The sequence below is a fragment of the Anomaloglossus baeobatrachus genome, chromosome 6 (genome assembly GCF_048569485.1).
Source record: "Anomaloglossus baeobatrachus isolate aAnoBae1 chromosome 6, aAnoBae1.hap1, whole genome shotgun sequence".
In the NCBI taxonomy this organism is placed as follows: domain Eukaryota; kingdom Metazoa; phylum Chordata; class Amphibia; order Anura; family Aromobatidae; genus Anomaloglossus; species Anomaloglossus baeobatrachus.
In genome coordinates this window covers 81,943,078-82,014,212 of record NC_134358.1, presented here as the reverse complement: position 1 = coordinate 82,014,212, position 71,135 = coordinate 81,943,078, and the positions used below count along the sequence as shown (strand labels likewise).

The 71,135-nt window shown below is 48.7% G+C and overlaps 2 protein-coding genes and 1 non-coding gene across 4 annotated transcripts; all 3 read left to right on the top strand.

The window, feature by feature from the left end:
- The first annotated feature begins 20,317 nt into the window (after window positions 1-20,317).
- On the top strand, window positions 20,318-40,751 carry LOC142244053 (polyadenylate-binding protein 1-A-like). 2 transcript variants are annotated; one of them, XM_075316236.1, is made up of 15 exons: window positions 20,318-20,403; window positions 22,517-22,723; window positions 24,208-24,401; window positions 24,472-24,587; window positions 26,496-26,632; window positions 26,937-27,031; window positions 32,633-32,770; window positions 32,857-32,952; window positions 33,195-33,467; window positions 33,692-33,767; window positions 34,025-34,135; window positions 36,726-36,877; window positions 38,787-38,862; window positions 38,954-39,084; window positions 40,319-40,751. In XM_075316236.1, exons 2-15 carry the CDS (start codon window positions 22,531-22,533, stop codon window positions 40,409-40,411), a joined length of 1,881 nt encoding a protein of 626 aa, XP_075172351.1. In that variant the 5' UTR covers window positions 20,318-20,403; window positions 22,517-22,530; the 3' UTR covers window positions 40,412-40,751. The 2 variants fall into 2 exon arrangements, with proteins under 2 accessions (XP_075172351.1, XP_075172352.1); XM_075316237.1 differs by lacking the exon at window positions 20,318-20,403 and adding an exon at window positions 20,418-20,555.
- An 8,544-nt stretch (window positions 40,752-49,295) lies between these two features.
- On the top strand, window positions 49,296-62,754 carry RPL30 (ribosomal protein L30). The gene is made up of 5 exons (XM_075353067.1): window positions 49,296-49,359; window positions 49,471-49,515; window positions 57,173-57,318; window positions 59,252-59,382; window positions 62,661-62,754. The coding sequence occupies exons 2-5, from the start codon at window positions 49,495-49,497 to the stop codon at window positions 62,711-62,713; spliced, it is 351 nt and encodes a 116-aa protein (XP_075209182.1). The 5' UTR covers window positions 49,296-49,359; window positions 49,471-49,494; the 3' UTR covers window positions 62,714-62,754.
- On the top strand, window positions 59,436-59,568 carry LOC142244791 (small nucleolar RNA SNORA72). Its single transcript, XR_012724654.1, has one exon. It is a non-coding gene; the product is annotated as a small nucleolar RNA SNORA72 (small nucleolar RNA).
- Window positions 62,755-71,135: the final 8,381 nt, after the last annotated feature.

The window sequence follows — 71,135 nt, the reverse complement described above, 5'->3', positions numbered from 1 at the left end:
GTTACCTGATATTTACCTTGGTTACCAGCGTCCGCCGCTCTCAGGCTGCCAGCTCCTGCACGTGTAGCCAGAGTACACATCGGGTAAATAAGAAAAGAGCAAGAAACAGAGGCGAACAGTCCCAATTCCTATTACAAGGTATTTATTACAAAAATGTGTACATATATAGATCTATAAGGAACAAGAGATGGAGGCACAACAATAAAAAGTCAATAAATGACAAAATTAAGCATACAATCACGCAGTACCTGCTGAATATCTGCCAAAGATCAACCAGATATATTATAAATGGTATAGGCTTATTATATGTCACATCAGCACATATAAGGCTGTGTAACCCAGTCCCACAGGGCAATTGTCCAGACAACAATCGACTATATTGGCCTCAATTTATTATTTATATAAACATATATAGCCTACACAGACCCCAGCAGTAATTTTAATACTTTTAATAATAAAAGCAATCCTGATAAGGGAGGTCGTGATCGCTCCTGCGTCGCTACGTGTGACCTAGGCTTAAGGCAAACTAACTCCAGGTCTACTACCTACTACCTGGCTTCTAGACCCAGCCACATGCAGGGTCTAACATTCCTCCTGTACATGTGAAATTGGCAGGTGGAGAAAATCTATTACTTGTGTACAAGACCAGCAATAAAATCTGTGACAGTTGAAGTCCCACGGTAGATCCAAGTTAAAAAGTAATATATAAAGTTTACAAAATATAAAAAAATGCTTAGCTGCTAAAAATACTGCGATGTAAAAGGAACGACAAACTCCATGTCTGGAGCAACAAGTTATAAAACTTTTTTCTTTACAGGTCAAATAAGTTATGGGTTCCAAAATAAATTAAATGACAAAACATGTATAAAAACAAATGTGTTCAAAAGTAGCAAAGGATATACATGAAATCTAGTACAGCTGTACTGACCTGAACAGTTGTTTTCTTTGTCGCTCCATTGGGAGACCCAGACAATTGGGTGTATAGCTTCTGCCTCCGGAGGCCACACAAAGTATTACACTTAAAAGTGTAAAGCCCCTCCCCTTCTGCCTATACACCCCCCGTGCCTCACGGGCTCCTCAGTTTTTATGCTTTGTGCGAAGGAGGCTGACATCCACGCATAGCTCCACATCTTAGTCAGCAGCAGCTGCTGACTATGTCGGATGGAAGAAAAGAGGGCCCATAACAGGGCCCCCAGCATGCTCCCTTCTCACCCCACTCTGGTCGGCGGTGTTGTTAAGGTTGAGGTACCCATTGCGGGTACATAGGCAGGAGCCACATGCTGTTTTCCTTCCCCATCCCTTAATGGGCTCTGGGTGAAGTGGGATCCTAATCGGTCTCCAGGCACTGGGACCGTGCTCCCTCCGCAGCCCCTGGGGAATCTGCTGGACAGGAGCCGGGTATCGTCAGGGACAAGGCCCTGCTACTGTGAGGTACTCTGTGTCCCCGTGGGGGACCGCGCATGGAGCGCTTGTGCCATACACACTGCAGCACTGCTGGGTGTGTTAGTGCGCCGGGGACTACCGCGCCGACCGCGCTTATTTGCCGGCCGCGCTTATAACTTTAGTCCCCGGCTTTTGCGGCCTAGTATCGCATATTCCCGCCCCCAGGCCTGCCAGTCAGGGGAAGGGCGGGACGCTGCACAGAACGTCAGCGCTGAGGGCTGGAGCATACTTTGTATCCTCCTCCCCCCTCACTCAGCACAGTGGGGCATCAGATTCCCGCACTTTCTAGGGCACGCCCACGGCCCCCTCCTCCCCACAGAACGCCGGCAGCCATTCCTGTCAGCACTTCTGACGCTGGAGAGGAGAGACAACACGGCTCTGGGAGGCCCAGGCAGGGAATCTGGTGATCACACAACCGCTTTGAGCGGTCGGTAAGCAGCACCTGTGGTGCTGGCCCCACTGAGTGCCGAAGTGTACATATATATATATGCTTATATGCTATACATTTACACTGTATGGTCGCACTGTTGATTTTTGGCTATATACCCTACTGGATTGTACTCAGAGGAGACAACAGCATGTCGTCCGCAAAAAGCAAGGGTGCCAAAGCACAGGCTTACTTTGCAACCTGTACCTCATGTGCGGCTATACTACCGGCAGGTTCCACCGACCCTCATTGTGTGCAATGCTCGGCCCCTGTGGCACTTACTCAGCCGGAGCCTCTGCTACTGGTGGCCCAGGTGGAACCACCTGCTACCACTGTCCAGTTGACAGGGACGGAGTTTGCAGTATTTGCTGACAAACTGTCTGAGAGTATGGATAAATGGTCTGCTAAGATACTAGAAGCCTTACAGTCCAGACCGGTGACTCAGGCCCCGGGCACTGTTGAATCATTGACCCCAGGCCCCCCTCAGTTGGAGCAGCAAAGTGCTCCGGGGGTGACTCATAGGTCCCAGGGTGAGGTCTCTGACACGGACCGCAGTCCCAGGCCGCCTAAGCGGGCTCGCTGGGAAATTCCCTCGACTTCATCACACTGTTCAGGGTCTCAGCAGGAGGACTCTCTGGATGATGAAGCGGAGGTAGCAGATCAGGATTCTGATACTGAGGCCGCTCTCAACCTAGATACACCTGAAGGTGACGCCATAGTGAATGACCTTATAGCGACCATCAATCAGGTGCTGGATGTTTCTCCCCCAGCTCCTCCAATTGAGGAGTCAGCTTCTCAGCAGGAGAAATTCCGTTTCAGGTTTCCCAAGCGTACATTGAGTACGTTTCTGGATCACTCTGACTTCAGAGAGGCAGTCCAGAAACACCGAGCTTGTCCAGATAAGCGTTTTTCCAAGCGCCTTAAGGATACCCGTTATCCCTTCCCCCCTGACGTTGTCAAGGGCTGGGCTCAGTGTCCCAAGGTGGATCCTCCAGTCTCCAGACTGGCGGCTAGATCTATAGTTGCAGTGGAAGATGGGGCTTCACTCAAAGATGCCACTGACAGACAGATGGAGCTCTGGTTGAAATCCATCTATGAAGCTATCGGCGCGTCTTTTGCTCCAGCATTCGCAGCCGTATGGGCACTCCAAGCTATCTCAGCTTGTCATGCGCAGATTAATGCAGTCACACGTACGTCTGCTCCTCAAGTGGTGTCCTTAACCTCTCAGGCGTCGGCGTTTGCGTCCTACGCCATTAATGCTGTCCTGGACTCTGCGAGCCGTACGGCGGTAGCATCCGCCAATTCGGTGGCAGTCCGCAGGGCCATGTGGCTACGTGAATGGAAGGCAGACTCTGCTTCCAAAAAGTTCTTAACCGGTTTGCCATTTTCTGGCGACCGCCTGTTTGGTGAGCGATTGGTTGAAATCATTAAACAATCCAAGGGAAAGGACTCATCCTTACCCCAGTCCAAACCAAACAGACCTCAACCACGGAAGGTACAATCGAGGTTTCGGTCCTTTCGGTCCGCGGGCAGGTCTCAATTCTCCTCCAAAAGGCCTCAGAAGGATCAGAGGAACTCCGATTCATGGCGGTCTAAGTCACGTCCTAAAAAGACCGCCGGAGGAACCGCTCCCAAAGCGGCCTCCTCATGACTTTCGGCCTCCTCACACCGCATCCTCGGTCGGTGGCAGGCTTTCCCGCTTTTGCGACGTCTGGCTGCCATAGGTAAAAGACCGTTGGGTGAGAGACATTCTGTCTCACGGTTACAGGATAGAGTTCAGCTCTCGTCCTCCGACTCGATTCTTCAGAACATCTCCGCCCCCCGAGCGAGCCGATGCTCTTCTTCAGGCAGTGTGCACTCTGAAGGCAGAAGGAGTGGTGATCCCTGTTCCCTTTCAGCAACAGGGTCACGGTTTTTACTCCAACTTGTTCGTGGTGCCGAAAAAGGACGGATCCTTCCGTCCTGTTCTGGACCTAAAACTGCTCAACAAACACGTAAAAACCAGGCGGTTCCGGATGGAATCGCTCCGCTCCGTCATCGCCTCAATGTCCCAAGGAGATTTCCTAGCATCAATCGACATCAAAGATGCTTATCTCCACGTACCGATTGCTCCAGAGCATCAGCGCTTCCTGCGTTTCGCCATAGGGGACGAACACCTTCAGTTCGTGGCACTGTCTCTCGGCCTGGCGACAGCCCCACGGGTCTTCACCAAGGTCATGGCAACAGTAGTAGCAGTTCTGCACTCTCAGGGACACTCGGTGATCCCTTACTTAGACGATCTGCTTGTCAAGGCACCCTCTCAAGTGGCATGCCAACACAGCCTGAACATTGCTCTGGAGACTCTCCAGAGTTTCGGGTGGATCATCAATTTTCCAAAGTCAAATCTGACACCGGCCCAATCACTGACATATCTTGGCATGGAGTTTCATACTCTCTCAGCGATAGTGAAGCTTCCGCTGGACAAACAGCGTTCACTACAGACAGGGGTGCAATCTCTCCTTCAAGGCCAGTCACACCCCTTGAGGCGCCTCATGCACTTCCTAGGGAAGATGGTAGCAGCAATGGAGGCAGTTCCTTTTGCGCAGTTTCATCTGCGTCCACTTCAATGGGACATTCTCCGCAAATGGGACAGGAAGTCGACGTACCTCGACAGGAACGTCTCCCTTTCTCGGGCAGCCAAGGCTTCCCTTCAGTGGTGGCTTCTTCCCACTTCTCTGTCGAAGGGGAAATCCTTCCTGCCCCCATCCTGGGCTGTGGTCACGACGGACGCGAGCCTGTCAGGGTGGGGAGCGGTCTTTCTCCACCACAGGGCTCAGGGTACTTGGACTCAGCTAGAGTCCTCCCTTCAGATCAATGTTCTGGAGATAAGGGCAGTGTATCTTGCCCTAAAGGCGTTCCAGCCGTGGCTGGAAGGCAAGCAGATCCGAATTCAGTCGGACAACTCCACAGCGGTGGCATACATCAACCACCAAGGCGGAACACGCAGTCGGCAAGCCTTCCAGGAAGTCCGGCGGATTCTGCTATGGGTGGAAGCCACAGCCTCCACCATATCCGCAGTTCACATCCCGGGCGTAGAAAACTGGGAAGTAGACTTTCACAGTCGCCAGGGCATGGACGCAGGGGAATGGTCCCTTCACCCGGACGTGTTTCAGGAGATCTGTTGCCGCTGGGGGATGCCGGACGTCGACCTAATGGCGTCCCGGCACAACAACAAGGTCTCGACATTCATGGCACGGTCTCAAGATCACAGAGCTCTGGCGGCAGACGCCTTAGTTCAGGATTGGTCGCAGTTTCAACTCCCTTATGTGTTTCCTCCTCTGGCACTGTTGCCCAGAGTGTTACGCAAGATCAGGTCCGACTGCCGCCGCGCCATCCTCGTCGCTCCAGACTGGCCGAGGAGGTCGTGGTACCCGCATCTGTGGCATCTCACGGTGGGCCAACCGTGGGCACTACCAGACCGACCAGACTTGCTGTTTCAAGGGCCGTTTTTCCATCTGAATTCTGCGGCCCTCAACCTGACTGTGTGGCCATTGAGTCCTGGATCCTAGCGTCTTCAGGGTTATCTCAAGAGGTCATTGCCACAATGAGACAGGCCAGGAAACCAACGTCCGCCAAGATCTACCACAGGACGTGGAGGATCTTCTTATCCTGGTGCTCTGATCAGGGTTTTACTCCCTGGCCATTTGCCTTGCCCACTTTTCTGTCCTTCCTTCAATCCGGAATGGAAAAGGGTTTGTCTCTCGGCTCTCTTAAGGGAGAAGTCTCAGCGCTCTCTGTGTTTTTTCAGAAGCGCCTAGCCAGACTTCCACAGGTACGCACGTTCCTGCAGGGGGTTTGTCACATAGTCCCTCCTTACAAGCGGCCGTTAGAACCCTGGGATCTGAACAGGGTGCTGATGGCTCTTCAGAAACCACCTTTCGAGCCAATGAGGGATATTTCTCTCACGCCTTTCGCAGAAAGTGGCCTTCCTAGTAGCAGTCACATCACTTCGGAGAGTGTCTGAGCTAGCAGCGCTGTCATGCAAAGCCCCTTTCCTGGTGTTTCACCAGGACAAGGTGGTTCTGCGTCCGGTTCCGGAATTTCTCCCTAAGGTGGTATCCCCCTTTCATCTCAATCAGGATATCTCCTTACCCTCTTTTTGTCCTCATCCAGTTCACCAATGTGAAAGGGATTTGCACTTGTTAGATCTGGTGAGAGCACTCAGACTCTACATTTCTCGTACGGCGCCCCTGCGCCGCTCGGATGCACTCTTTGTCCTTGTCGCTGGCCAGCGTAAAGGGTCACAGGCTTCCAAATCAACCCTGGCTCGGTGGATCAAGGAACCAATTCTCGAAGCTTACCGATCTTCTGTACTTCCGGTTCCCTCAGGGCTGAGGGCCCATTCTACCAGAGCCGTGGGTGCGTCCTGGGCTTTGCGGCACCAGGCTACGGCTCAGCAGGTGTGTCAGGCAGCTACCTGGTCGAGCCTGCACACTTTCACGAAACACTATCAGGTGCATAACTATGCTTCGGCAGATGCCAGCCTAGGTAGGCGAGTCCTTCAGGCGGCGGTTGCCCACCTGTAGGAAGGGGCCGTCTTACGGCTCTATTACGAGGTTTTACTTTACCCACCCAGGGACTGCTTTTGGACGTCCCAATTGTCTGGGTCTCCCAATGGAGCGACAAAGAAGAAGGGAATTTTGTTTACTTACCGTAAATTCCTTTTCTTCTAGCTCCAATTGGGAGACCCAGCACCCGCCCCTGTTCCCTTCGGGCTGTTGTTCTTTGTGTACACATGTTGTTCATGTTGAATGGTTTCAGTTCTCCGAAATTTCTTCGGATTGAATTTACTTTAAACCAATTTATAACTTTTCCTCCTTCTTGCTTTTGCACCAAAACGGAGGAGCCCGTGAGGCACGGGGGGTGTATAGGCAGAAGGGGAGGGGCTTTACACTTTTAAGTCTAATACTTTGTGTGGCCTCCGGAGGCAGAAGCTATACACCCAATTGTCTGGGTCTCCCAATTGGAGCTAGAAGAAAAGGAATTTACGGTAAGTAAACAAAATTCCCTTCTTTGTTTTGTTTTTTTTTTTGTGTGCCTTGAATGGTTGGTAAACCCACTGCAACCCCCCCAAAAAAACGACCAAATGTAACCTGAACTGATACTTGCCAAGAAATGTAAACTCTGTGCAAAAAAATGAGCCCTTCTAAAGCTGTGTGCAAAAGTGCACAAAATAAGATGTGAAAAACTAAGTGTTGAAGTAGCTATAGAAATATAAACTCATTGCTTTAATTGTACTGACCTGAGGTATAAAATTGTCATCAGTTATATCACGTGGTGGACAATGTGAAAAAAATCTGTTACATACACCCAAAATATACCAATAAACCTTCAAATAGTCCTCAAAAAAAAAATCAAGTTCTCAGTCATGGCAATGGAAATAGGTTTGCTGTGTTACTAGTCGTGTAAAGCCAAAAGGGAAAGCTACATGACTCCCAAGAATCAATCCAGTAAAATACACACCCTGAAAGCGACATACCTTAGGCTGCTGTCACACATCAGTTTTTTAGCATCAGGCACGATCCAGTGAAAAAACTAATGCCACGGATCCGGTGAAAAAAACCGATCAGGTGCATCGTTTTTTTTCCATCAGTTCCTTCAGTTTTTTGATGGATCCGTTGTGATACTGAGCATGCTCAGTTAAAAAAAAACAAATCCAGCGGCCACATCCAGTTTTTGCCACATTACGCTGGATCTGGCGTCCATAGGCTTCCATTATAAAACACGCCATCTGTTCTGGCGCAATACGGTTTTTCGCCAGGGACAAAAACGTTCCCTTCAGCATTCCAGCCGTCCGCCGGACAAGCAAATTTTTCCGGCTACGGCAAAAGCCAGATGGAACGCAAGACAATCTGGCGCTGATAGCGGCCTATGGGAGAAAAAAACTGATCCAGTGGCAACAGACGCTGTATCCATTTTTCAGGTTTTTGCCGGATTGTGGCCTGATGGCAAAAAACTGTGAAAGCAGCCTTAAACACCCCCATTCCTGAGCTGGAACGGCAGCGTCACCACATATTGCTGCACTAATTAAAATTAGCGTAATTATGTGGCACTTTATTAGCATCGTAAAAAATACTGTATATATTTTATAACAATTTACTTACTGTAACAATTGTAATTTTTCATCACTGCCTAATGCTAAAGAAATCTGGGGGATAAAAATGCTGATTACACCTCTAGATGAATTCCTAGCGATAAGGGAGGGTGGGTGTAGTGTCCAAAATGAGTTTACATGGTGGTGGGGGGCATTCTGCTATCCTTGCGCTTTTGGGGATCTGCAAATGGGATCTTAAAAAGTATCAATCTATTCCAGATGAATTTGCGCTCCAGAAATGAAATGACGCACCTTCCTTTTCATTTTTTTTATGTAAAATGCTCCCAAAAGAAATTGTATCCATCCACTACCTGTTGCTAAGGCTGCTTTCACACTACGTTTTTTTGCTGTAAAAGTGGATCCTGTTTTTACAAAGAAAAACGCATGCAAACGCATGTTATTTTGCAGGATCCTGTCACTTGAAGTTTATGGGCGGGCATTGAAGTCATGTGATCGGGAGTGAGGGGAACTGAATGTGACACTGGGAGCCGGCATCTGACAGCTGAGGATGCTGGTAACCAAGGTAAACATCGGGTAACTAAGCAAAGTGCTTTACTTGGATACCTGATATTTACCTTGGTTACGAGTGTCCGCAGCTGCTAGGTATCGGGCTGCCTGCTCCCTGCACACGTAACCAAGGTAAGCATCGGGTAACTAAGCGAAGCGCTTTGCTTGGTTACCCGATGTTTACCTTGGTTACGAGTGTCCGCCACTCTCAGGCGGGGGGGGAGAGGGAGGGGGAGAGAGACTAATCACGCCAGGCTGGTTTCTGGGCATGCTCAGTAAAGCAAGCAGAATTCTGTCTATCAGCATGCCAGCGTTCACATGCGTTTGCGTGCAGTATAGTCAGGATCCAGTGACAAACAGTATTTGGATGCAGCTCAAAAACGCTACAAGTAGTGTTTTTGATAAAAAGTTAAAAAACTGCAACTCGCTGGATCCTCACTATAACGCACGCAAACTCGCGTGTGCGTGATTGCTGCACGGAGACATGTCCATTTTTTTCTGGCATCACTGATGTCCTACGGACCACGCAGTGGTGTGATCCGTGAAACACGTGCCAGAAAAACACGTGCATATAAAATAAAAATAATTTTCTTTGTCGCTCCATTGGGAGACCCAGACAATTGGGTGTATAGCTTCTGCCTCCGGAGGCCACACAAAGTTTTACACTTTAAAAAGTGTAACCCCTCCCCTCTGCCTATACACCCTCCCGTGGACCACGGGCTCCTCAGTTTTATGCTTTGTGTGGAAGGAGGCACACATACACTCATGCATTCTCATAACTTAGTTGTCGGTTGGAAGAAAAGAGGACCCCCACGGGGTCCCCGGCATGCTCCCTTCTCACCCCACTATGTCGGCGGTGTTGTTAAGGTTGAGGTACCCATTGCGGGTACAAAGGCTGGAGCCACATGCCGTCTCCTTCACCATCCCTCAGCGGCTCTGGGAGAAGTGGGATCCTGAACGGTCATCCATTTACTGGGACCGTGCTCCATCCGCAGCCCCTGGTGGAACCTGCCGGACCGGAGCCTTTTCAACCCCAGGGACCGGGCCCTGCTACTTAAAGGTACTCTGTGTCCCCATTGGGGACTGTACAGGGAGCGCACCTTCTTCCCGGAAGCTGCGGTAGTCGTATAACTGAGGAGGCAGATGGACTTCCGCGCCGACCGGGCCTGCTTGTCGGGCGCGGCCTCAACTTTAGCCCCCAGCTTCACCGCGGCCTAGTCGCGAAAATCCCGCCCCGGGGCCTGCCTGTCAGGGGTAAGGGCGGGATTACCGACATGATGTCGGACGTGACGGCTGGAGCATCCTGCATGTCTTCCTCCCCCCTCACTGGCCACTGTGGAGGCCCCAGACGGTACCCATTGCGGGTACGGAGGCCGGAGCCACAGGCCGTCTCCTTCACCATCCCTTATGCGGCTCTGGGAGAAGTGGGACCTGAGCGGTCATCCATTTGCTAGGACCGTGCTCCATCCGCAGCCCCTGGTGGAACCTGCCGGACCGGAGCCTCTTCAACCCCAGGGACCGGGCCCTGCTACTTAAAGGTACTCTGTGTCCCCATTGGGGACTGTACAGGGAGCGCACCTTCTTCCCGGAAATCCGTGGTAGTTGTAAAACTGAGGAGGCAGGTGGACTTCCGCGCCGACCGGGCCTGCTGGTCGGGCGCGGCCTCAAATTCAGTCCCCGGCTTCACCGCGGCCTAGTCGTGAAAATCCCGCCCCCGGGCCTGCCTGTCAGGGCTAAGGGCGGGATTACCGACATGACGTCGGATGTGAGGGCTGGAACATCCTGCATGACTTCCTCCCCCCTCACTGACCACTGTGGGGAACCCAGACTCCCGCTCTTTGCTGGCGCCGCCCTCGGACCCGCTCCTCCCCTGAGAGCTCCGGCGGCCATTTTCTTTCATTCTGCCGGTGGGTGCTTCTCAGGGGAGCTCAGGGTGAACACAGCACCCAGTGCTGATTCCCCTAGGGTGCCGGATACATATGTATATATTATATATATTTCGGTTCGGACAGACTGTATACCTTTGTTCACATTTAACCTTCAGTGGTCACTCTCCTAGGAGACAACAGGCACAGGTTTTTCTCGCGGTCTGTACCTCTTGTGGGGCTATGTTACCGGCGGGATACACCTACCCTCACTGTGAGCAATGCTCGGCTCCTGCCTCGCTTGCTCAGCCGGAGCCTCGGGCACTGGTGGGCCCCTCGGCTCATGTAGACCCCCCCTGCTCCTCATGAGCAGGCTGCAGGGACAGAGTCACCGGTGTTGGCCCTCAGTCATTTTCATATGATCAAATGGTCTTCTAGGCTCCTTGAGGCATTGCAGTCCAGACCGGACCTTTCACAGGCCCTGGCCCTGTTAGCTTGTCTCATCCAGGCCCCGCTTGGTTAGCGCCGCAGTGCGCTCCCAGGTTGAGCCCTAGGTCTCAGGCGGAGGACTCCTGCCCGGACCGCAGTCCAAGTCCGGCTAAGCGGTCTCGCGGGGACTCTTCCCCGACTTCCTCACGCTGCTAGGGATCCCAGCTTGAGGATTCTCAGGAAGACGAGGCGGACGGGGGAGCTCAGGGCTCTGGCCCTGACTTCACCCTTAACCTTGATACTACTGAGGGGGACGCCTTAGTAAATGATCTCCATCATCCAGGTGCTGGTTCGCTCTCCTCCGCCTCCACCTGTAGAGGAGTCGGCTTCTCAGCAGGAGAAACACCAGTTTCGGTTCTCCAAACGTACACGCAATACGTTTTTTGATCACTCTAACTTCAGGGATGCTGTCCAGAAACCCGGAGCGGTCCCGGACAAGCGCTGGGTTAAACGTCACACTGACACGCGTTACCCCTTGCCATCTGAAGTCGTTAAGAGTTGGGCTCGTTCTCCCAAGATGGATCCTCCAGTCTCCAAATTGGCTGCTAGGTCCGTGGTGTCTGTTGCAAATGGCTCATCCCTGAAGGATGCCACTGACAGACAGATAGAGCTCTTGGTGAAGTCCATCTATGAGGCCACGGGCACGTCTTTCGCCCCGGCCTTTGCAGCCGTGTGGGCTCTCCAAGCAATCTAGGCTTGTCTGACGGAGTTTAATGCTGTCACATGGAATTTTGCTCCGCATGTTCCGTCTTTGACTCTCGGGCATCAGCCTTTTTCGTCCTGCGCCATGAACGCCGTCCGGGACTCCACTAGCCGCATGGCTGTAGCATATGCTAACTCCGTGGCAGTTCGCAGGGCCATGTGGCTGCGCGAATGGGAACCAGACTCTGCTTCAAAAAGGTTCTTAACTGGTTTGCCTTTTTCTGGCGACCGTTTATTTGGCGAACGATTGGATGATATTATTAAGGAATCCACGGGAAAGGACTCCTCCTTACCCCAGTCCAAACCTAAGAGACCTCAGCAAAGAAAAATCCAATCGAGGATTCGGTCCTTTCGTCCCTCCGCCAAGCCACATTCTTCTTCGTCCAACTGGCCGGAGAAAGGCCAGAGGAACTCATATGCGAGGCGGCCCACGTCACGACCCCAAAAGGCCGCAGGGGGCACTGCCTCCAAAACGGCCTCCTCATGGCTCTCGGCCTACCCTAGCGCATCCCCGGTCGGTGGCAGGCTCTCCCGCTTTGGCGGCGCCTGGTGGCCACAAGTTCAAGACCGATGGGTGAGAGACAGTCTGTCTCATGGTTACAGGATAGAGTTCAGTTCTCGTCCTGCGGCTCGTTTCTTCACCTCTGGGCCCCTTCTCAGGTGGCGTGTCAATAAAGCCTTGCCGTCACTCTGGCGACTCTCCAGGGACAAACAGCTTTCTCTGCAAGCGGGGGTGCAATCACTTCTTCGGAGTCAGTCACACCCCTTAAGGCGCCTCATGCACTTCCTGGGGAAGATGGTTGCAGCTATGGAGGCAGTGCCGTTCGCAAACCAAGGCGGCACTTGCAGTCGTCAAGCCTTCCAGGAAGTCCGGCAGATTCTGCAGTGGGTGGAAACCACAGGCTCCACCATCTCCGCAGTTCACATCCCGGGCGTAGAAAACTGGGAAGCAGGTTTTCTCAGTCATCAGGGCATGGACGCGGGAGAATGGTCTCTGCAGCCAGAAGTGCTTCGAGAGATCCATCGCCCCTGAGGAACGCAGGACGTCGATCTCTCAAGGTCCCGGCCTTCATGGCACGGTCTCAGGATCACAGACCTCTGGCAGCGGACGCTTTAGTCCAGGATTGGTCGCAGTTTTGACTGCCTTATGTGTTTCCCCCTCTGGCGATGCTGCCCAGGGTACTACGCAGGATCAGGTCCGACTGCCGTCGCACCATTCTCGTCGCTCCAGACTGGCCGAGACGGTCGTGGTATCCGGATCTGTGGCATCTCACGGTGGGTCAACCGTGGGCACTTCCAGACCGCCCAGACTTGCTGTCACAAGGCCCGTTTTTTCCATCTGAATTCTGTGGCCCTCAACTTGACTAGGTGGCCATTGGTCCCTGACTCCTAGAGTCTTCAGGGTTATCTCAGGATGTCATTGCCACCACGAGACATGCCAGGAAGCCAACGTCCGCCAAGATCTATTACAGGTCTTGGCAAGTCTTTCTATCCTGGTGCGCTGATAACGGCTTTCCTCCATGGCCGTTTGTTTTACCCACATTCCTTTCATTCCTACAATTTGGAATGGACAAGGGTTTGTCCCTCGACTCTCTCTCTAGGGCCAAGTATCCACGCTCTCCGTGTTTTTCTTTTAAAAGCGTCTAGCCAGGCTTCCGCAGGTCCGCACGTTCCTGCAGGGGGTCTGCCACATGGTCTCACCTTGCAAACGTCCGTTGGAACCCTGGGATCTTAGCAGAGTCCTGACGGCTCTTCAAAAGCCGCCTTTTGAGCTGCTGCGGGATGTCTCTCTCTCCCGTCTTTCGCAGAAGGTGGCCTTCCTGGTGACAGTCACATCTCTTCAGAGAGTGTCTGAGCTTGCAGCGCTGTCATGCAAGGCTCCCTTCCTGGTTTTCCACCAGGATAAGGTGGTTCTTTGTCCTGTCCCGGAATTTCTCTCTAAGGTGGTATCTCCTTTTCATCTAAATCAGGATATCTCCTGGCCTTCCTGTTGCCCTAATCCAATTCACCAGTGTGAAAAGGTTTTGCACTCTTTGGATCTAGTGAGAGCACTCCGGTTCTATGTGTCTCGCACGGCGCCCCTGCGCCGTTCAGATGCGCTTTTTTGTACTTGTCGCTGGCCAGCGTATGGACTCTCAGGCCTCCAAGTCGACCTTGGCTCGGTGGATCAAGGAACCGATTCTCGAGGCCTACCGTTCTTCGGGCCTTCCGCTCCCTTCAGGGCTGAAAGGCCATTCTACCAGAACTGTAGGTGCGTCCTGGGCATTGCGGCACCGGGCAACGGTTCAGCAGGTGTGCCAGGCAGCTACGTGGTCTAGTCTGCACACTTTCACGAAGCACTATCAAGTGCATACCTATGCTTCGGCAGACGCCAGTCTAGGTAGGCGAGTCCTTCAGACGGCGGTTGTCCTCCTGTAAGAGGGGGCCGTTTTCGGCTCTTCTTATTGAGGTATTCTTTTACCCACCCAGGGACTGCTCTTGGACGTCCCAATTGTCTGGGTCTCCCAATGGAGCGACAAAGAAGGGAATTTTGTTTACTTACCGTAAATTCCTTTTCTTCTAGCTCCTATTGGGAGACCCAGCACCCACCCCTGTGCCCTTTGGGCTGGTTGTTCTTTTGGGTTATGGTCTTCAGTTCTCCGAACATCCTTCGGATTGAATTTACCCTAGACCAATTTATAAGTTTCCTCCTTCCTGTTTTTGCACCAAAACTGAGGAGCCCGTGGTCCACGGGAGGGTGTATAGGCAGAGGGGAGGGGTTACACTTTTTAAAGTGTAATACTTTGTGTGGCCTCCGGAGGCAGAAGATATACACCCAATTGTCTGGGTCTCCCAATAGGAGCTAGAAGAAAAGGAATTTACGGTAAGTAAACAAAATTTCCTTCTTTACTCACCCGGCTCCAGCCGCGCTCTTGGCAGCCTGTTCTGCCTGCTGCTTCTGAGCCGGCTCATTGTCATGCATATTCATGAGTGCACGACATAGCCGACCCGGAAGCAGCTGCTGCGGGGGTCAGCGCCGGCCGGATGCTGCACCGCGGGAGCGTTCAGCACCATGGAGAGCGAAAGCGGGCACAGGTGAGTTAATCTCTAAGTGCAATCACGGGGAACGGAGTCCGGATTGCACTTAGACAACCCTCGTGTGCCTTGAATCACGGCACACGGAGGGACATGTGCATGTTTTACACGCCAGTGAAGAACGTCAGTGTTTTTCACTGACGTGTGAAACTGGCCTTAGGCTCTGTGCGCACTAGAAAAGTGATTTTTCTCAAGAAAATTTCTTGAGAAACTTCTGGGAGTTGAAGATTTCCGCACCTGCGGAAAAATCCGCGGGAAAAACGCATACGGATTTGCCGCGGATTTACCGCAGGTTGGTCCCTGCGGTTTTGCAATAAATATAGATAATCGATAGACAGATAATGGATAGAGTGAAAGATGGATAGATGAATAGATAGATAGATGAGAAAGACCTATATAATGTCCCACCCCCTGCATATTCTAAGCTGGCACCCTTTAGTGACTTTCATGTGGCACTAAAGGGTGCTTAGCCTTGTATTTAGCCATAAAAAAAAAAAAATAATTAAAAAAAAAACTGACGTGAGGTCCCCCCATCTTTTGTAGCCAGCTAGGGTAAAGCAGATGGCTGCAGCCTGCAAACCACAGCTGGCAGCTTCACCTTGGCTGGTAATCCAAAATAGAGGGCACCCCACGCTGTTATTTTACATTAAATAAATAATTTAAAATAAAAAACGTGGGGTCCCCCCCAAATTGGATCACCAGCCAAGGTAAAGCGGACAGCTGTGGTCTGGTATTCTCAGACTAGGGAGGTCCACTGTTATTGGACACTCCCCAGCCTAAAAATAGCAGGCCGCAGCCGCCCCAGAAGTGGCTCATCCATTAGACGTGCCAATCCTGGCGCTTCGCCCCAACTCATCCCGTTGCCCTGGTGCGTTGGCAAACGAGGTAATATATGGGGTTGATGCCAGATGTGTAATGTCACCTGGCATCAAGCCCTGGGGTTGGTGAGGTCAGGCGTCTATCAGATACCCGACATCACCAACCCAGTCAGTAAGAAATAAAAAAAATAGACAACAAAAAAAGTTTTATTTGAAAAAACACTCCCCAAAACACTCCCTCTTTTTGACCAATTTATTGAAAAGAACAATCAATTCCACGTCCGGCGTAATCCAATAGGGGGGGGGCAAGGTGATCCATACCATAGTCGCTGTCCCAGTCAATGAAGAGCAGGATGTTCCCCATTGGCTGGGAGAGCAATGGACTGACCTGAGCTAACATCAATAGCCCAGGTCACTGCAGGGGATGCCGAGCGCTGCCATCAGGAGCATAGATGAGATCCTTACCTGCTGTGATCATCTCCTGTACTGCTGACGTCAGCGCTGTCACTGACTTCTATGCCCGCCCCGTTGTCAGAAGTATCGCCAGAGCCTGTGACGTCACCGCTAGTGACAGTCTCGGGCCGCCCGCGAGCCGGGCATAGACAGCAGTGACAGCGGTGACGTCAGGAGGCAGGAGATTGTCACAGCAGGTAATGATCTCACCTCCTGACAGCAGCGATCGTCATCCCCGCGGCTGCCAGCACTGCAGGGTGTCAGTGTCTGCCTGCGCTGCCGCATGACAGGCTGCTGACACTGCGAGCAGACACTGATACCCTGCAGTGCAGTGCAGTGTCAGTGTCTGCCTGTGTCAGTGTCTGCCTGCGCTGCAGCGTGACAAGCTGCCGATACTGCGGGCACACACTGACACTGCAGGGTGACAAGCTGCTGACACTGCGGGCAGACACTGACACGCTGCAGGGCAGGCAGCCGCGGGGCTGGAGCGGGACACAGACTGCACGAGCACCTGGAGGTCGCACGGAAGTGCTTCTGTGCGGCGTCCAGGGAGTGTGACGTTTGTGTTTACTCTGCTCCGCTTCCTCTTCCTGGCATAATGACATCACTCCCTGCAAAACCGCAGGCAGTGATGAGCATTACCGCAGGTAAATCGTGGCTATACCGGGGGTATACCGCACATCATTTGCTACCTGCGGTATACCCCCGGAATTTCGCGATTACATTACAGTGAATGGAGTGAATTTCCGGGGGTATTCCGCAGGTACCTGCGGAAAATAATGGACATGCTCATTTTCTCAAGAAAGTTTCTCGAGAAATTTTCTCATGGAAATTTCTTGAGAAAAATCCGCAGTGTGCGCACAGCTATTTTTTTTTCTCATAGAATTTGCTGGGAAATGTCTGCACAAAGATTGCAGACATTTCTCAAGAAATTTCCGCAGCAAATCCGCGGGTAAATTTGCGGGCAAAACGGCCTAGTGCGCACATAGCCTTAGTGATCACTTCTCCTTTGTGGAAATTATCCATCCACCTCACAGGTGGGGCATCTCAAGATGATGATTAAACAGCATAATTATTGCACAGGTGTGCCTTAGGCGGGCCACAATAAAAGGTCACTCTAAAATGTGCAGCTTTCCATCCTTTCACAGAAACTTCTTGCATTTTGTCCTCTGATCAAGTTCCTCGTTTAGGGAGTTGCTCATTTTGTCCCTCTTTAGCCTCCAGTAGAACCTTGAGACCTCAGCTATGTTCTGGATGTTGTTCAGGACTCTCCATTTGAATCACTCTAAGGCTATGTGCGCATGTTGCGTCCTGTACCTTGCAGAAATTAATGCAGCCTCTGGCAGAATTTGACAGTGTCAAAATTCTGTGTGAAAATATGCATGCGTTTTAAGCGCTTTTTCCATGGATTTCCCATGGTTAAATTTTGATGCGTTTACAAAACTTTGTCAATGGAAAATAAAGTTTCTTCAACATGAAAAGAAAAAAAAAAACTTACTGATGTAATTTCCTGTTTCTACTCATTCACTATAATGTGAATATTCAGAAAAAAATAATTATTAAAATTAATATTAAATATAGTATGACTAATTTTGTTTAGGGCTGGATGGGAGGTCAACAGTAAACCTCTTGACTAGAGGTAAGTGGATTGTTCATAATCCGGGTCCGGTGGATCCGTCGCGGGTCGTGAAAGAAGTCCGGATCTGATCCGGAATCCGGACCAATGTAAGTCAATGGGGAGGAGAGAGAGAGAGAGAGAGGAAGAAAGAGAGGAAGAAGAAGAACCGGATCCCAATCGGACCCTGAAACCGCGCGGATCCGGATTATGAGCAATCCGCTCATCTCTAATCACTGACATTCAGGGCCGTTACACGTGTATGCTGGCCTGTGTGCTACATTTTCCCTCTGGCTTCAGCCAGGTCACTTTACACTGGGCTGTGTGTTACAATATCTCTAAATGCATATAATGCTCACAGCTCTTGTATGAGATGACATCTAGTGTCCAGACTGTAAACTGCAGCACTCAGAATGATGCACACAATGCACTCTGCCCTCCTGGAAAAACACTGCTTTACCATAACCAGATCAGCAGTGGCCAATATAAGAGCTGGGAGACCCTAAAATACCATCCAAGTGTGCATAGGTAAGAAAGCAGCTAAGGCTGGAAGACATGAAGCCTGGTATGTGAAGCTGTTGGGACTGTATGTATAGTAATGTGCGCATGGCAGAAGAGTTCACTGCAAAATCACAATCTGCATAGAGACATTTTTGTGTGTGATATTTCTGTGCTACAAGTCTATCATGTGCAATATGTAATGTGACCTCACTGTGTGCATTATTCCCATGATGTGACATCATTTTCTGCATTATGCATGTACACTGACATCACTGTGCATTACTCTTGTGAAGTGACATACCCTTGTGAATTATGTATGCACTGTGACATCACTTTGTGTATAATTCCCATAAGTGCTCTGGCGTCACTTTGTGCATTACATAAGCACTGTCACATCATTTTGTGTATTACTCTTTGTTCCATTACATAGCTTTGTGCATCATGCATGTACTATGACATCACTTTGTGAATTATTCTTGTACTATGCATTATTCTTGTATATTGTGCTGTGACATCACTTTGTGGTACATCTTTCTACTATGACTTAACTTTGTGCATTACTCTTGTGCCGTGACATCACTTTGTGCATTACGCTTGTGCCGTGACATCACTTTGTGCATTACTCTTGTGCCCTGACATCACTTTGTGCATTACTCTTGAGCCCTGACATCACTCTGTGCATTACTCTTGTGCCATGACATCACTCTGTGCATTACTCTTGTGCCCTGACATCACTCTGTGCATTACTCTTTTGTCCTGACATCACTTTGTACATTACTCTTGTGCCCTGATATCACTTTGTGCATTACTCTTGTGCCCTGACATCACTTTATGCATTACTCTTGTGCCCTGACATCACTTTATGCATTACTCTTGTGCCCTGACATCACTCTGTGCATCACTCTTGTGCCCTGACATCACTCTGTGCATTACTCTTGTGCCCTGACATCACTCTGTGCATTACTCTTGTGCCCTGACATCACTTTATGCATTAGTCTTGTGCCCTGACATCACTTTATGCATTACTCTTGTGCCCTGACATCACTCTGTGCATTACTCTTGTGCCCTGACATCACTCTGTGCATTACTCTTGTGCCCTGACATCACTCTGTGCATTACTCTTGTGCCCTGACGTCACTCTGTGCATTACTCTTGTGCCCTGACGTCACTCTGTGCATTACTCTTGTGCCCTGACATCACTCTGTGCATTACTATTGTGCCCTGACATCACTCTGTGCATCACTCTTGAGCCCTGACATCACTCTGTGCATTACTCTTGTGCCCTGACATCACTCTGTGCATTACTCTTGTGCCCTGACATCACTCTGTGCATTACTCTTGTGCCCTGACATCACTCTGTGCATTACTCTTGAGCCCTGACATCACTCTGTGCATTACTCTTGTGCCCTGACATCACTCTGTGCATTACTCTTGTGCCCTGACATCACTCTGTGCATTACTCTTGAGCCCTGACATCACTCTGTGCATTACTCTTGTGCCCTGACATCACTCTGTGCATTACTCTTGTGCCCTGACATCACTCTGTACATTACTCTTGTGCCCTGACATCACTCTGTGCATTACTCTTGTGCCCTGACATCACTCTGTGCATTACTCTTTTGCCCTGACATCACTCTGTGCATCATTCTTTGGCTGTGACATCATTTTGTGCATTCTGTATGTTTTCAGACATCACTGTGTGCATGATTTATGTATTGTGGCATCACTGTGTTTTCTTTGTGCTGTGACACCACTTTGTGCATTATCTAAGTGACATCACTGAGTAAACTATTTAAATTAGTAACTTATCCTTATGCTGTGACGTCCCCCTGTTGATTATTGACCTCCTATCGTGACACTATACTGTACTGTATATACTGTCGGCACTTCTTTCTTCTTTAGGTGCTGGACAGTGTAGGAGCTCCAGAATGACATCATCCAGGTAGGCCAAACCTTTTGGGATTCATTGCTTTCCAGTGTCATGGCCTAAAGTTGTATTTTCTCTTAATTCTGTAGTATAGATCCTTCACAATCCTGTGCCAGGAAGAAAGATGGCGCTCACTTTTATTTTCACAAAACATATTGGAAAAATATTGATTCCTCAATTCATTACATTTAATAATTAATACTTAATAAGTGACAGCTGTTACTTTATAGGTGTGGATTTATGACGTAGTATGTTTTATTATAAAGGGTTATGCAGGTGTAATGTGGAAGTGTCAGCCGTGACTTGTGCCCAGACCAGTAGTAAGTGCGTGTGCTGCGCTCACATGGGCATCACACCGAGTATCACACCGCCATGAGGCAGTTACGCTGTGCCCGGGTGACAGTTTAACAGAAGTAGTCATCAAGAGGCCATTCAGGAAAGAAATAAGGTGACGGACCACAATTTGGCTATTTTCCTTGTCTGAAATCAGCACAACCAAAATATTTGCAGAGGAATTGGAAGAATTATAAAATCACAGCTCTTCCAATCACCGACATCCTACACGGGTTACGTCAGGTCCGATATACCTGGTGGTTAGAGGTAGATATTACAGCAACTCAGCCCCCCATCTTAGTAGGTTGTGGCGCCCCCTCCTGGGTGAATGGGCCTATTAGTCAGCAAACGCTGGAAGGAGCTGGCAAATAATGCCCTTCCAGTACACCAGACTGGCCATGATGGTTTGGGTACATTAATTAGAAAAACCAAAATGTTCTCCTAGAAACAGCGCCACTCTTACCCACAGGCCGTGTGCGGTATTTCAGATAAGCTCCATATAAACAAACTGGAATAAAGCACAAAGACGCGGAGTAAGACCGGTGCTGATTCTAGCAGAAAGCATCAAGGAGTTTCTAAAGGTTTACCTCTTCTCTTTACAAGTTGTTTTGTGTTTTTTTTTTTAACATGGATTTTTGTAGTGGATTTTGCAACAAAATCCTCATTGAGGCTATGTGCGCATGCTGCAGTTTTGTTTCTGCAGCGAAAAACGCACCCTCTGGCAGAAAAACTCACCTTTAGCCAAAAAAACACATTAAGGCTATGTGCGCATGCTGCGTTTTTATGACGCTGTGTTTTTGGCCGCTAAAAACGCACAAAAACGTACCCGTAGCAAAAAAAGAATGCGTTTTGTACCGCGATTTGGTGCGTTTTTGGCTGCGTTTTGCTGCGTTTTTGATCTCTGCGTTTTTCCAATGCATTGCATGGGGGGGAAAACGCAGAAAAACGCAGGAAAGAATTGACATGTCCATTTTTTATTTTAAGCTAAAAAACGCAGCTTAAAAAAAAAGTTGTGTGCGGACAGCAAAAATGAAAACTCATAGACTTTGCTGGGGAAGCAAAGTCATGCAGGTTTGAGGCCAAAAACGCACCCGAAAAACGCGCAAAAACGCCGCGAAAAACGCACCGTGTGCACAGCCTAAAAACGCATGCATTTTTGCCGCTTTTTGTTGCTTTTTTCCCCATGCGTTTTTTTCACTATATTCAATGGAAAAACCCAGAAATGAAGTGACATTGTTTTGTTTTTTTTCTGCACCCAGAACTGCAGACAAAAAAGAAGCAACGTGTGCACAGCCTTTCGGATTTCTCATAGACTTTGCTGGGGAAGGTCATACATGCAGTTTAAGATCCACAAACTGCACCAAAAAAACAGCAAATACAGCAGCGTGCGCACAAGGCCTTAAAAATTGCATCCAATAATCTTTAAATAAACTTTCTTTTCATGTTTTTATTTCACATGGAAAAAGAAACATGTCAATCCTTGTGGCACTTCTGCTTGATAAAACACAAAAACATGACATCATTTTTTTTTTTTTTTTTTTACATACCCTTAAAATTGAAACAGCTTATATACAGGTTCTAAAGATGCCTCTGTTCACGGACAGGACATAGACACCATAGGAGACTTTTTTTAATTAAAAAGTTTGCACCATTTGGGTTGGATTTGGAAATAAATGACCTTTGGAGCTTTATTCAGCCGTCAGTTGAGCTCACTGATGGATGCACAGTTAACTCAGTCTGTCGTGTTCTGTGATATATAGAGGTGGTAGAAGCCAAACAGTCCAAAATATTGAAACCTTATTGCAAAAATGATATTTAGTCAATAATGCAAGTATTTAAATGGAAAAAAAAAAAAAAGCCACCAAAGTGTCGTACTTACTGTGTTTTATTGACCGGCTGCAGCTCTTGAAGGTCTTCACCCAAAATAAATTAAATTTAGCTGATTTCGGCAGGATTGGCAGGTATGGGGATTTACCCCAAGCAGATTATGTCAGGGGAGAGAATGATCCGGCTGGCTGCATTTGCTTTAGTTTGGGAGGATATGAGCCCCTGCCGGAGGCATCGGGCAGCTGCTCGCTCCTACAGAAGACTGGAGCACTCGGCCGAGCATGGAGGACTGTGGGCCGAGACATGTAACCTGTATAGCCGACTTTGGGGTCACTGCCACGTCCTGTTGACCACATGTAGAGTTATCAAGCTGTTTTTTTTTACAATCTCCTTTATTTTAGTGACTCTACTAATAATGCCTGACAACGCCGTCAGCCACAATACAGCATCCCTGTATGTCGGGGACCTGTGTCTGGATGTCACAGAAGCTATGCTGCATGAAAAGTTCAGTCCTGCTGGAAACATTTTGTCCATCAGAGTATGCAGAGACAAGCTCACCCATCAGTCTCTTGGCTATGCCTATGTCAATTTCCAGCAGCCGGCCGACGGTAAGAACCATCAGTTACATATATACAGCTATAAGACATTGCAACCCTGTGAGCAAGAAAACAACTCTAGGCTGGGGTCGCACACGGGGCCGCGGGGGTCGCACACGGGGCCGGTGGTCGCTCATCATGCTGCTCATATGGGGGGGGGGGTTACACATGGAGCCAGGGCTCACTTGGTGTTGTACATCACGTGAGCCCTTTGTCCAATCAGCGACAGCTTCCTTCGGACACAGCAGCAATCAACAGGAAGTGAGTGGCAGCCGCAGCGCTTACTTCCTGTTGATTAACTTGTCTGGTCCAAAGAAGCTGATTGGATGTGGGGCTCGCATGATGTCACAACCCCACATGAGCCCCATTACAGCGAGCGCCGACACCGCTGGAACCGTGGCCGTACAGGAGTATCTTTATCATTTTACCTGGGGGAAACAAGGAATTAGAAGGGGTTGTTCTAGTAGTAAACAACCCCTTTAACCTTACTTTCATGTTATGGGGGTAAAATAAAAATGTATTAGCACTAATTACTGGAACTGATCAACAATCTGTATCAGGGCATAAGGTGGGGAGGTCCCTGAGGTGGACGTTCCCTGGGGAGGTCCCTGAGGGTGGACGTTCCCGGGGGAGGTCCCTGAGGGTGGACGTTCCCGGGGGAGGTCCCTGAGGGTGGACGTTCCCGGGGGAGGTCCCTGAGGGGGGACGGTCCCGGGGGAGGTCCCTGAGGGGGGACGGTCCCTGGGGAGGTCCCTGAGGGTGGACGTTCCCTGGGGAGGTCCCTGAGGGTGGACGTTCCCGGGGGAGGTCCCTGAGGGTGGACGTTCCCGGGGGAGGTCCCTGAGGGTGGACGTTCCCGGGGGAGGTCCCTGAGGGTGGACGTTCCCGGGGGAGGTCCCTGAGGGTGGACGTTCCCGGGGGAGGTCCCTGAGGGTGGACGTTCCCGGGGGAGGTCCCTGAGGGTGGACGTTCCCGGGGGAGGTCCCTGAGGGTGGACGTTCCCGGGGGAGGTCCCTGAGGGTGGACGTTCCCGGGGGAGGTCCCTGAGGGTGGACGTTCCCGGGGGAGGTCCCTGAGGGAGGACGTTCCCGGGGGAGGTCCCTGAGGGCGGACGTTCCCGGGGGAGGTCCCTGAGGGCGGACGTTCCCGGGGGAGGTCCCTGAGGGCGGACGTTCCCGGGGGAGGTCCCTGTGGGTGGACGTTCCCGGGGGAGGTCCCTGTGGGTGGACGTTCCCGGGGGAGGTCCCTGTGGAGGGACGTTCCCGGGGGAGGTCCCTGAGGGGGGACGTTCCCGGGGGAGGTCCCTGAGGGGGGACGTTCCCGGGGGAGGTCCCTGAGGGGGGACGTTCCCGGGGGAGGTCCCTGAGGGGGGACGTTCCCGGGGGAGGTCCCTGAGGGGGGACGTTCCCGGGGGAGGTCCCTGAGGGGGGACGTTCCCTTTGTTAGAACTTACTGAATCAGTTTAATTAAAGCTGCCCCCTTCCTTTCCCCCCCAGCGGAGCGAGCTCTGGATACCATGAACTTTGAAGACATGAAGGGCAAACCGATGCGCATAATGTGGTGTCAGCGGGACCCATCCATAAGAAAGAGCGGGGTCGGCAATGTTTTTATCAAAAACCTGGATGAGACAATTGATAGTAAATTACTGTATGACACATTTTCTGCTTTCGGCAATATCCTGTCGTGTAAGGTAGGTGCTCCCCAATATACAGGTCTATGAGTGCAGTAACTATGCCATTTATTAATATGAGGTGTTGCAGGTCGTGTGTGATGAAAATGGATCTAAGGGCTATGGGTTTGTACATTTCGAGACCCACGAATCGGCCCAGAAGGCCATTGACTCGTTGAATGGTATGATCCTAGACAACCAGAAAGTGTAAGTATGCCCTCCTCTAAGGCCGGCTTCATGTCTGTGATTTCTGGACCGGCCGCCGGTCTCCTGACCCCAAATCAAGGGTCTGTCAAGAGACCCCCAGCCATACTGGAAACCAAGGCTTGTGCAAGGAGATTTGTGAAGCCGCCAAATACAAAGAATCCACAATTAAACACTGATCACATGTTAACAATACAGGTACAGAATTAGGGTAATTTTTTTTTTACTTAGATGCATGAATGTGGGTCTAAGATTTATTTTTGCAATTGGTTTTCCTTAAAAATGTTGCACCACTTGGCTTTTCCAGGTTCTTTACATTCAACTTTGATGTGGTCTGTGATAATAAATCATCTCAGAGGAGCTCAGAAAAAGACATATAAGAGTGATGAACTCTCCCACTGCTCACTGATGGATTCTCAGTTAACCCTTTTGGCTGACAGCAGTAGTGAGTGCAACACAGAGGTTATAGAAGGCAAATGGTGCAACATTTTTAATGAAACCCAATTGCAAAAATGATTTTTAGAAAAAAAATCTATGCATCTAAGTAAGAAAAAAAAAAATGTCCTGAAAGGTGGACAACCCTTGTCTTCGGGGATCCACACCTATAGGGAAAAACTGTGGTTCTCTGACCCTATTCTACCAGCACATCTAGGACTACATCTGTGCGACATTATATCGTGTGAATATGCCATAAGATTTCACGGGTACATCGAAAATGCAGATTTTTTTCCAAAATGTCTCATTAAAAATTATTTCTACATGGCTGAATGGATCTTTTCTGAGATTAAAGCACCACTCTAGCGTTTATTAGTCACCGCTAGAGTTGTATCACTAGTTATGTTTCCTGTCCCTAGTATTTTACTCCAGCTCCACACTGCTCGTGGTCTGCTAGTTGTGACCTGCTGGATCACCCCAGTGTTTGTCGGGTGGACTCGGAGGTCTCTATATAAGTCTATGAGAACCAGAAAGAGACTCTCATAGATTTACATTAACTTGTTACCTCTGACTTCTGATCAGTCTTGCAGTTACAAGATAGCGGAAGAGCAGAAGACGACGGCTGGTAATTATATTACTAAGGGCACGGAACACACATTGAGACCACTCCGGCAGTGAGATAAAAAAAATGCCACAGCGGTGCTTCAATGGAACAGTTTCAGAAATCTGTTTACATATGAAGAATAAAAATTATATATATACATATATATATATATATATATATATATATATATATATATATATATATATATATATATATATATTAGATATATAGATATAGATTTATGTATATATATATATATATATATATATATATATATATAATGTGTGTGCATATACACACATATATATTATGGACGAAGCACGTTTAGGTGCGAAACGCGCGTCAGTGTGTCTGTGGGAGGCCGTGGCAGTCTTACGCTTTTGGACTTTTGGTAATGTTATGTTACATGTTACATGGAGTAATATATTGATACTACAAACTATATCCTTGTTATAATTTATACATTACTTAATGTTTATTATTGGGAAAGGTTTGTAGTTTTGAAGGATTTCTGATACAGAGTAACATTTCATACTACCCATATATGGTTATCCATTAATGATAGAACAACAAGTGCCTGGTGTTCCCCATTATTCCATCCGTCCCTCCTGGGCTGATCCATTATTGTTACGTGTTTTTAAATATTATTTGTCAATAAAGATGAAGTGTTTTGCATTATACAATATGGCCTGCATATTCTTCTTTGGTGTTATATATATATATATATATATATATATATATATAAATTACACACATTGTGGAACCAACATCTTTGATCGTCAAAGTTTGCACAATACCCCTTTAAATGTTTTTGGGGTTTTTTTTGCCATTAGTCACAGCTGTGGATCGACATTTTTGTATTTTCTTTTAAGGTTTATTGGACATTTCAAGTCCCGTAAAGATCGAGAACCTGAACTTGTAGCCAGAGCTTTATTCACCAATGTTTACATCAAGAACTTTGGAGAAAACATGGACGACGAACGGCTCAAGGAATTGTTCTGCAAATACGGTAAATATTAATTAGCTACAAGTATCACGGCTATGTCAGAAGACCATATTGAGGTCACATAGTCCGCATTATTGCTGCAATCTCCGTCCACTCAGCAGGTCTTATAACCTGAGCTAACGCCATCGTCGCCATTTATGATGCGGTCAGTCCGGGCCATAAGACGTGCCAACAGGTCAAGACAAACAACAATAATATGGTCTATAACATTATGCCACAATACATCATTGTGAAATGGCTGTTAGTCAGACTTGTATATGGGTTCTGAAGCTTCCTGCTCTAATTTTGGGCAATATTCTCACTTTAGGGCCAATACTGAGCGTGAAAGTCATGACTGATGCAAATGGAACGTCCAAGGGATTCGGCTTTGTCAATTTCGAGACACACGAGGATGCCTTAAAAGTGAGATGGAGACTTACAAAACATCTGGAATCAGCATTAGTATCTCTTGTAGGCCATCTAAGTGGAAGATGAGCAACGACTACCATTTACCAGTCTGTATATGACTCCACATTGCTGATAGGAACTGAGCACAGGAGAGAATCTGCTGCTCTGTAGTATTACTTAGTGGGGTTCTCAGGACCTTGATCGCTTCCATTCACAGTGTTTATTGACATGTCAACAGTTTGTTAGTTGTATTAGGCCGGCTTCCCAAAATCAGGATTAGCAGCGCTTCAGACGCAGTGTATTTCCACTCCATCCAAAAGCTGCATTGTACAATACACGCATAGTGGACGAGATTTATAGAAATCTGCCCACTGTGCTTTTTTCTGCAGTGTAAACAGACCCGTGGTGTGGCTTTCTGACCCCCAGCATGTCAATTTATACTTGCAGAGATGCGATTGTTCTCAGCTGGCAAACACAGTGAAAATCTAATCGCCCGAATCCCTGATTGTGGGCACAGACGCTGCGTTCTCCAGCACTCACGTCTCCACAGGAAGACTGATACTGTGTCTAGGACTGAGTGTCTACAAATGTTGGGAACTTACCCTTAAGGGTATGGGCACATCAACTTTTTTTGAGTACTGTAGTTCTTGGAGTCAAAACTGAGCGGAAACTTTCCAAATCCTCCACAAAAATCTGGAGTTTCCGCTCCAAAAGCTCAAAGTAAAAAGACTCAGTGTGCACATACCCTAAAACTACAGAAAAAGATGCCAACGGCGAAACCACCGCAAAAACTCTGGGGAAAAAACACCAAGAAAGAAACTCCTCGAAAACGACACTGGTGTCTGCATCTTTGCTTTGGAAAACGTAACAGGACGTCTAAAAGACATCAGGTTTACATACTTTAAGGGGGTTTTCCTATTACACAAATTTATGGTATACCCACAAGACGGGACCCCATGGTGAGGGAGGTGGCTACGGACGTATGTGGCCTGTCAATTCACAGCCAACTGCGTGTCCTTGATTAATTCTCATAGAAATGAATTGAGAGACTTGCTCATGTGCAGCCATGTCTTCATTCTCCATCTGTGTGCCGCGGTCAGCCATTTGCCAAACCAGACAAGTTGGTGATTGAGAGAACCCTTTTCTCTGGATAGATACTGTATATGTTCTAACGGTGGCAGCCGTAGCAATAAGACAGTTATGTCGTCAGATGGTGATGCCATAAATGCTTAAGGTACAAATATACCTTTAAAGGGGTTGTCCACTACTCGGCGATCCCATTCTCAATCTGAGTGTTTGCCTGTGTTAAAATGAAAACACTTAACCGTATTTTTCGTTTTAGAAGATGCACTGGATTATAAGACGCACCCCAAATTTAGAGGGGGCAAATAGGAAAAAAAAAAATTTGTAATGTTAAATGAGGGTCCGTCTTATAATCCTTATAATTTCTCACCAGGGGGAGTGGTGGTGGTGGAGCGGCTCAGGAAGGTCACAGGAGGCAGGGTCAGCTCCGGGCTCAGAGGAGGGAGTGTCGCGGCTCAGGAGGGACAGTGGACGGAGGGTCGGTGATATTTCGGGCTCAGGGGTATTGTAGTGTCAGGCGCCATTGATCTTCAGGTAGACTGCGGGATCGAATCGCCTGTGGTTGACGAGACTGACTTCAAGAAAATGGCCGCAGAAGCAGTGTGTGCACAGATAGGACTCCGCGGCCATTTCCTTAAAGTCCATTGCATCAATGTGCGCACGCGCCACCTCCGTGGTCATTATCCTGAAGTCCATCGCGTCAACCGCTGGCGATTCAATGGAGCCTGCAGCCCGCTGTCAGATCAATGGCGCCCGCCGCATTGCCGACCCTCCGTCCTGTGACCCTCCTGAGCTGCTCCACTGCAGTGACACCCCCCTCCTCCGAGCCCTCAGTATTGCCGACACTGCCTTCTGTGACCCCCCCCCCCCCCCGCTCCACCACTGCCGCTCCGGTAAGCCATATCCTGATTATAAGATGCACCACCATTTTACCCCCAGTTTTGGGGGAAAAAAAGTGTCTTAAGCCCTCTTTACACGCTGCAATGTATCTTACAATGTGTCGCCGGGGTCACGTCGTAAGTCACGCACATCTGGCATCGTAAGGTACATTGTAGTGTGTAACAGCTACGTGCGATTGCGATTGAACGGTAAAACGTTCATCGCATACACATCGTTCATTTCTCTAGAATTGAACGTCAGATTGTTCATCGTACCCGGGGTAGCGCACATCGCAGTGTGTGGCACCTCGGGAACATTGAACAGATCTTCCCTGCGTCCTGCGGCTCCCGCCGGTAATGCCAAAGGAAGGAGGTGGGCGGGATGTTTACGTCCCGCTCAGCTCCGCCCCTTCGCATCTATTGGCCGGCTGCCGCGTGACGTCGCTGTGACGCCGAACGTCCCTTCCACTCCAGGAAGTGGACGTTCACCGGCCACAGCGAGGTCATATGGACGGGTAAGTACGTGTGACGGGGGTTAATCGTTTGTGCGGCACATTCAACAAATTCAACGTGCCGCACATACGATGGGGGCGGTTACAATCGCATATGATATCGTATGCTGGATCGTAAGGTGTAAAGCAGGCTTTATAATCCGAAAAATACGGTATATTCACCTCTAGTGGCGGAGCAGTTCCAGTGGATGTTACGTGAGCCCTGTGCGCAATCAGTGCCAGCTTCCCTCTCTCGTCCTTCAGATTAAACCAACATCAATAGGAAGCAAGTAGCTCATCGGAGTGCAGTCCGATTTACGAGAACACAGACAATGGAGGCATTAAGTTCTCCGTCTTCTCTGCAAGTGTGAGCTGAGGTTCACATTCGAGAGAATCCGATCACAGTAAATTAAACTAGGCTCAAACTTTTTTTTTTCTTTTTTTTTTTCAGTGTATGCCGGTATAAATAAATCAATAATGCTTTTTTGACTAACTGAAGGCGTTTCGGTGCCTTGGAAGTTACGAATTTAGGCTCAAACTCTAATCAGAGCTTGAAGCCGAGTGTCATTTTGGGTTGACAACTGACCAGAAATTCCAGATTGTCTCTCCAGTAAAGGAGACAAACTCTAGCACAGCGCCACCTATTGGAAGTAGCGATCCTAAAAGTCACAAGTGGATTTTCGACAATCCTTTGCAATATGACTCAGGATATATAAGCCAGATCAGAATCCCAATTTGCAGACACGGTGTTTCGGGGTGCTTGCCCCTCGTCAGTGCAAAGTATGGGGGTGTCTGATCTGGCTCATGAGAAAGCTATGTGGGGACCACGGGGGAACACTATTCTCCTTAAGGAGACTTTGCAAGCCAGTCTGGCTGCCAGGTAAGGGGACTTATAGCTGCAATGCCCCTAAAATTCCACGGGGGAACACTATTCTCCTTAAGGAGACTTTGCAAGCCAGTCTGGCTGCCAGGTAAGGGGACTTATAGCTGCAATGCCCCTCTGGGAAATATTCAAATTGTCTCTCCAGTAAAGGAGACAAACTCTAGCACAGCGCCACCTATTGGAAGTAGCGATCCTAAAAGTCACAAGTGGATTTTCGACAATCCTTTGCAATATGACTCAGGATATATAAGCCAGATCAGAATCCCAATTTGCAGACACGGTGTTTCGGGGTGCTTGCCCCTCGTCAGAAATTCCAGGACAGTCTGTAAAAATAGGACACTTTTTTTCCCCTTGTCTAAAAAAAAAAAGTTGATGTGTCCATGATTTTTTTTAAGCTGGAAAGATTTATACAGGTTTTTTTTTTTTAGGTGTCTATCACCCTTTTACCATGAATGCAGCTAATGTCTTCACATACGATTTAGAAATGTATCACTTAAAATCATAATGAAATATTATGGTTTTCTAATGTGTCCGTTAAAAAAACGTTGACTGCCCTTGATTTTTTGAGACACTGTCCAGAAAACATAAGTTAAGTTGGCCACGCTGGTGTCATTACCATGATCAGCCTGATTCTATCGGAGGATATAATCATCCCTGGTGTGAGAACAGCCGAAATGTTTTTATTTTATCGGGGGCAAACGCTGAGATTGAGAAGGGTTTGCCCAAGTTGTTGACAACCCATCTAAACTAATCCTCGCCAGGATAATTTGCAGGTCTACGATAGTCAGGAGGACAATAATTGTCCCAAGTTTTTCACTTCTGGGATTTGCTTACCTTTCATTCATTTATATTAAAAACTGCCCTATTACAGCTACAGTTATATATCAGCCTTATAGTTATACCTCTTATAATGTATAATGTACCGTATATACTCGAGTATAAGCTGAGTTTATCAGCCCATTTTTTTTCATGCTGAAAACGCCCCACTTGGCTTACTCGAGTGAGGGCTCTACAGAAAAATCTTCTCATCTGTCCTCCATTCCCGCAGTGTCCTCTCACCTGCTTTTTGCGGAACGCAGGCACACAGGCCAATGGATGAACGCGGCTGGTGCACAATGCCGCCGCTGTTGTCGTCAGCGCTTTATTACAGTTAAATGCTTTGTGGTGCTGCAAAGTATTTAACTGTAATAAAGTGCCTATGGCAACTGTGGCGACGTGCACCAGCCGCGATCATCGAGGGGTCTGTGTGCCTGCGGTCCGCAAGAAGCAGGTGAGAGGACACCACGGGATGGGAGGACAGATGAGAATAACTTTTTTGTATGTATGTAAACAACATAGGTGACAAGAAGGGGGCCGGAATGAGGACATTACTAAAAGATGGGGCACATTACTACAGGATGGGGCACATTAATAGAGGGTTCATTACTACAGGGGACAATATGGGCACATTACTACTTGGGACAATATGGGCACATTACTACAAGGGACAATATAGGCTCACTACTACAGGGGACAATATGGGCTCACTACTACAGGGGACAATATGGGCACATTACTACAGGGGACAATATGGGCACATTACTACAAGGGACAATATAGGCTCACTACTACAGGGGACAATATGGGCTCACTACTACAGGGGACAATATGGGCTCACTACTACAGGGGACAATATGGGCTCACTACTACAGGGGACAATAAGGGCTCACTACTACAGGGGACAATATGGGCACATTACTACAGGGGACAATATGGGCATATTACTTGGGGGGGGCAATATAAACATTACTACAGGGGGCAATATGGGCACATTACTACAGGGGACAATATGGCCATATTACTACAGGGGACAATATGGGCACATTGCTACAGGGGACAATATGAGCACATTACCACAGAAGAAAACATGGGCACATTATTACAGAGGACAAGGATGGGGCACATTACATTTTATACATTTTATTGGTATCTATTTTTACTTTTGAAACTTATCAGTAGCTGCTGCATTTCCCACCCTGGGCTTATACTCGAGTCAACAAGTCTTCCCAGTGTTTTGTGGTAAAATTAGGGGCCTCGACTTATACTTGAGTTGGATTATACTCAAGTATATATGGTATATATCAGCCATATATTTAGTGCCAAGGGTGGCATCAGATCCCATCCTTAGGAGGTCAAAAAAGACAAGCTGTAGGAAATAGTGTCTCAATATCCCAGGGCGAGAGACCCTGTTCTTGAGTCCAAATACATAGTAGTAAAATAACTATTGTCCTAATTTTTTAAGGCTGTGGGTGAAATGAATGGTAAGGATGTGAACGGTAAGGCCATTTATGTCGGAAGAGCCCAGAAGAAGTCAGAAAGACAAGCCGAGCTTAGGAAGAGGTTCGAGCAAATAAAGCAAGAACGGATCACCAGATCTCAGGTGAGCATCTTCACTCACATCATGTGTGATTTGTGTATTTGGAAAAATATCCAAATTCTTAATCATTTTTCTTTTTCCAATTTTAGGGCATCAATCTCTACATTAAAAATATTGCAGATTGCATTGATGACAACCTCCTATATCAGGTGTTTTCTCCCTATGGCACCATCACCAGCGCGAAGGTCAGCTCAGCTTCTTTCTGCTTTCTATCCTCACAATCATTTTTTATGTTTTAAAGTTTTCAACCATACACAGGATTGGTGGAGGTCTGACTGCCGGGACCCCACTGATCCTGTATAAAAAGAGTGGTGAGTAGGTGATAACTTTTAATGTAGGGAATGACCCTTAGGTGAGGGTGTACTGGTAATTTGCCTATGTTTCATTATATGGATGCCAAGATGTTGACTGTAATCTAATATTTCAGGTCATGGTGGATGGTAGACGCAGCAAAGGGTTTGGTTTTGTCTGTTTCTCCACCCCCGAGGAGGCAGCCAAAGCGGTCACAGAGATGAACGGCAGGATTATAGCCTCCAAGCCCTTGTATGTTGCCCTGGCACAGCGCAAGAAGGACCGGCTAGTGCTTTTAGCCAACCAGTTTATGCAGAGGATGGATCATACCCAAATGGTACCCAACCAAGTCATCAATACCTACCAACCACCACTAACTCCCAGCTATTTAATGCCACCTGTTCCACAGGTACGTCTCCAGATAACAAACCTAAAGACACTTTGCACGAACACTTTCTTGCAGAACAGCGCCATACCTGTTCTAAGGTTGTGGCTGGTATTGCAGCTCAGCTCCATTTTAAAGAATAAGGCTGAGTTACAGTACCACGCACCACCTGTGGAGAGATGGGGCACTGTTACTGACAGAAAGCCGCCATGTTTTTCTAACCGTATGCCACCCAAAATTGTTTTTAGGCCCAGAACCATGCAGCATACTATCCAACAGGACCGATACCACAGGCTATGCCAAGTCCTAACTGGACACCACAAGGTATGAGCGGTAAATTCTGGGAGTTTATTGTGTAAGCTGAGTGTAGATTACCAGTAACACTTAGCTATGTACATGACCACCTCCATAGTAATGTTACCCCATGGTCTACTTTCCTAACTGCTACACAGGTGACAATTGTGACTGACCTAGTGTTTTTTTTAATTGTTTTCTGCAATGTACCCCCTAGATATAAGTTAGCTCCTCAGTATCTGCACACCTGCATTCATCCGTCATTGTCTCCATTTGCCTTTTCGCAGCGTTCCAGAATGTGCCAAGAGCCATCAGACTAGCGGCTCATAGACCAGCGATGTACAGCCCATTGAGGCCAGTATATCCAGCCCCACGGGCCATGTCAGTTCAGCCTCTAGGTAAGTGATTACATTAATCATATCCTCACAGTTTCGCAAGTTTCTGTATACACTATAACTGAAATTAATAGCACTAATGAATTTCTCCTGTGTTGGGGGACGGCGCCTTCTGCCTCTTTGTTTTTAAATAAATAAAAGAGCCACATGGCATTATCATTGTATAGATATTATCAATGTAAAGTGACATCATTGTGTGCATTATCCCTGTACTGTGATATTACTGTGTGCATTATCCCTGTACTGTGATATTACTGTGTGCATTATCCCTGTACTGTGATATTACTGTAACAACAACCGATGAAAAAATAGCCAACAACCATATACAGTCATATGAAAAAGTTTGGGCACCCCTATTAATGTTAACCTTTTTTCTTTATAACAATTTGGGTTTTTGCAACAGCTATTTCAGTTTCATATATCTAATAACTGATGGACTGAGTAATATTTCTGGATTGAAATGAGGTTTATTGTACTAACAGAAAATGTGCAATCCGCATTTAAACAAAATTTGACCGCTGCAAAAGTATGGGCACCTCAACATAAAAGTAACATTAATATTTTGTAGATCCTCCTTTTGCAAAAATAACAGCCTCTAGTCGCTTCCTGTAGCTTTTAATGAGTTTCTGGATCCTGGATGAAGGTATATTTGACCAATCCTGTTAACAAAACAATTCCAGTTCAGTTATGTTTGATGGTCGCCGAGCATGGACAGCACGCTTCAAATCATCCCACAGATGTTCAATGATATTCAGGTCTGGGGACTGGGATGGCCATTCCAGAACATTGTAATTGTTCCTCTGCATGAATGCCTCAGTAGATTTGGAGCGGTGTTTTGGACCATTGTCTTTCTGAAATATCCATCCCCTGCGTAACTTCAACTTCGTCACTGATTCTTGCACATTATTGTCAAGAATCTGCTGATACTGAGTTGAATCCATGCGACCCTCAACTTTAACAAGACTCCCGGTGCCGGCATTGGCCACACAGCCCCAAAGAATGATGGAACCGCCACCAAATTTTACTGTGGGTAGCAAGTGCTTTTCTTGGAATGCCATGTTTTTTTGCCTCCATGCATAACGCCTTTTTGTATGACCAAACAACTCAATCTTTGTTTCATCAGACCACAAGACCTTCTTCCAAAATGTAACTGGCTTGTCCAAATGTGCTTTTGCATACCTCAAGCAACTGTTTGTGGCGTGCTTGCAGAAACGGCTTCTTTCGCATCACTCTCCCATACAGCTTCTTCGTATGCAACGTGCGCTGTATTGTTGACCGATGCACATTGACACCATCTGCAGCAAGATGATTCTGCAGGTCTTTGGAGGTGGTCTCTGGATTGTCCTTGACTGTTCTCACCATTCTTCTTCTTTGCCTTTCTGATATTTTTCTTGGCCTGCCACTTCTGGGCTTAACAAGAACTGTACCTGTGTTCTTCCATTTCCTTTCTATGTTCCTCACAGTGGAAACTGACAGTTTAAATCTTGTATCCTTCCCCTGAACAACTATGTTGAATAATCTTTGTTTTCAGATCATTTGAGAGTTGTTTTGAGGAGCCCATGATGCCACTCTTCATAGGAGATTCAAATAGGAGAACAACTCGCAAGTGGCCACCTTAAATACCTTTTCTCATGATTGGATACACCTGCCTATGAAGTTCAAAGCTCAATGAGGTTACAAAACCAATTTAGTGCTTTAGTAAGTCAGTAAAAAGTAGTTAGGAGTGTTCAAATCAAGAAATTGATAAGGGTGCCCATACTTTTGCACCGGTCAAATTTTGTTTAAATGCGGATTGCACATTTTCTGTTAGTACAATAAACCTCATTTCAATCCAGAAATATTACTCAGTATATCAGTTATTAGATATATGAAACTGAAATAGCTGTTGCAAAAACCCAAATTGTTATAAAGAAAAAAGGTTAACATTAATAGGGGTGCCCAAACTTTTTCATATGACTGTATAGTGAATTAAACATTGCTTTATTGACAAATTCTAAAAAGATAAGCAAAAGGTTTAAGAATGGTGATAAAAGAAGGCTGACACACAATATTGAGTACCAATAGTAAATAGTAATCTCAATAAAAAGTGCAAAGTGCAATTTACATACAAGGCCACCAGATGGCAGAGTGGGGAAAGAAATGGATAAGTGCAAGCCAAAATCGAATAACATACTATATAAGGGGTACATCTAAAAGACCAAAATGGTAAAGGAGCACAAATAGTGCTATAAAGGATGGTCAATAACAAAGTACATAAATAAGATAAAGCATGGTGATAATTGTCAGCGAGCACCTACCCATAAACAACACCAACAGAGTCACTAAAGGTAATATCCATTGATGCGTGATGCATAGAAAAATATTCAAAGTATCGCAATCAAGATAAAGATAAGAATGGATATACCTGCGGCCATCAGCAGAGCTGTGTGTAACCAGCCAACCGACCCTACACGTGTTTCGGACGTACCTTCGTGTAATTTATCACTGTAATGTCATAATATTTTGCCATTACCATTGGATCACTGGGTTTCTTATTCTTGTATGGTGATATATTTAATGCCATTTTTTGATGTCTTGTAACTTTCCCATACAGCAAATTTCTCACATCAGGCAATGGATCCCCACTCCTCCCACGCCACTGCTGCAGCCACCAACATTTCTGCTGTGTGCTCTGTCCCACATCAATACTCTGCTCCAGTTTATCAGCAGCAGCTCATAATTCAGCCACAGGTTGCTGTACAGCAGGTGAGAATTGTGTATGTACTGATTTGTAATAATTAGGGCCGGCGTCAGCACCCAGCACACCTAGGCAAGTGACGGGGCCCTGGACTGCCGAGGGAGCCCACTCGCAGACGGCAGGGCGGCGTACCGCCATTGGTGGCAGGCCACGCAGCTGCTTTGGAGCACATGAGTCAGAGAGGCCCGATGCCAGCGCTGCACTCCCCCCTCCCCCCCCTCCCCTTCCTGCGCCCCCCCCCCTCCCGCTGAGGATCGCACTTTCAATTGTATCGGCATTGCAGATGCCGATACAATTGAAAGCAATGATGGCAGGGAGCTGCGCTGTCTCTCTCCTCATTCTCCCGCTGTGTCTGTCTGCGCTCTGCCTCTGACAGCTCAGTACAGAGGAGCGCGATGACGTCATTACTGTGCGCACCTGTGTGCTGAGCTGTCAGAGCGGCAGAACAGTGGACATGCTGTGGAGACCGGAGCAGTGAGTATGTATTAATTACTGTGACGAGACATCTATGGGGCTGCATTAAACGATATGGGGGCTGCACAATGCCGCTACATGGGGGCTGCATAATACTATATGGAGGAATATGGGGGCTGCATAATGCTGCTACATGGAGGCTGCATAATACTATATGGAGGAATATGGGGGCTGCATAATGCTGCTACATGGGGGCTTCATAACCCTATATAGAGGAATATGAGCTGTATTATATTATGTGGAGCAATCTGGGGTGCATTATATTATATGGCGGCATATTTGGTGCATTATTCTGTATGGAGAACTATGGGGGCTACATAACACTATATGGAGGAATATGCGGGTGCATTATATGGAGTAATATGAGGTTGTATTAAATTATGTGGAGCAATATTGGTGCATTATGGTATGTGGAGGACTGTCTGGGTTGCATACTTCTATACCCTCCAGAGCTGTATACCCCCCCCAGAGCTGTATACCCCCCCAGAGCTGTATGTCCCCTTCTACCACAGTGCTGAATACCCCTCAAAGCTGTATTCCCCCCCCCCCCCCCGGAGCTGTATGCCCCCTCCTCAGTAATGTGTATGCCCCCTCCTCAGTAATGTGTATGTCCCCAGCCTCTCCTGTGATGTATATACAGCAGTGTTAGTGTGCTCTGTTTGCAGCCTTGTGTGTTAGTGACTGCCACCCATCAGTGTAGCACAGCCACATGCCCTGGAGGAGCTGGATGGGTGACAAGCGGGGAGGTGAGTGAGGCTGTTGCTGGATTCCCCATATTAAAAATATCTGTGTGTGTGTGTGTATATGTGTTTATATGTGTTTTTCTGAATTTCTCTTTATATATGTATGTGTATGTATCTGTGTGTGTGTGTGTGTGTATGATATGCGTTTATATGTGTTTTTCTGAATTTCTCTTTATATATGTATGTTTATGTATCTCTGTGTGTGTGTGTGTGTGTGTGTGTGTCTGCTTGTGCATGGGGCCCACTGAGACTCTTTCACCCGAGGCCCACAAAAACCTGGAGCTGACCCTGGTAATAATTATAGGCTTCCTCTTAAAGGGGTATTCTACGCTTTTTATTTAAACTGTCCAGAAAGAAGAGATTGTTTTAAAATAAAGAAATGTGTGACTTACCTGTTCAAACCCCCAGCATCCTTGTCTGGGACTGGAAGTGATGACGTCCTGTCCACAGTGATCTGACGCTGTTTTGGCTGTACAGTAGTGTGACTGTATAGACAGGATACCATCACTTCTGGTCACAGTGGTGATAATCTTTATTTTAAAGTGATCAATTATGCTCCTTTTAGAAGCTTCTTTCAACTGCTACTCAGCAAAAATCTTACACTATATTCCACCAATCAAAGTAAAAGAAATTCTCTGATGGGAAGCAGAGAACATGTAATGCTTTTTTTTTTCTATTTTCTGTATTTATTTACCTGTAGCCCACAATCGTTATGGAAGAACAGCCAACTACCTCTATAGTAGCACCTCCTCCAGCCGACCAGAAGCAAATGCTTGGTATGCAAGACTGTACAGTATTGTCATATCCTGTGCATTGTGAGAGAACATAAGACATGACATAAGGTGGTTTGTTTTTTTTAAATTTCAGGTGAACTTCTTTTCTCTCGAATTCAAGCCATGCACCCAACCCTAGGTTCAAAAATCACTGGCATGTTGCTGGAGCTTGATAATACTGAAATTCTACGCATGCTTGAGTCAACAGAATTTCTCCAAACCAAGGTAAGAGCAGAAGTGTGATGGATATGAGCAGAAATGTATCGGATAAGAGCAGAGGTGTAATGTGTAAAAGCAAAAGTGCTAACATATAAGAGCAGAAGTTTAACGGATTAGAGCAGAAGTGTAATCTATAAAAGAAGACATGTAACATATAACAGCAGAAGTGTAATGGATATGAACAGAAATGTAACAGATAAGAGCAGAAGTGTAATGGATAAGAGCAGAAGTGTAATGGATAAGAGCAGAAGTGTAATGGATAAGAGCAGAAGTGTAATGGATAAGAGCAGAAGTGTAATGGATAAGAGCAGAGGTGTAATGTGTAAAAGCAAAAGAGTAACATAAGAGCAAAAGTTTAACGCAGCGGTGTAACGGGTAAGGGCAGCGGTATAACGAGCGAGAGTAGCGGTGTAACGGGCGAGAGCAGCGATGTAACGGGTAAGGGCAGCGGTATAACGAGCGAGAGTAGCGGTGTAACGGGCGAGAGCAGCGATGTAACGGGCGAGAGCAGCGGTGTAACGGGCGATAGTAGAGGTGTAACGGGCGATAGTAGCGGTGTAACGGGCGAGAGCAGCGGTGTAACGGGCGAGAGCAGCGGTGTAACGAGCGAGAGCAGTGGTGTAACGGGCGAGAGCAGCGGTGGAACGGGCGAGAGCAGCGGTGTAACGGGCGAGAGCAGCGGTGTAACGAGCGAGAGCAGTGGTGTAACGGGCGAGAGCAGCGGTGGAACGGGCGAGAGCAGCGGTGTAGCGGGCGAGAGCAGCGGTGTAGCAGGCGAGAGCAGCGGTGTAGCGGGCGAGAGCAGCGGTGTAGCGGGCGAGAGCAGCAGTGTAGCGGGCGAGAGCAGCGGTGTAGCGGGCGAGAGCAGCGGTGTAGCGGGCGAGAGCAGCGGTGTAGCGGGCGAGAGCAGCGGTGTAGCGGGTAAGGGCAGCAGTGTAACGGGTAAGGGCAGCGGTGTAACGGGCGAGAGCAGCGGAGTGACGGGCGAGAGCAGCGGCGTGACGGGCGAGAGCAGCGGCGTGACGGGCGAGAGCAGCGGCGTGGCGGGCGAGAGCAGCGGCGTGACGGGCAAGAGCAGCGGCGTAGCGGGCGAGAGCAGCGGCGTAGCGGGCGAGAGCAGCGGTGTAACAAATAACAGCAGAAGTGTAATGTGTAAGAACAGAAGTGTATTGTATACTTATAATGACCATCACAACCATAGTGTAAAGTTACGGTGTTATTTTGTGGTCTCTTATTGCAGGTCAATGAAGCGGTTTCTGTTCTTCAAGTCTACCAGGCTAAACAAGTGGTGCACCAAGTCGTAAACAACGCTGCTGTAGTGATGGCCGTCTAACGGGCATCTGAGTTTTAGTGCGGATGTTTGCAGACTTCATGAAGTCTCCCTTGCTCTTTATAGCATGCATAGCTAAGATTACAAATCTGGAATGGTAGGTGGAAGGAAACTTCTCGGGCGATCAGTGGGGTCCCAGCAATTAACTCACTACTGATCTAGAAGCGGTCACCTTTTCTGGAAAGAGGTGATAATTTGTCATGACCGTAACTCGTCTTTAAATTAAATGAATGTAAAAAATACTTTTATATTTTGATATGTACAAAAAGTGAATAATATTTTATATTTTTTTTAAATGTGTTATCTGTTCATGGTATAAATGTTTTCCTTTAATAAAAATAAATGATGACATAATTGTGTGATTATTGGTGTAAAGACGTCTTTGTTGGCATCTTGAACTGTACTATAGTGGCAGCCGGTTTGGTTTAGGGCATAGACTTTAAGGGAAAAAAAATAAATAAGAGAAGAAAAAGAGAGAGAGAGAGAGAGAGAGACAGAGAGAGAGAGAGACAGACTGACTGACTGACTGACTGACTGACTGATTCTGGGCATGCTCAGTCCAAAAGCAGGATCCTGTCTATCAGCATGCAGCGTTCACCTGCGTTTGCGTGCGTTATAGTCAGGATCCAGCAATTTGCAGTATTTGAACGGAGCTCAAAAACGCTACATGTTGCGTTTTTGAAACATGTTAAAATAACGCAAAAGGACGGATCCTGCGTCTAACGGACGCAAACGCACGCAAACGCAGGTGGACGCGAGTCCATTGAAAATGCATTGACATGAAAACGGATTTGCACAGGATCCGTACTTCCGTTAAAAAAACGTTTTCAACGGATGTTAAAAAGACGTAGTGTGAAACCAGCCTAACCAGTAACAAACACACACTACTCAGAGTTAGGGAGATTTTGGCTTTCGGGTGAAATTTTTGTAAAACAAAAAGTTCACACTACAGTGATATTTTATCATGACAGTAGGGCATTTATGTAGAAGCAGCATTGGCGATTTCCTCATCGCAAACTATTTATTGAAACAAAAACCAACACCGATGATGCGTAACCCCTCCCCAAATGTCAGTGTCTCAATAACTTGTCATGTGGCCTTGAGCATCAATTACAGCTGACATCAATGTCTCCTGCTGGTCACAAGTGGAGTTACTGTATGCGGAGGCATGGCATCACACTCTTCTTAAAGAGCGGTCCTCAGGTCATTGAGGTTCTGGGGTACAGAGTTATGAGCCTCTACGCGGCGACTCAGCTGATTCCATAGGTTTCCTGTGGGATTCAGGTCTGGAGAAAGTGCAGCTGATCCATTTAAGGTACTCCAGTCTCCAGCAGCCGTTCCCTAATGATGTTACCTCAATGAGCTTGGAGCATTGTCGTCCATGAAGATGACATTAGGTCTGTGCTGTTCATTCAGGGGCACAATGACTGCATTAATGATGTTATTCAGGTAGTAGGGGCTTGTCACCGTACCATTCACACAATATAGGGCAGTTCTGCATTGAATAAACATATCAGACTACACTATCACCACCAAAGGCTTGTGTGGTGACAGCAGTGGTTGATACATAGCATTCTCCTTAATCTCTCCAACATCATTGGCGACCATCATTTGTGCTCACCGTGGCTCGACTTTCATCAGTGACTAGCACTGGTGCCCACTGGTCCCTCATCCAGTGTAGATGACGCCTGTGCCTGGTCGTGTGGTCAGGTACCCTTGCAGGTCGTTTAGCACACAGACCATGCTGATGTAAATGTTTTTTAATGGACTGACGTGACACTTGGGTGCCCCTGACCTCCCTTATCTGTGCCTGGAGTTGTGTGGCATTGATCATCTAGTTCCGAAGGGCATTGTTCCCAATGATGTGGCCAAAGGACATCCACTTCTCAGCCTTCCTGTATCTGTTCCCGTCTCTCTGTATCTCTGTTGCAACCTGCTGATGACACTCTAAGCTCAGTGGCCACTTCCATCTGAGAGCATCCTGCTTGAAGCCTCGCAATGGCGCGGTACTGCTGATCAATTGTTATTTGTCATCTTGGTCTAATGATGTCAAAATGTGAACAGCCTGATGAGGACTGTTCAAATACCAATTCTTACTGAACCCTGAACTCTACTGGTCGGTTCATGGATCAAACACCTGTTGTGAATTTTGCCATTAAGTTTTTTATTGGAGAACAGCAAGTTGTGCAAAAAGTTCTGAAACATTGAACAGTTGGACATGAGCATCCAAAACTCTAGAGAAGGTCACAGGAAGTTCACTTGAAAAGATTAGAGGGCATTTTAGGGTGATTCTGAAACTTCACACTAAAGCCAAATATCCCTAACTTTTTGTGTGTAGTATTATAAAAAAAAACAAAGTACTGTACGTTTTGTATTGTAATTGTACTTAGCTGGAGAATCCTGTTCTAGGACATTTTTTACAACATTATGAATGGCATTAACACACAAACTTCAAACACAATGGTGGAAATGTATTTTATTTTCCCCACTATTTAAAGGGAACCTGTCACCTAGAATATGCGTTCTGACCTATCAGCAGACGCATGTGTGCCCTAATTACACCTCCCTACCCATCCCTGTGCTGTAAAATTATATACGGTAATATGAAAGTAATAAAAAACGTTTTATTACTTTCATATTTCGTATGTAAATAGCAGGGAATGTGGTCACAGGGGCGGTGCCTTGCCCTATGGACGTCTCCGTACTTTCCATGGTATCACGCCCCTGTGGGCGTGATACCATGGAGCGATGTCCCAGTCACTCATTTTATCCTGCGCGTATTGCAGCAGGCTTCTTTTCCGGGTGTTCAATCGCCGGCTTCAGACGCGCACTGCGCATGAGCAGTGCGCATGCGCAGTACGCGGCTGAAACTGACAAGGAGAACCCGGAAAAGAAGCCTGCCGCAATGCTCGCAGGATAGAATGAACGACGGGGACGTCGCTCCATGGTATCACGCCCACAGTCGCGTGATACCACGGACAAGTATGGAGACGTCCATGGGGCAAGGCGCCGCCGCTGTGACCACATTCCCTGCTATTTACATACGAAATATGAAGGTAATAAAATATTTTTTATTACCTTCATATTATACAATTTTACAGCACAGGGATGGGTAGGGAGGTGTAATTAGGGTACACATGCGTCTGCTGATAGGTCAGAACGCATATTCTAGGTGACAGGTTCCCTTTAATTCTCAAAAACACCACAGAATAAATAAAAAAAATAGAAAAAAAGCAGCTGTATTTACCAACACAGGTTAGAATACTAATGCACTACAGGATGCAGCTTTCCACCTTGATAAAGGCAGAACAGGTGCAAAATAGTAATGAAAAACACACAACCTATTCATGGAGGGGGTGGTTGTCTAGAATTATAAATGCACACAATTAAAGACTGTTGGAAAAAAAGGGAGGGATAAAGAAAAGCACAAAAACTAATCCACCCGCCGCTCTAGTCCTAGTGCTCCAACGGTCTCCATCAGTGATATTGTGCCGTACATACACGTGTTCCAGCCTATCGCTGCCTAGAGAGGCCCTCTGCCTTACAGGGAAGCTATAGTGATCAGTGATTGGGGGCAGCCGTCACTGCTGCAGGACATATAGACAGTGTCAGACTGGCTACAGGAGAAGCCGCCAGTAATACCAGGCCTGGCCACGATTACCTGCATTGAACTCCGGAGCTCTCCCCTGAGCTCCGGAGTACAGCCTGGACTGAACTCAGGGTTTACAGGACTGAACAGCGACCACCAACTTATTCCCTGGCGATTGCGGTTCCGCTCATGACAGCTGCGGACAGGCCGGGCTGAACCCTGGAGCTCAGGTGAGAGCTCCGGAGTTCAATGCAGGTAACCGTAGCCAGGACTGGTATTACTGGCGGTTTCTCCGGTAGCCAGTCTGACACTGTACAAGGACAAGGATCGTGTCACGTTCCCGGTCCAATCACGCCTCCCACCACCCGTCGTCCGCCCCTTGGGGTCCCCGCTCCCCGCCGAGTTCGATCTCCTGCTACCTCGTCCATACCTTTTCCCCGTCGGTCCCGACGCCGCGCCACACTCTGACTGCAGCCACCTGCGCCCTGCCTCTCCTCCTGTGGGCTGAGCTCTGACTTCCGGGTTGTGGGCTTCTCTGCTTACAGATCCTGAGTACCTTCTGAGCACGGTTCCCAGCCTATTTCTTTAACCTGCACCAGTCTCTGATTCTGGACTTCAGCCTGATCCCCTTAACCTGTACCTGGCCCAGATCTGGTCCACCACAGACTCTATAAGACCCTATCCTGCGAATCCTGCTGATCCTGGCTTCCGTGCATCTAGGCCCTCTGCGGTTATGCCCGACAGTTCCTGTATAGGAGTTCGCTTGAGGCGGCGCCGCAGGGGAGTCCGTTGCACGGTCCAGTGGGTCCACTCCCAGGACTATTGTTACAGATCAGTGAGGACCACGGAGCTTCGGGGGATTTAAAAGGTTAATTAGGGTTATTTTTAACACATGACCGATCAATTCTGGCAGAGAAAGAAGCAGATTTCTCTGATAACATACAGTCATATGAAAAAGTTTGGGCACCCCTATTAATGTTAACCTTTTTTCTTTATAACAATTTGGGTTTTTGCAACAGCTATTTCAGTTTCATATATCTAATAACCGATGGACTGAGTAATATTTCTGGATTGAAATGAGGTTTATTGTACTAACAGAAAATGTGCAAACTGCATTTAAACAAAATGTGACCGGTGCAAAAGTATGGGCACCCTTATCAATTTCTTGATTTGAACACTCCTAACTACTTTTTACTGACTTACTAAATTGGTTTTGTAACCTCATTGGGCTTTGAACTTCATAGGCAGGTGTATCCAATCATGAGAAAAGGTATTTAAGGTGGCCACTTGCAAGTAGTTCTCCTCTTTGAATCTCCTATGAAGAGTGGCATCATGGGCTCCTCAAAACAACTCTCAAATGATCTGAAAACAAAGATTATTCAACATAGTTGTTCAGGGGAAGGATACAAAAAATTGTCTGAGATTTAAACTCTCAGTTTCCACTGTGAGGAACATAGTAAGGAAATGGAAGAACACAGGTACAGTTCTTGTTAAGCCCAGAGGTGGCAGGCCAAGAAAAATATCAGAAAGGCAAAGAAGAAGAATGGTGAGAACAGTCAAGGACAATCCACAGACCACCTCCAAAGACCTGCAGCATCATCTTGCTGCAGATGATGTCAATGTGCATCGGTCAACAATACAGCGCACGTTGCACAAGGAGAAGCTCTATGGGAGAGTGATGCGAAAGAAGCCGTGTCTGCAAGCACGCCACAAACAAAGTCGCCTGAGGTATGCAAAAGCACATTTGGACAAGCCAGTTACATTTTGGAAGAAGGTCCTGTGGACTGATGAAACAAAGATTGAGTTGTTTGGTCATACAAAAAGGCGTTATGCATGGAGGCAAAAAAACACGGCATTCCAAGAAAAGCACTTGCTGCCCACAGTAAAATTTGGTGGAGGTTCCATCATGCTTTGGGGCTGTGTGGCCAATGCCGGCACCGGGAATCTTGTTAAAATTGAGGGTCGCATGGATTCAACTCAGTATCGTCAGATTCTTGACAATAATGTGCAAGAATCAGTGACGAAGTTGAAGTTACGCAGGGGATGGATATTTCAGCAAGACAATGATCCAAAACACCGCTCCAAATCTACTCAGGCATTCATGCAGAGGAACAATTCCAATGTTCTGGAATGGACATCCCAGTCCCCAGACCTGAATATCATTGAAAATCTGTGGGATAATTTGAAGCGTGCTGTCCATGCTCGGCGACCATCAAACTTAAATGAACTGGAATTGTTTTGTAAACAGGAATGGTCAAATATACCTTCATCCAGGATCCAGGAACTCATTAAAAGCTACAGGAAGCGACTAGAGGCTGTTATTTTTGCAAAAGGAGGATCTACAAAATATTAATGTCACTTTTATGTTGAGGTGCCCATACTTTTGCACCGGTCAAATTTTGTTTTAATGCGGATTGCACATTTTCTGTTAGTACAATAAACCTCATTTCAATCCAGAAATATTACTCAGTCCATCAGTTATTAGATATATGAAACTGAAATAGCTGTTGCAAAAACCCAAATTGTTATAAAGAAAAAAGGTTAACATTAATAGGGGTGCCCAAACTTTTTCATATGACTGTATATTACACAGTTGCTTATTTTCATGTACAATATTGATTTCTGAAATAAATCTTTCAATATGTAATCTATCAGCGTCATATGCCCTTACTCCACCCTCTAGACCTTGATCCACACCTCCCTATCACGTTCTCGCACAAGAAATCAAGAAAACTCATAAAATTGCTCATTGGAGTTTTTGTCAGTGTTAAGGCTGTGTTCACAAGTTGCATTTTTGCAGCATTTTTTTTAACCATTGAAAGCAATGAGGAAGTGCAAAAATGCTGTGAATACCGCATTTTTGGTGAATAAAACTAACTTTATTAAACATACTGTAGACAAATGACACATATAATCTGCACCAAAGAACACAGCAAAAAATGCAACAAAAACGGCAAAAAATGTTTTTTTGTATGCAGCTTTTTTACTGTCAAGACAGCAGGTATTGCTACAGAAAAAAGAAACATGAACATAGGCTAAGGAATAGATCCCAACCATCTCGGATTCAAGGGGACTGTATCTATTTGTGGGAACAACAAATAAATCCATAGATCGCAACCTGAGATGAGCAGGACGTACAGATGACGTTAACCAGTCCTGGAAAATCAAAATCCGCATCTGGGACATCGAAAGATAAGGATTCGAGACCTCCTTTCCAGCTGTACGGGAGTCAAGGCTAAGCCCACCCCTGCAGAACAAGCTGGCACACTGATGGTTAATGTCAAATGTTAAATATATATGTATATTGTGTAAGTCGCCACCAGGTGGCAGTCTGGCTCAATGATAGCAGTCCTAGCACCTGGCTTGATAGTGAAGGGGTTAAAGAGGAGGAGAGGACCTTATAAAAAGGGCAGTGTGAGGGAAGATGAGTAGGAGAGTCTCCAGGAGAAGAAGATATGGACTGAATTACGGATCTTAAGGGTCACCCCTTGCTCACCGACACACGGGGTACTGCACGTAGAGGACTGTGGAACTGCGTCCCAGAAGCGGGTCTAGTCGGTTGGTCGGGGAGGCGTCCGTTTCCTGCAAGCAAAATACCCAAAGAACCCAAAGGTCAGTTGTGCCCTCAGGAGTAGGGTATGTTTTGGTCCTGGCCTATCTGAATGCAGTGAGGGCGCTCCCGCGCCTGTGTCTTGGTCCTGGCCTAAGTATGAGCGGAGGAGTATTTACTTACAAATGACCACTGGTCACTATTGGACGTATTAGGTCTAAAAATTAGACAAACACATGTATATAGAAAAAATTATATGACAAATCTTTATTTATATTCATAATTGTTGGAACACACAAGGAGTCAGTGTCAATTAAAATCATGTGCAAGTCTGTGCATAGAACTAACCAGGCCAGTGTGGTCAATTATACAATCCTGATCTATAAGTTATGGCTGGGCGAGTATGCAGGGTGGTCACATTGCAGTTTACGTTATTGTATATAAAAAAGTGATTGGGCTGAATGAATCCACTCAAGTAGCCCATTAGTAAGTGGGATCAACATAGTAAATACCAAAAACTGATCACAACCATAGATGTATTGTCAGATCATACCGACCCGCTGCCGCCATAAGTGTCATGACCACACTGCCCTGCACCTCAACGCGTTGAGCGGAGGAGTGTTGTCAAGCATGGCTCATCCGGTGCGTGTGCACTCCCTGTGGGTAGGATGGCGTGGCCTAGGAGACTTTTTGATTCTGCCCATGCGAGCGTGACGTCAGACAGAGCGATGAGGGGCCTAGCGGTGTCCTATGGAGCCCAGGTAACAGGAAAGCGGTCGGCCGCAAAATTGTATACTAAGAAGAAGGGTGGAAGGAACCCCAGTGGGATCGGCGACGGTGCCTGTATAGAGAAGGTGAAGACGGTGATTGTAAAGGAAGAAAGTGAAGTTATGGAAACAGATATTGTGCATGCGGCGAAAAAAAAAGAAGTAAACTGTTGTTGTTTAAAGAGAATGTCCTGAAGTGTGCTTCATTGCCTCCGGGCGAATGTGAAGTGAATGAACTGGCTAGAAGTCATCCGTTAAGTGGAGCGGTGACTGGGAGGCAAGGGGTTAACCGTTGGCTGCGCCGCGGCCTGGTAACCCCTGATTACACAACTACTGCTGCCTGCCCCGTCCCCTCTACACAGCCGCCAGGGACCACTGGTCTGGAGCAGAGTCCGGTGAATCGATCCGCTCATCTCTAGTCCCAACCGTCCCGCATACAGAGGGATGGTCCTAGATTTGGGTCTACGCCCTGCAGTCTCAGGTGTCTGCTGAATGTCCCTCACTGCCCCACCCCTCTGACAATTCCTCCTGTCAGGGAAGAAACAAATGGAAAACGGGTGTGGCTTGGGGTGTCGTCAAAATGTGCCGCGGCGTGCATAGTGCATTGCATGAGTTGTCCCACCTTCTGTTCTTCCAAAGTTGGGAGGTATGGCCTAAGGGAGAACTGCTTCCCATGTTGGAGTCTCACATATGTTCCAGGAGTGCTGACAAGTATATTGTAATCACAAAGTATTTTATAAATATGGTATAATACACACACACACACACACACACACACACACTATAGTTAGAATAAGCTTATACACTTTCTCGGTATCCTGTATTGCACAGTGCCACAAGAGCAAAGAACCACTCTATAATTCGCATTCGCTCCTCCTAATACTTTCTGTCCCCTCTTGCTTTCCGTAGCGTTGCGGTTCAACTCTCCGTGCCCTAACTAGCCCCGCCCTGCTCCTCGCACTGTTAGACAGGCGGTATCAAAAGCGTTGCATTGTGGGAGCGCCTTCCTTTCTCGGTCCCCGGCCATCTTGGAGCTAGACCTCTGGTGAGTGGGCTCCGGATATTCGGGTTTTTTCTCCCGTTGCGGGGTCGGTATCGCCCGGTTCTGTGGCGCAGCGTGTCCGCCGCCTCACTGTGTGTTTCCTCTCCTGTACAGGTCCGGGATCCCTGCGCAGCAATCATGGTGGCCGCAAAGAAGACGGTGAGTGCGGCCTCGTGTCTCACGTGGAACGGATGGCTGGGGCTGCCGGGCAGGGTGGGCAGGATCCCAGGAGCAGAGGCCCGGCCGGGGCAGGAGGGGGGCCGACAAGGGTCATATTAGTGTTGGGTACCCCGTGTCCTGTGCAGCACAGGCCCTGATGGGGGCGCAGGCGTGATACCGTGTGTGGATGGGGGCTGGGAGTAGCACAGATGTAGTGATCATGGGCTCCTGATGGGAGTAGTAGTGATAACAGCTCTATAGATGATTGACCCAGCTGTCCGGGGCTCCTGATGGGAGGAATGTTAGGGCTGGGGTAACAGTGTACATATTATACCCACATGACTCCAGCCCCTATAATGAGGCTTCATACTGGGGAAGGGGCACCTAAAGTTTTTCCTTGATGTCTGGTGTAATCCTGAGCCAGGGCTCTGCAGACCCACGTCTAGAGAGCATCAGGGGAGCACCGGCTTTACTTCTGCTTCATTTAAAGGGGTTTTCTGCTGCTACGGTAACCCCTTCCCATCCCCTATTAAAATAAACACTTGTATTCCCCTCCTGTTCTAGCAGTGTCGGCACTCGCTCTCCCGGGGCTGCTGTGACGTGGGCCCTGAGCCCAATTACTGACTACCTTTTCCCTGCTTTCAGATATAAGTAATCAGGCGAAAGAAAGCACTGCGGCTGCTCACTTCCTGTTGATCACTTATCTTTGAAGGTGGAGAGAGCGGAGCCGGCAGTGATCGGGTTCAGGGTCTACGTCACAGGAGCCCCGGGAGAGTGAGTGCAGACACCACTGGAACATCACTAGAACAGGAGGAGAATATTATTAATGGGAAGTGGTTGTCCCGAGTAGTGAAAAACCCCTTTAATCCCCTTTGGGACTGATGGAGAAAGTGGAGTACAGCACTCGGCTACTCATTGTCTATTGGACCGTCCAAAATAGCTGAAATGGAGCATGTGCACCTCCTGTGTTCATAATAGAACTGTGCAGAGCCCCCATTTCATCACTGGGACCCTCAGTAACGTGTCCCTGATCCTATGGAAAGGAGATTAGTTCTTATACAGGGAATACTCTTTGAAAGCGAGACTTCCTTTTAATCACTTTTCTTTGTCGCTCCATTGGGAGACCCAGACAATTGGGTGTATAGCTATTGCCTCTGGAGGCCACACAAAGTATTACACTTAAAAGTGTAAGGCCCCTCCCCTTCTGGCTATACACCCCCAGTGGGATCACTGGCTCACCAGTTTTGTGCTTTGTGCGAAGGAGGCAACACATCCACGCATAGCTCCACTTTTTAGTCAGCAGCAGCTGCTGACTATGTCGGATGGAAGAAAAGAGGACACATATAGTGTCCCCAGCATGCTCCCTTCTCACCCCACTGTATGTCGGAGGTGTTTGTAAGGTTGAGGTACCCATTGCGGGTACGGCGGCAGGAGCCCACATGCTGATTCCTTCCCCATCCCTTTTTACAGGGCTCTGGGTGAAGTGGGATTTACCGGTCTCCAGGCACTGAGACCGTGCTCCATCTACAGCCCCTGGAGAAGATGCTGGATGGAGCGGAGTACACAGGGACATGGCCCTGCTTCCTCAAGGTACTCTGTGTCCCCGTGCATTTGGCGCTCACACCGCAGCATGCTGGGTGTTGTAGTGCGCCGGGGGACATCAGCGCTGCGGCGCCTGTGCCATGGCCTCATTCAGCTTTGCTGAAGCAGGCTCACTTATGGGAATTGGTCGCGCCGGCCGCTGGGACTGCGGCGCGGCTGGCACTTGTAGTGCGCCGGGGACTTCAGCGCGGCCTGCGCTTTTACGGCGGCCGCGCTGATAATTAGAGTCCCCGGCTTTTGCGGCCTGCTTCCGTTCGTTCCCGCCCCCAGACCTGCCAGTCAGGAGAGGGGCGGGACGCTGGCCACTTCCAGGAATCGGTCGCGCCGGCCGCTGGCAGCGGCGCGGCTGGCACTTGTGGTGCGCCGGGGACTTCAGCGCGGCCCGCGCTTTTACGGCGGCCGCGCTGATAACTAGAGTCCCCGGCTTTTGCGGCCTGCTTCCGTTCGTTCCCGCCCCCAGACCTGCCAGTCAGGAGAGGGGCGGGACGCTGGCCACTTCTATGAATCGGTCGCGCCGGCCGCTGGAACTGCGGCGCGGCTGGCACTTGTGGTGCGCCGGGGACTTCAGCGCGGCCCGCGCTTTTACGGCGGCCGCGCTGTTAACTCGAGTCCCCGGCTTCTGGGCCTAGTCTCCCTTCGTTACCGCCCACAGCCCTGACAGTCAGGGTAGGGGCGTGACGCTGCATAGAGCAGAGCTGAGAGCTGGAGTATGTTTTGCATACTCCACCCCTCTCACTGTGTGCACTGTGAATCCGGATTCCCGCACTTTCTCAGGCACGCCCACGGCTTCCTTCTCTACAAGGACACCGGCAGCCATTAGTGTCAGTTTCTGTACGATACAGAGACAAGTGTGGAAGACCCTGGCATTCTGATAGTCACACAATCGCTGTAACAGGCGTTAAGCAGCACCTGTGGTGCTAACCCCACTAGTGCAGAAGTGCACTTATAGATATGCTTGTACTATATACATTGCACTGTTTGGTCGCACGTTGTATATACCCTCCTGGATTATGCGGAGGAGTTATCAGCATATTCTCTGTGTAAAACAAAGGTGCAGAACCACATGTTTTTCTATACAGCTGGTACAGCATGTACGGCTATACGGCCGGCAGGTACATAGACTCCCATTGTATGCACTAATGGCCAGGGGATAAGGACGGTGTCTGCAGTATTTACTGACAGTTTTTCTGAGACTATGGCTATGATACTAGAAGCCTAGCAGTCCGGACATGTCTCTCACAATATGGGCACTGTTGAATCATTGATCCATGGCCCCCCTCAGTGTGAATAACTAACAGCTCCGGGAATGTCACACGCATCCCAGAGTCACGGCTCTGCACGGACGTCAGTCCCAGACAGCCTAAGTGGGCTCGCTATGAGCGGCCTCGGTTTCATCAGGGTCCTAACAGAAGGACTCGCTGTGTAATGAGGCGGAAGTAGCGGCTCAGGATTCTGATCCTGAGACCGCTCTCAATCTGGATACACCTGATTGTGACGCCATAGTAAATAATCTTATAGCGTCCATCTATAGAATGTGGGTTATTTCTCACAGCTCCTCCAGTGGAGGAGTCAGCTTCACGTATTTTTCTGGACCACTCTGCCTTCAGAGAGGCAGTCCAGGAACACCACGCTTATCCAGATATGCGCTTCTCCAAACGGCTTAGGATACACGTTATCCCTGTCCCCTGACTTGGTCAAGGACTGGACCCAATGTCCCGAGCGGCATCCTCCAATCTCCAGGCTTGTAGCTAGATCCATAGTTGCAGTGGGAGATGGAACTGCAAACTCAAAGATGCCACTGACAGACAGATGGATCTCTGGTCGAAAGCCATCTATGAGGCTGTCGGCGCACCGTTGGCTCCGGCATTCTCTCCCTTGGGGCACTCCAAGCTATTTCAGCTTGTCTTACACAGATTGACACGGTTACACGTACATCTGTGCCGCAGGTGGCATCCTTAACCTCTCAAATGTCTGCATTTGTTTCTTACGCGATTCAGGTTGTCCTGGACTCTGCGAACCGTGCGGCGGTAGCCTCCGCTACTCCGTGTTTTTAAGCAGAGCCTGGTCTGCTCGTTAAGTGAATGGAAGGCAGATTCTGCTTCCAAAAAAGGTTGCCTAACCAGTTGCCTTTTTCTGCTGACCGACTGTTTGGTGAGCGTTGGATGTAACCATCAAACAGTCCAGGGGTAAGGATTCATCCTTTACTCAGCCCGGACACAACAAACCCCAACAGAGCAAGAGGCAGTCGGGGTTTTCGGCCTTTTCGAGGCTCGGGCAGGTCCCATTTTTCCTCGTCCAATGTGGACTCAAAAGGATCAGAGGAGCTAAGATTCTTAGCGGGCTCGGTCTCGCCCAAAAAAGCGACAGTCTGAAAACCCGCTTCCAACGCTGCTTCCTCATGACTTGCGGCCTCGGTCGGTAGCAGGCTCTCCCGCCTTGGCGATATTTAGCTGCCATAGGTCAATGACCATTGAGTGTGAGACATTCTGTCTCACGGGTACAGGATAGAGCTCACTTCTCGTCCTCCAACTCGATTCTTCAGAATTTCTCCACCTCCCGGCCGGGCCGCTGCTCTTCTGCAAACAGGGGGCACTCTATAGGCAGAAAGAGTGATGACCCCCGTTCCTCTTCAGGAACTAGGTCACGGTTTTTACCCCAAATTCTTTGCGGTACCTATAACAACGGGCCGTTCCGTCCCGTTCTGGATCTAAAAATGCTCAGCAAGCTCGTGGACACCAGGCGGTTCCGGATGGAATCCCTCCGCCATGTCATCGCCTCAAGGTCCCAAGGATATTTCCTAGCATCATTAGGCATCAAGGATGCTTATCCACACGTGCCGATTGATCCAGAGCACTAGCGTTTCTACGCTTCGTTATAGGAGACGAACACCCTCTGTTCGTAGCTCTACCTTCCGGCTAGCGACAGTCCAACTGGTCTTCGCCAAGGTCAGGGCAGCAGTAGTCACAGTCCTGCACTCTCAGGGTCACTCTGTGGTCCCGTATTTAGACGATCTACTTGTCAAGGCACTCTCTTAGGAAACATGCCAACACTGCCCGAACGTTGCGCTGGAGACTCTCTAGAGTTTTGGGTGGATCATCAACTTTTTAAAGTCAGATCCGACCCCGACCCTATCGATAACATATCTAGGCATAGAGTTTCTTACTCTCTCAGCGATAGTGAAGCTGCCGCTAGACAAACAGCATTCACTACGGGCTGCAAGCTCTTCTTTAAGAACCAGTCGCACACATTGAGACGCCTCATGCACTTCCTACGTCAGATGGTAGCAATGGAGGCAGTTCCTTTCGCGCAGTTTTACTGCGTCCACTACAATGGGACATTCTCCGCCATTGGGACGAGGAGTCGACGTCCCTCAACAGAGTCGTCGTTCTTTCTCAGGCGGCCAAGGAATCTCTACGGTGGTGGCTTCTTCTCACCTCTTGGTCAAAAAGAAGGTCCTTCCTATCCCCGTCCTGGGCGATAGTTACGACAGACGCGAGTCTATCAGGGTGGGGAGCAGTTTTTCTCCACTACAGCGCTCAGGGTATGTGGACTCAGCAAGAGTCCACTCTTCAGATCAATGTTCTTGAACACAGAGCAGTGTATCTTGCCCTACAATCCTTCCAACAGCGGCTGGAAAGCAAGCATATCCGACTTCAGTCGGACAGCTCCACAGCGGTGGCATACATCAACCACCAAGGAAGAACGCGCAACCGGCAAGCCTTCCAGGAAGTCCGGCAGGTTCTGATGTGGGTGGAAGACACGGCATCCACCATATCCACAATTCACATCCCAAGTGTGGAAACTAGGAAGCTGACTTCCTAAGTCGCTGAGGTGTGGCCGAAAGAGTATGGTCTCCTCACCCGGACGGGTTTCAGGAGATCTGGCGCCGCTGACAGAGGCCGGACGTCGATCTAATGGCGTCACGGCACAACAACAATGTGCCAGCTTCATGGCACGGTTTCACAATCATCGAGCTCTGGCGGCAAACGCCTTAGTTCAGCATTGGTCGCAGTTCCAGCTACCTTAGGTGCCACCTCTGGCATTGTTGCCCAGAGTACTGCGCTAGATCAAGACCGACTGCGGCCGCGCCATCCTCGTCGCTACAAATTGGCCGAGGATGTTGTGGTACTCGGTTCTGTGGTGCCTCACGGTAGGCTAACCGGGGGCACTACCAGACCAATCAGACTGGATGTCTCAAGGGCCATTCTTCCATTTGAATTCTACGGCCCTCAACCGGATGGTGTGGCATTGAGTCCTGGAACCTAGTGTCGTCAGGATTACCTCAGGACGTGGTTGCCACCATGAGACAGGCTAGCATACCAACGTCCGCCAAGATTGACCACAGGACGTGGAAGATGTTCTTATCTCGGTGCTCGGCGCAGGGTGTTTCTCCCTGGCCGGTTGCATCGTCTGTTTCCTTCCTTCCTGCAATCTAGGTAGGAAAATGGGTTGTCGCTCAGTTCCCCTTAGGGACAAGTCTCAGCGCTATCTGTATTTTTTCAGAAACGACGACTTCCTCAGGTACGCACGTTCCTACGGGGAGTTTGTCTTCTCAGCACTCCGTACAAGCGGCCGTTAGAGCCCTGAGATCTGAACAAGGTTCTAATTGCTCTCCAGATGCCGCCTTTCGAGCCTTTGAAAGATGTCTCCCTTCCCGTTTTTCACGGGAAGTGGCCTTCTAGTAACGGTCTCGTCTCTTAGGAGAGTTTCCGAGCTAGCAACGCTCTCATACAAACTCCCTTCCTGGTCCTTCACCAGGACAGGGTAGTTCTGCGTCCGGTTCCGGAATTTCTCCCTAAGGTGGTATCCCATTTTCATATCAATCAGGATATCACCTCACCTTCTTTGTGTCCTCGTCCAGTCCATCAATTTCAGAAAGATTTGCATCTGTTGGTTCTGGTGAGAGCACTCAGATTCTACTTCCCGCATGGCGCTCCTGCGCCACCCGGATGCACTCTTTGTCCTTGTCGCTGGTCGGCGTAAACAGTCGCAAGCTTCCAGATCCACCCTTGCTCGGGGGCTCGAGGAACCAATTCTTGAAACCTACAGTTCTACTGGGCTTCTGGTTCTCTCAAGGCCGAAGGCCCATTCTACCGGAGCCGTGGGTGCATCCTGGGCATTACGGCACCAGGCTACGGCTCAGCAGGTGTGTCAGGCACCCACCTGGTCGAGTCTACTTACTTTTACCAAGCATTATCAGATGCATACCTACGCTTCGGCAGACGCCAGCCTAGGTAGATAAGTCATTCAGGCGGCGGTTGGCCACCTGTAGGAGAGGGCCGTTTGACGGCCCTATCATGAGGTATTCTTTTACCCACCCAGGGATTGCTTTTGGACATCCCAATTGTCTGGGTCTCCCAATGGAGCGACAAAGAAGAAGGGAATTTTGTTTACTTACCGTAAATTCCTTTTCTTCTAGCTCCAATTGGGAGACCCAGCACCCGCCCTGTTTTCTCGGGGTTTTTCTGTTTTTTCGGGTACACATGTTGTTCATGTGGTATGGTTCAGTTCTCCGATGTTTCCTCGGATTGAATTGGTCTTTAAACCAGTTATTGGCTTTCCTCCTTCTTGCTTTGGCACTAAAACTGGTGAGCCAGTGATCCCACTGGGGGTGTATAGCCAGAAGGGGAGGGGCCTTACACTTTTAAGTGTAATACTTTGTGTGGCCTCCAGAGGCAATAGCTATACACCCAATTGTCTGGGTCTCCCAATTGGAGCTAGAAGAAAAGGAATTTACGGTAAGTAAACAAAATTCCCTTCTTCTTTTCTCTCCATATAATTGTGGATTAATGTGTAAGGTTTTTTTTGTTTTTTTTTTTTTCTCCTTTCATTTTTGGGAATTTCATGACCGCTTAATCGGTTATAGATATCACTGTTGCCTATCAGAATAGAGCGATGCAGCAGAGCTGAGGCTGTGGACGCCTCTCCCTATAATGATGGGCTTGGGCTCTGTTGGTTATTTGTTGTGTACAGTTCAGTGACAGATCTGGCTCTGCTCCATGCTCCTAAAGAAGAGTTGTAGTGTTTCACTTAACATATTTTATACCTTTTCTAGAAAAAGTCCCTGGAGTCCATCAACTCAAGACTTCAGCTTGTGATGAAGAGTGGCAAGTATGTCCTGGGGTACAAGCAGACGCTGAAGAGGATCCGTGAGGGCAAAGCCAAACTTGTCATTCTTGCCAACAACTGCCCAGCTCTGAGGTGAGTGGAGGAGGGTCCATTCTCTTAATACATGTAACCTAGTGCTGACATCTTGAAGTGTCGGTCCTCACACCATGGGGTCTTGTATGGGGCAGGTCCCTCCAAACTGAATGGTACCAATTACAATGGACGCCCTGTTCATGCAGTGTATTGAGGGCTCCTTCCTTGCCCCACAAGTTGGTGATTTGAGGGTGTGAGCAGAGCAGCCCCCACACTCCTCAGTGACGAGATTTTCTGTTCTGACATCTCACTGCCCAATTGCCAAAATGGGAAACTTGTGTCCCTAATTGTCCCCCAAGTTCACGTCTACGATAATGTGGACAGTTTACCTAAATCAGATTTTAAAGGGAATCCATCTCCAGGTTTTTTCTCCCTGATCTGACAGCAGCATAATGTAGGGGCAGAGACCCTGATTCCAGCAATGTCTGTTACTGAGCTGTTTGCTGTGATTTTGATTAAAATCAATGTTTTCTCTGCTGCAGATCTACCAGTTATACAGAGCTCATGAATATGCTGGACTATGCAGCATGCCAAGTAGTCCTGTAATGATCTACCGCTGATCAGTGATTTTATCAAAACTACACGAAGTAGCCCAGTAAGTGACACCTTGCTGGAATCCGGATCTTGCCCTTATATTATGCTGCTCTCAGGTTAGGTGGCAAAATCCAGGTGACAGATTCCCTTTAAGACATACAGTTGCCATTGCACTCATGTTTATCATGTTGTGTAGGTACCAATAGTTGGACAGTGGGAGACCTTCTCTCCCTCCAACTTCAATGAGTGGTTGGTTTGGCTCTAGTACTTAAGTGATTAACTGGGTTCAGAGCTGACTCCAATCAAGGTGCTTGTAGCCGCCAGTCGCGGCCTCTCTGGCGGCGGGGGGGGGGCCCTGGCTCTCTGGCGGCAGGGGGGGGGGGGGCCCTGGCTCTCTGGCGGCAGGGGGGGGGGTCTCTGGCTCTCTGGCGGTAGGGGGGGGGGGTCCCTGGCTCTCTGGCGGCAGGGGGGGGGGGTCCCTGGCTCTCTGGCGGCAGGGGGGGGGGGGTCCCTGGCTCTCTGGCGGCAGGGGGGGGGGTCCCTGGCTCTCTGGCGGCAGGGGGGGGGGGTCCCTGGCTCTCTGGCGGCAGGGGGGGGGTCCCTGGCTCTCTGGCGGCAGGGGGGGGGGGTCCCTGGCTCTCTGGCGGCAGGGGGGGGGGGTCCCTGGCTCTCTGGCGGCAGGGGGGGGGTCCCTGGCTCTCTGGCGGCAGGGGGGGGGGTCCCTGGCTCTCTGGCGGCAGGGGGGGGGGTCCCTGGCTCTCTGGCGGCAGGGGGGGGGGGTCCCTGGCTCTCTGGCGGCAGGGGGGGGGGGGGTCCCTGGCTCTCTGGCGGCAGGGGGGGGGGGTCCCTGGCTCTCTGGCGGCAGGGGGGGGGGGGTCCCTGGCTCTCTGGCGGCAGGGGGGGGGGGTCCCTGGCTCTCTGGCGGCAGGGGGTGGGGTCCCTGGCTCTCTGGCGGCAGGGGGGGGGTCCCTGGCTCTCTGGCGGCGGGGGGGGGTCCCTGGCTCTCTGGCGGCAGGGGGGGGGGGGTCCCTGGCTCTCTGGCGGCAGGGGGGGGGGGGTCCCTGGCTCTCTGGCGGCAGGGGGGGGGGGGGTCCCTGGCTCTCTGGCGGCAGGGGGGGGGGGTCCCTGGCTCTCTGGCGGCAGGGGGGGGGGTCCCTGGCTCTCTGGCGGCAGGGGGGGGTCCCTGGCTCTCTGGCGGCAGGGGGGGGGTCCCTGGCTCTCTGGCGGCAGGGGGGGTGTCCCTGGCTCTCTGGCGGCAGGGGGGGGGGGGCTGTCTCTCTGGCGGCGGGGGCCTCGCAGTACATGAATTTAATGCAACCTGTTCAGGTTTCACCTCTAAATTGTTGTACTGAAGACGAGAAGGCATCAAGTTCTGTTTCCTTTTTGTTTTGCTCCACAGAAAATCAGAGATTGAGTACTATGCAATGTTGGCCAAGACTGGAGTCCACCACTACAGCGGCAACAACATTGAGCTTGGTACAGCCTGCGGAAAATACTACAGAGTGTGCACACTGGCTATCATTGATCCAGGTAAGCTGATCCCCAGGGGCTCACTTCTGGGGGGGTTCTTGGTGCTGCTCCATGTGCGAATATATTCTCGCCGGATTGATCTGTCAGTAATCTCTTCCGGGCTAGACGTTCGCTAGATCAGCACCGGTCTGTGTCACTAGTGCTGCCCCATTATGCGGTACTGATTGTTAAAGGCTGGTTACATCTTTTCTCTGAGCTGCTCGGTCGTGATGCCGGAGGTTATTACTCTTTATTCTCTGTACATCTGATCACCATTTTTATTCGGTCTCTGGTGGGTTCTCTTAAATACTTGCTTTGGATGTCGCTGTTCTCACACTTCAATCTATTACCACTTGGCTGATTCTGTATTTATAACAGGAAAGTGATGGAAGGATCGGGCCTACATAAAAGGCTCTTCAGGGTCTATTCTGTAAAATATCTGTCCCTGTCCCATTCATCTGAACGAGGCTTGTCGACAAGGCAATGGGTTTGCCATTTTTCTTACGTGAATTTTTCTGTCTGAAAACTCCTGTCGTACGGCGGGCTGTGAGGTATGAGCCACTCTGAAGATGTGGGCAGTGAGGGCTTCAAATAATGGCGCCCGGAGTCTGCACGTGATGGATATATCAGCTCAAGATCTCATCTGCGCATGGGCCGGCTGTGACCGGCATTTCTTTGAAGCCCTCATTGCCAACATCTTCTTCAGAATGTCCTGTGACTCACGAGCAGCAGCGCCTGCTGCCCAGGTACAGAGCAGCGCCGGCTGACCCAGGACAGCGCCGCAGCCCCCAGTGAACATCTGGGACACCTCTGCACCGCCACAGCATCGCCATACTCCAGCACCGCCGCTGCCTCCTGTGACCCCCTTCACTACAGCTGCTGCCCCCCAGTAAGGCACCACCAGATTATAAAACTGACCCCATATATTACTTTTGTTGTCTAAATTTGGGGTGCGTCTTATAAAATGAAAAATACGGTAATACGGTATTTTTTTTTTTTTTTTGTTCCGAGTTTTAGAGGAGCCACACTTTTCCCATTTTCACTTTGTGGAGATTGTTTTAACAGCCACAAAAAATGTTGAAAAATACATCTTGTTCAGAAAAGCTCTTAAGAGAAATGTGAACCCATGCCTCTCGATTCCTTTAAAATCCACTTTAGGAATAGTTTAATCCGGCTTTGGAAAAAGCCTCCAATAATGTTCTTTCTGCAATTTTCTGCTGTCCTCAACATGAAACTGGGAGCGGTGATTTTCCCATATGTATGAAACAGACGGGTCTGTCCGGGATCTTTCACTGTAAACCAGGGAAGACGAGCGTGCACATTAGTCAGTCTCTTAGGCCACAAACATATAATTTATTATTGATTCCCTGGTGCTGTACATGAGACGGGGTTGCATGCAACATACAGATATAATATTATTATTATTTATTATTTAATATTATTATTATAATTAATATTATATAATTAATATTATTATTTTTATAATTAATATTATTATAATTAATATTATTACGTACAACATACAGATATAGATCACAGTAGACAGACTAATAATGACAGACTAGTACAGAGAGTAGGGGGCCGTAATCTTGTGGGCTCATTCTTCAGGATGATGGGCAGGAGATCATAGATTGGGGGGTTTGCGGCAGTTCCGGTGGTGATGAGGTGGCAGCAGGGTCATTGCAGGCTGTAGCTTTCTTCAAAGAGATGAGTTTTCAAGTTGTCTGATTATTCCAAATATGTCAGAAAATCTGATGTGTTGGAGTGCAGAATTTGAGGTTATGGGAGATACTGTGGAGAAGTCCTGGATGTGAGTGAGGAACGTAGAAGTGTGGAAAAGAGGAGCTCTTGTGAGGAACGGAGATTACGAGTTAAGGCCCAGTCACACACAACGACTTACCAGCGATCCCGAAAACGATGCGACCTGATAGGGATCGCAGGTAAGTCGCTGGGAGGTCGCAGGTGAGATGTCACACAGTCAGACCTTACCAGCGATGCAGGAACAATACAGGTCGCAGTAGCGACCTGTATAACGATCTCAGCAGTCACTGTGACCCTGTCACACAGTGTCAAATACAGCGATGGGTCCTGCCCAGCAGGACATCGCCTTTGAAGAAAATGGCCTGGACCATTCTGCAACGACCGGCGACCTCACAGCAGGGGCCTGATCGCTGGTAGCTGTCACACATAACGAGATCGCTAACGGGATCGCTACTGCGTCACAGAAACCGTGCCTCAGCAGCGATCTCGTTATGTGTGACGGTATCTTTAGAATATATTTGATTAGATAAGAGATATAAGGAGACAGATTATGGATGGCTTGGTAGGTCAGTGTTGGTAGTTAGAATTTGGATATGGTGAGGAATTGGGCGTCAATGAAGGGATTTGCAGAGGAGTAGTGAGGAGAGGTGGATTAGTCGGTCAACAGAGTTGAGGATGGACTGGAGAGGTGAGTCATAGCAGGGAGGCCACAGAGGAGGATGTTGCAGTAGTTGAGGCAGGAGATGATGAGGGCATAATTTAGTAGATTGAGTGTTGAGGAAAGGACAGATTCTGGAAATATCTTTCAGTTGGAGGTGGTGAAAGCTTTGGCTTTGAAGGACAAGGTGCTGCCGCTTGTTCCCTTGTTCTCCATCAGGATATGGTGGTTCTTTGAAGAAACCAGAGCAGCTATGTGTGTAGAATAGTAATATTTTGCAACTCAAAATGTTAGTTGCCACTATGTGCCCTAGTATTGCATTTATAGACTCCCATTGTGTCAATTAATCGTCAGTCTTTGCTTTAAAGCCATAAAATGAGATTTAAAGGGGTATTCCCATCTCCATGGTTTTATCCTGATGAAGAGGCAAGTGGGCCTTGAAACGTGGAAAATAAACCATATAGTATCCTGACGCTTATTGGGACTTCTCCTATCTGGTTATTCACTGCATCGCAGAGGAGCGACTTAATACTACATTCAGCAACGTGTAGAGTAGATATAATATTAGTAAATACCTCCAATTGTAAAAAAAACCCCACAAATGGATACTAGTGTAACTGAATCAACAGAACCATCTGCGTCCTGACCGCTGACTGCAGTGATTTGGCCTCGCAGTTCTACATATAAAACATTTTTCATGTGTGTTGTTAAAAATAATAGTGACAGATTACCGTATCTCAGAAAGGATAAATCGTGGTAAAACTGTGTGAATACTCCTTAAGACTTTCATTGTCTTCGATGCGTTTCGTGTCTGACTGTAAAATAGTTGTGTAAACCCTATGTTGTTGTTCCTATTAACCCTGCAATTTCTGTCTTACAGGTGACTCTGATATCATTAGAAGTATGCCCGAACAGCAGCCCAGCGAGAAGTAAATCTATACTAAACTGTTAATAAATGACTGGTTTCCAGGAAAGCCTCCTGTGGTTTTTGATTAGGATGATGAATTCATAATCATTGTGGTTACTAGATAATCCCTCCCCTCTATGTGACATCATCAAAGCCGAACCGTCCCACACATAAACTCGCATGCGCCACCACTTGGGCAGGTATTTCTGTGCAGTCCTCACCCTCCACAAAGAAGTAGTTCCTGTCCCAGGGGAAGTCGTCCTTGCTGCTCAACTCTGGGGCTCCGTTGTACGGGGCTTGCAGATCTCGCCAGCTCAGGTCCGTCCTGCTCCCGGGCTGCCCCACACAGCCTGCCGCCGGTTCTCCTGCGGAGTGGGGCTGCTTGCCGCTGTACCGGTGCAGGTTGGCGGCTTGGGGGATGATGAGGCGGGAGGCCATGAGGAAGCACAGCTGAGCCATGAGCGGCGGCCCCCGAGAGGCTATCTGTGTGCAGGACGCGGCCCCCAGTGTAGAAGATCAGCGCCTACAGCCTGCATCCTGTCATGTACCTGGAGCCACCATCACCTGCCCCACACCGCGGTCATCTACATGTGTGCCCCAGCGCCGTTCCCTTCAGCCTGCCACGACACCGGCTGTAGGTCAGCCGCCGCTACCTATTGTCACAGGCGGCCTGACACACTCCGCTCCTGCACACTTAGGCCTGGGAGATCTGTGTCACGCGGCCCTCTCCTGCTGCTGCCTGTCTTCCAGCTACACTGCCCGCTAGCCCCGGGAAAGCCTTTGGGGGAAGGACAGCTGTATACCCTTGGGAGGGGGGGAGCTGTATACCCTTGGGGGGAGAACTTTATACCAGGGAGGTGAGCTGTATACCCTTGGGAGGAAGGGGGGAGGACAGCTGTATACCCTTGGGAGGGGGGGAGCTGTATACCCTTGGGAGGGAAGGGGGCTGTATACCTTTTTTTTGGACAGATTTATACCTTTTGGGGGGAGCTATATACCGGGGAGGAGAGCTGTATACCCTTGAGCCGAGCATTAGCTGGCTGAGAACAGCTAGTACATACAACCCTTGAGTTTTTTCATGTCTGATAAGTGGGAGACCTAGTGTTGAGTCCCCACCTACTGAGGGACAGGGATCCTGTGTCCTTGTGCTTTCGAGAGAAGTGGGACTATTGTGCAGAGGTGAGGGGAAGTTGTGTGTGTTCAAGGCTTTTCTTTATGGGCTATGGCAAGTGTAACTCCTTATTCCTTACTTATTCTGATTCATTTGTGGCTCTATTTTCAGGGTTTTTTTGTTTATTTTTTTTTGGCTTTGGTGTGACCTAGTCTAACATACTGTATTTCTGTTTACAGCTATGTTGTGACATTTTATTTTTGATGAATATAATATTTAGGTGGCCTGCCTACCATGGAAGCACACAAGACAGTCAAATCATGTTTCTTTATACATAATTGGAATCCAAACCATACAAGTTGTGTGTGTGTCAGTCATGCCTGTACTGAAGAGAATCTACAAGGACACGTGCGCACATTTAATATTTTGGTTATTTTTTTTTTTTTGTTTTTCTCTCTTTGAAACCTCTGCATTTGTAAGCCAAAACCAGGAGTGGAACAATCGGGGAGGGGAGTGTAATAGAAACACATAATAATATAATATTTATTCACTTATATAGCGCTATTAATTCCACAATGCTATCATCACATCTGCATATTTTATTGCACCCAATCCTGGTTTTGGCTTTGAAATACTGAGGTAAAAAAAACACCACCAAATACTCAACATGTGCACGTGGTTTTAGTCAACTCTCCCACAGTTATACACTAAAACATAAAAAATAAAAAAAATAATTAATCTTACCATTAATTAGGTTCCACCCCTATTTTCACACTCTGTTCCTGCCCCCTCCCTTCCTTCTAGGTATATCGAACCTATTTATAGTGAATAAAATTTTTTTCAAACATTATCTGAGCTATGGTCAGAAAAATTATTTTTGTCAAAATATATTTTTTCTTTGTCGCTCCTAATTGGGAGACCCAGACAATTGGGTGTATAGCTACTGCCTCCGGAGGCCACACAAAGTACTACACTTAAAAGTGTAAGGCCCCTCCCCTTCTGGCTATACACCCCCCCGTGGGATCACGGGCTCCTCAGTTTTATGCTTTGTGCGAAGGAGGCCAGACATCCACGCATAGCTCCACTGTTTAGTCAGCAGCAGCTGCTGACTATGTCGGATGGAAGAAAAGAGGGCCCATACGAGGGCCCCCAGCATGCTCCCTTCTCACCCCACTTGCTGTCGGCGGTGTTTGTTAAGGTTGAGGTACCCATTGCGGGTACGGAGGCTGGAGCCCACATGCTGATTCCTTCCCCATCCCCATTAGGGCTCTGGGTGAAGTGGGACTTTACCGGTCTCCGGGCACTGAGGCCGTGCTCCATCCACAGCCCCTGGAGGATCTGCTGGATACGGAGCGGAGTTTCCTCAGGGACAGGACCCTGCTTCATCAAGGTACTCCGTGTCCCCGTGCTTATCGCACGCACACTGCAGCATTGCTGGGTGTGGAAGTGCGCCGGGGTAAACAGCGCTGCTGCGCTTGTGCCGTTACTCACTACAGCTCTGCTGAGTGAGGAGACTGTACGATCGGCCGATCCGGCCGCTGGGGTCAGTGTTTACTGGTCGCGGCTGGGATTTGTGGTGCGCCGGGGACTTCCGCGCTGGCCGTGCATATATGACGGCCGCGCTAGATTACTACAGTCCCCGGCTTTTGCGGCCTACTTCGTGTCGTTCCCGCCCCCAGACCTGCCAGTCAGGAGGAGGGCGGGACGCTGTACAGGCCAGCAGCGCTAAGAGCTGGAGTCTGTTTTTACATACTCCAGCCCTCACACTAGGCACAGTGGGACGCAGTTTCCCGCACTTTTGTTTGGTGACGCCCACGGTTCGCCCCTCTTCACAGGACGCCGGCAGCCATTCCTGCCTGCACGCTGAGCTGCAGAGGGGAGACGGGGAGACCCAGACAAGGGATTCTACGACCTCACACCCGCTTTTCAGCGGGCGGTAAGCAGCCCTCAAGGGCTCTCCCCCACTTGTGCCATAGTGTACTTTCTATTTGTGCTGGCAATACTTTGCACTGTACAGTCGCTGGTGATTTTCTGCTATATACCCTCCTTAGATTTCTCAAGGAGACAACAGCATGTCGTCCGCAAAAAGCAAAAGTGCCAAGGCACGGACTTTATATGCTGCTTGTACCGCATGTGGGGCTGCTCTACCGGCAGGTTCCACTGACCCACATTGTGTGCAGTGCTCGACCCCTGTGGCAATTGCTCAGCCGGGGCCGCTGCTAGAGGTGACCCAGGGAGAACCACCTGTGAATGCTGTCCAGGTGACAGGGACGGAGTTTGCAGCTTTTGCTGACAGATTGTCTATGACTATGTCTAAAATTCTTGAAACATTGCAGTCTAGACCAGTAACTCAGACCATGGGCACTGTGGATTCATTGCCCCCTTGTCCCCCTCAGCTGGACCACTTCCTAGCTCCGGGGGTGTCACATGCACCCCAGGGTGACGGCTCTGACTCAGACGACAGTCCCAGACAACCTAAGCGGGCTCGCTTTGAGCGACCCTCAACTTCATCACACTGGTCAGGGTCCCAGCGGGACGACTCTCTGTGTGATGAGGCGGATGTAACTGATCAGGAGTCTGATACTGGGGCCGCTCTCAATCTAGATACCCCGGATGGTGACGCCATAGTGAATAATCTTATAGCGTCCATCAATAAGATGTTAGATATTTCTCCACCAGCTCCTCCTGCGGAGGAGGCAGCTTCACAGCAGGAGAAATTCCATTTCAGGTATCCCAAGCGTAAATTAAGCACTTTTCTGGACCACTCTGACTTTAGAGACGCAATCCAGAAACACCACGCTTATCCAGATAAGCGTTTTTCCAAACGGCTTAAAGATACACGCTATCCTTTTCCCCCTGACGTGGTCAAGGGCTGGACACAGTGTCCCAAGGTGGACCCTCCAATCTCCAGGCTTGCAGCCAGATCTCTAGTTGCAGTGGAAGATGGGGCGGCACTTAAAGATGCCACTGACAGACAGATGGAGCTCTGGTTAAAATCCATCTATGAAGCTATTGGAGCGTCGTTGGCGCCAGCATTCGCAGCCGTATGGGCACTCCAAGCTATTTCAGCTGGGCTTACACAGGTCGACACGGTCACACGTACATCTGCTCCGCAGGTGGCAACCTTGACCTCTCAAATGTCTGCATTCGCGTCTTACGCGATTAATGCTGTCCTAGACTCTACGAGCCGTACGGCGGTGGCGTCAGCCAACTCCGTGGTTTTACGCAGAGCCCTGTGGTTGAGAGAATGGAAGGCAGATTCTTCTTCCAAGAAGTGCTTAACCAGTTTGCCTTTTTCTCGTGACCGATTGTTTGGTGAGCGTTTGGATGAAATCATTAAACACTCCAAGGGTAAGGATTCATCCTTACCTCAGCCCAGACAAAACAAACCCCAACAGAGGAGGGGACAGTCTGGTTTTCGGTCCTTTCGAGGCTCAGGCAGGTCCCAATTCTACTCGTCCAAAAGGACTCAAAAGGATCAGAGGGGCTCAGATTCTTGGCGGACTCAATCACGCCCAAAAAAGCCATCCGGAAGAACCGTTACCAAGACGGCTTCCTCATGACTCTCAGCCTCCTCTCTCCGAATCCTCGGTCGGTGGCAGGCTCTCCCGCTTTGGCGACATTTGGCTGTCACAGGTCAAAGACCATTGGGTGAGAGACATTCTGTCTCACGGGTACAGGATAGAGTTCAGCTCTCGTCCTCCAACTCGCTTCTTCAGAACTTCTCCACCGCCCGACCGAGCCGATGCTCTGCTGCAAGCGGTGTCCGCTCTAAAGGCGGAAGGAGTGGGGACTTCCGTTCCTCTTCAGGAACAAGGTCACGGTTTTTACTCCACTTTGTTTGTGGTGCCAAAGAAAGACGGGTCGTTCCGTCCCGTCCTGGATCTAAAGCTGCTCAACAAACACGTAAAAACCAGGAGGTTCCGGATGGAATCTCTCCGCTCCGTTATCGCCTCAATGTCTCAAGGAGATTTCCTAGCATCAATAGACATCAAAGATGCTTATCTCCACGTGCCAATTGCGCCAGAGTATCAGCGTTTTCTACGCTTCGTTATAGGAAGCGAACACCTGCAGTTCGTAGCTCTATCTTTCGGGCTGGCGACAGCCCCTCGGGTCTTCACCAAGGTCATGGCAGCAGTAGTAGCAGTCCTGCACTCGCAAGGTCACTCTGTGATCCCGTATTTGGACGATCTACTTATCAAGGCACCCTCTCAAGAGGCATGCCAACACAGCCTGAACGTGGCACTGAAGACTCTCCAGAGCTTCGGGTGGATTATCAACTTTTCAAAGTCAAATCTAACCCCGACCCAATCACTAACATATCTTGGCATGGAGTTTCATACTCTCTCAGCGATAGTGAAACTTCCACTGGACAAACAGTGCTCGCTACAGACAGGGGTGCAATCTCTCCTTCAGGGCCAGTCGCACCCCTTGAGGCGCCTCATGCACTTCCTAGGGAAGATGGTAGCGGCAATGGAAGCAGTTCCTTTTGCGCAGTTTCATCTGCGTCCACTACAATGGGACATTCTCCGCCAATGGGACGGGAAGTCGACGTCCCTCGACAGGGAGGTCTCCCTCTCTCAGGTAGCCAAGGAATCTCTCCAGTGGTGGCTTCTTCCCACCTCATTGTCAAAAGGAAAGTCGTTTCTACCCCCATCCTGGGCGGTGGTCACGACAGATGCGAGTCTATCAGGGTGGGGAGCAGTGTTTCTCCACCACAGGGCTCAAGGTACGTGGACTCGGAAAGAGTCCACCCTTCAGATCAATGTTCTGGAGATCAGAGCAGTCTATCTTGCCCTACAAGCCTTCCAACAGTGGCTGGAAGGCAAGCAGATCCGAATTCAGTCGGACAACTCCACAGCGGTGGCATACATCAACCACCAACGCGCAGTCGGCAAGCCTTCCGGGAAGTCCGGCGGATTCTGTCGTGGGTGGAAGACACGGCATCCACCATATCCGCAGTTCACATCCCAGGCGTAGAAAACTGGGAAGCAGACTTTCTCAGTCGCCAGGGCATGGACGCAGGGGAATGGTCTCTTCACCCGGACGTGTTTCAGGAGATCAGTCGCCGCTGGGGGATGCCGGACGTCGACCTGGTGGCGTCACGGCACAACAACAAGGTCCCGGTTTTCATGGCACGGTCTCACGATCACCGAGCTCTGGCGGCAGACGCCTTAGTTCAAGATTGGTCGTAGTTCCGGCTACCGTATGTGTTCCCACCTCTGGCATTGTTGCCCAGAGTGCTCCGCAAAATCAGGTCCGACTGCCGCCGCGCCATTCTCGTCGCTCCAGACTGGCCAAGGAGGTCGTGGTACCCGGATCTGTGGCACCTCACGGTAGGCCATCCGTGGGCACTACCAGACCGTCCAGACTTGCTGTCTCAAGGGCCGTTTTTCCATCTGAATTCTGCGGCCCTGAACCTGACTGTGTGGCCATTGAGTCCTGGATCCTAGCGGCCTCAGGTTTATCTCATGAAGTGGTTGCCACCATGAGACAGGCTAGGAAGCCATCCTCCGCCAAGATCTACCACAGGACGTGGAGGATATTCCTATCTTGGTGCTCTGCTCAGGGAGTTTCTCCCTGGCCTTTTGCATTGCCTACTTTTCTTTCCTTCCTGCAGTCTGGGTTGGAAAAAGGTTTGTCGCTTGGCTCCCTTAAGGGTCAGGTCTCCGCGCTATCCGTATTTTTTCAGAAACGCCTGGCGCGACTTCCTCAGGTACGCACGTTCCTGCAAGGGGTTTGTCATATCGTCCCCCCTTACAAGCGGCCGTTGGAGCCCTGGGACCTGAACAAGGTTCTAATTGCTCTCCAGAAGCCGCCTTTCGAGCCTATGAAGGAGGTTTCCCTTTCTCGTCTTTCGCAGAAAGTGGCCTTTCTAGTGGCGATCACGTCTCTTCGGAGAGTGTCCGAGCTGGCGGCGTTATCATGCAGATCTCCATTCCTGGTGTTTCACCAGGACAAGGTAGTTCTGCGTCCAATTCCAGAATTTCTTCCCAAGGTGGTATCTTCCTTTCATCTCAATCAAGATATCACTTTACCGTCTTTGTGTCCGCATCCAGTTCACCAATTTGAAAAGGGTTTGCATTTATTGGATCTGGTGAGAGCACTCAGGATCTACATTTCCCGCACGGCGCCTCTGCGCCGCTCGGATGCACTCTTGGTCCTTGTCGCTGGTCAGCGTAAAGGGTCGCAAGCTTCCAAATCCACCCTTGCGCGGTGGATCAAGGAACCAATTCTTCACACCTACCGTTCTGCTGGGCTTCCGATTCCATCAGGACTGAAGGCCCATTCTACCAGAGCCGTGGGTGCGTCCTGGGCATTACGGCACCAGGCTACGGCTCAGCAGGTGTGCCAGGCGGCTACCTGGTCGAGTCTGCACACTTTTACCAAGCATTATCAGGTGCATACCTACGCTTCGGCGGATGCCGGCCTAGGTAGACAAGTCCTTCAGGCGGCGGTGGCTCACCTGTAGGAAAGGGCCGTTGACGGCCCTATCACGAGGTATTCTTTTACCCACCCAGGGACTGCTTTTGGACGTCCCAATTGTCTGGGTCTCCCAATTAGGAGCGACAAAGAAGAAGGGAATTTTGTTTACTTACCGTAAATTCCTTTTCTTCTAGCTCCAATTGGGAGACCCAGCACCCGCCCTGTTTTCTTAGGAAGTTTGTTTTTTTTTCGGGTGCACATGTTGTTCATGTTGAACAGTTCAGTTCTCCGAGGTTGTTTCTCGGGTTGAATTTGTCTTTAAAACAGTTATTGGCTTTCCTCCTTCTTGCTTTTGCACTAAAACTGAGGAGCCCGTGATCCCACGGGGGGGTGTATAGCCAGAAGGGGAGGGGCCTTACACTTTTAAGTGTAGTACTTTGTGTGGCCTCCGGAGGCAGTAGCTATACACCCAATTGTCTGGGTCTCCCAATTGGAGCTAGAAGAAAAGGAATTTACGGTAAGTAAACAAAATTCCCTTCTTAATGATTAATAACAAAAGATAAATGTATATGTTAATGGACAGTGCAACAAACCGGAACAAAAAGGAGTCCTATGTGTGGACGTTCTGCCCATTTGCTGATATACTAATTTTTTTAGGACACTATAGCATACCAGATATAGAATAAAAATAAACAGAGCACTATAATTATTTCAAGGAATGCTTTGGTTTCCTTCGAGAACATAATGGCTTCTATTTATATCCGGAAGGAGGAGAGTGGGCTAAAAAATAGAGAATTGTTTCTATAAAAATCCCCCTTTATCTGCTGATTCTTTTGATTGTTGCTATTATTCAGGCTGCGCTAAAGTATTTTCATTCTGTAGAAAAATAAGTTATATGAGCTTTCTTGATT

What these genes read in the sequence shown, in the direction of transcription:
- LOC142244053 (XM_075316236.1), top strand. Translation starts at nt 22,531, where the DNA reads ATGCCTGACAACGCCGTCAGCCACAATACAGCATCCCTGTATGTCGGG. An exon ending in TTTCCAGCAGCCGGCCGACG is followed by an intron (nt 22,724 to 24,207) that starts GTAAGAACCATC and finishes TTTCCCCCCCAG; the next exon opens with CGGAGCGAGCTCTGGATACC. An exon ending in TAATGCCACCTGTTCCACAG is followed by an intron (nt 33,468 to 33,691) that starts GTACGTCTCCAG and finishes AATTGTTTTTAG; the next exon opens with GCCCAGAACCATGCAGCATA.
- RPL30 (XM_075353067.1), top strand. Translation starts at nt 49,495, where the DNA reads ATGGTGGCCGCAAAGAAGACG. An exon ending in TGGTGGCCGCAAAGAAGACG is followed by an intron (nt 49,516 to 57,172) that starts GTGAGTGCGGCC and finishes TACCTTTTCTAG; the next exon opens with AAAAAGTCCCTGGAGTCCAT. An exon ending in AACAACTGCCCAGCTCTGAG is followed by an intron (nt 57,319 to 59,251) that starts GTGAGTGGAGGA and finishes TTTGCTCCACAG; the next exon opens with AAAATCAGAGATTGAGTACT.